At 45.1% G+C, this 72,089-nt stretch overlaps 3 protein-coding genes across 4 annotated transcripts; 1 reads left to right on the top strand and 2 right to left on the bottom strand.

Moving 5' to 3' along the window:
- Nucleotides 1-44,692: 44,692 nt before the first annotated feature.
- On the top strand, nt 44,693-47,061 carry LOC109775326 (calcium-dependent protein kinase 25-like). The gene is made up of 6 exons (XM_020334078.2): nt 44,693-45,704; nt 45,820-45,935; nt 46,017-46,184; nt 46,279-46,406; nt 46,614-46,713; nt 46,797-47,061. Exons 1-6 carry the CDS (start codon nt 44,693-44,695, stop codon nt 46,896-46,898), a joined length of 1,626 nt encoding a protein of 541 aa, XP_020189667.1. The 3' UTR covers nt 46,899-47,061.
- Nucleotides 47,062-47,896: 835 nt separating this feature from the next.
- LOC109775327 (uncharacterized) lies at nt 47,897-53,694 on the bottom strand. Of its 2 annotated transcripts, XM_020334079.4 has the most exons (7): nt 52,915-53,523; nt 50,291-50,343; nt 50,108-50,172; nt 49,951-50,029; nt 49,408-49,704; nt 49,161-49,300; nt 47,897-48,877 (listed from the first exon to the last, which is right to left on the bottom strand). In XM_020334079.4, the coding sequence occupies exons 1-7, from the start codon at nt 53,364-53,366 to the stop codon at nt 48,785-48,787; spliced, it is 1,179 nt and encodes a 392-aa protein (XP_020189668.1). In that variant the 5' UTR covers nt 53,367-53,523; the 3' UTR covers nt 47,897-48,784. The 2 variants fall into 2 exon arrangements, with proteins under 2 accessions (XP_020189668.1, XP_040245439.1); XM_040389505.3 differs by lacking the exon at nt 47,897-48,877 and having other exon boundaries at nt 48,932-49,300; nt 52,915-53,694.
- A 1,627-nt stretch (nt 53,695-55,321) lies between these two features.
- On the bottom strand, nt 55,322-60,956 carry LOC109775328 (M phase phosphoprotein 10). The gene is made up of 12 exons (XM_020334080.4): nt 60,182-60,956; nt 59,811-59,869; nt 58,191-58,338; nt 58,011-58,121; nt 57,762-57,899; nt 57,530-57,598; nt 57,396-57,437; nt 57,223-57,291; nt 56,449-56,520; nt 56,309-56,362; nt 56,086-56,227; nt 55,322-55,708 (listed from the first exon to the last, which is right to left on the bottom strand). The coding sequence occupies exons 1-12, from the start codon at nt 60,875-60,877 to the stop codon at nt 55,653-55,655; spliced, it is 1,656 nt and encodes a 551-aa protein (XP_020189669.1). The 5' UTR covers nt 60,878-60,956; the 3' UTR covers nt 55,322-55,652.
- Nucleotides 60,957-72,089: the final 11,133 nt, after the last annotated feature.

Here is a 72,089-nt window from a genome sequence, read left to right as displayed (position 1 = left end):
GTACGTTCGGTGCTAGGATCGGTTGAATCGCGAAGACGTTCGACTACATCAACCGCGTTACTAAACGCTTCCGCTTTCGGTCTACGAGGGTATGTGGACACACTCTCCCCGCTCGTTGCTATGCTTCTCCTAGATAGATCTTGCGTGATCGTAGGAATTTTTTTGAAATACTACGTTCCCCAACAGTGGTATCAGAGCCAGGTTTATCGTATATGTAGTATGCACGAGTAGAACAGAAAGAGTTGTGGGCAATAATAATCATACTGCTTACCAGCAACATCTTACTTTGATTCGGCGGTATTGTTGGATGAAGCGGCCCGGACCGACATTACATGACCGCGTTCATGAGACTGGTTCTACCGACGTGCTTCGCACACAGGTGGCTGGCGGGTGTCTGCTTCTCCAACTTTAGTTGAATTGAGTTTGACTACGCCCGGTCCTTGTTGAAGGTTAAAACAACACACTTGACGAAAAATCATTGTGGTTTTGATGCGTAGGTAAGAACGGTTCTTGCTAGAAGCCCGTAGCAGCCACGTAAAACTTGCAACAACATAGTAGAGGACGTCTAACTTGTTTTTGCAGGGCATGTTGTGATGTGATATGGTCAATACGTGATGAGATATAAATTGTTGTATGAGATGATCATGTTTTGTAACCGTTATCGGCAACTGGCAAGAGCCTTATGGTTGTCTCTTTATTGTATGAAATGCAATCGCCATGTAATTGCTTTACTTTATCACTAAGCGATAGCGATAGTCGTGGAAGCAATAGTTGGTGAGACGACAACGACGCTACGATGGAGATCAAGGTGTCAAGCCGGTGACGATGGAGATCATGACAGTGCTTTGGAGATGGATATCAAAGGCACAAGATGATGATGGCCATATCATGTCACATATCTTGATTACACGTGACGTTTATCCTTTATGCATCTTATTTTGCTTAGTATGGTGGTAGCATTATAAGATGATCTCTCACTAAATTTCAAGGTATAAATGTTCTCCCTGAGTATGCACCGTTGCTACAATTTGTCATGCCGAGACACCACGTGATGATCGGGTGTGATAAGCTCTACGTTCACTTACAACGGGTGCAAGCCAGTTTTGCACATGCAGAATACTCGGGTTAAACTTAAAGAGCCTAGCATATGCGGATATGGCCTCGGAACACTGAGACCGAAAGGTCGAACGTGAATCATATAGTAGATATGATCAACATAGTGATGTTCACCATTGAAAACTACTCCATCTCACGTGATGATCGGACATGGTTTAGTTGATATGGATCACGTGATCATTTAGATGACTAGAGGGATGTCTATATAAGTGGGAATTCTTAAGTAATATGATTAATTGAAGTTTAATTTATCATGAACTTAGTACCTGATAGTATTTTGCATGTCTATGTTATTGTAGATGAATGGCCCGTGCTACCGTTCCTTGAATTTTAATGTGTTCCAAGATAAATATAAGTTGAAAGATGATGGTAGCAAATACATGGACTGGGTCCATAACTTGAGGATTATCCTCATTGCTGCATAGAAGAATTACGTCCTGGAAGCACCGCTAGGTGCAAGACCCACTGCAGGAGCAACTATGGACGTTATAAATGTCTGGCAAAGCAAAGCTGATGACTACTCGATAGTTTAGTGTGCCATGCTTTACGGCTTAGAATCGGGACTTCAACGACGTTTTGAATGCCATGGAGCATATGAGATGTTCCAGGAGTTGAAGTTAATATTTCAAACAAATGCCCGAATTGAGAGATATGAAGTCTCCAATAAGTTCTATAGCTGCAAGACGGAGGAGAATAGTTCTGTCAGTGAACATATACTCAGAATGTCTGGGTACCACAACCACTTGACTCAACTGGGAGTTAATCTTCCTGATGATAGTGTCATTGTCAGAGTTCTTCAATTACTGCCACCAAGCTACAAAAGCTTTGTGATGAACTATAATATGCAAGCGATGGATAAGACAATTCGCGAGCTCTTCGCGATGCTGAAAGCCGCGGAGGTAGAAATCAAGAAGGAGCATCAAGTGTTGATGGTTAACAAGACCACTAGTTTCAAGAAAAAGGGCAAAGGGAAGAAGAGGAACTTCAAGAAGAACGGCAAGGAAGTTGCTTCTCAAATGAAGAAGCCCAAGTCTGGACCTAAGCCTGAGACTGAGTGCTTCTACTACAAAGGGACTGGTCATTGGAAGCGGAACTGCCCCAAGTATTTGGCGGATAAGAAGGATGGCAAAGTGAAAGGTATATTTGATATACATGTTATTGATGTGTACCTTACTAATGCTCGTAGTAGCGCCTGGGCATTTGATACTGGTTCTGTTGCTCATATTTGCAACTCGAAACAGGGGCTACGGATTAAACGAAGATTGGCTAAGGACGAGGTGACGATGCGCGTGGGAAATGGTTCCAAAGTCGATGTGATCGCCGCCGGCACGCTACCTCTACATCTACCTTCGGGATTAGTTTTAGACCTGAATAATTGTTATTTGGTGCCAGCGTTAAGCATGAACATTATATCTAGATCTTGTTTGATGCGAGACGGTTATTCATTTAAATCGAAGAATAATGGTTGTTCTATTTATATGACACTACTGCAGGATGCTGCTAACGCGACACTACAATCAGAGACCCTTTGACGAAACTGTGTGCGATGCATTAATCACAAACAAGGATGTGAAAAACCGTCAAAAAAGGTGCAAAACATTTGCGATGGCGGAGCCATCAAACACGGTTCAGATTTTAGTTGCGTGTGCGATTTAGGGCACACGGTTAACCCGTTCGAACTGTTTGCAATGAGGCTGAAAAACAGAAACGGGCAGCCATATCAATGTGTGTGCGATATACGGCATACAGTTTGCTTCGATGAACCATTTGCTATTTGGGAGTGCAACATAAATGGTTAGCCAGATCAAGGTGTGTGTGATATAGGGCATACGGTTCACTCGGACGAACTGTTTTTGCTTAGCGAAAGCAATAGAAACGGTTCAACTTAACAAGATGTGTGTGATACGTGGCAAATAGCCGACTCGGATGAACTGTTTGCGATGAGAAATTACAACACGGACGGTTAATACAGTTAGTTCGTGTGTGGTTCTGTGTGTACAAAAAACTTTGAAAAATGTAAACTAGTTGCTTGCGGTGGCTAGGAGTATCGCACACGATGCGTCTGCGAGTACTCGTGAGCAATGATTAGTAAGTTACACATACGTTTCCTTATGTTAACACTTGTGTGATAAATAACACGTGGCACCGGATACGGTATTCGGATTGTGTGTGTGCTCCACTTAGTCTTCCCGCGCAGCGAATGCTTCCCGTGCTCCACATGGGTGAATTGTAAAATCCACGCCTACTCCCTCACCGGTTTCCCGCCACCAGCTAATGGCTTGCTGCATATAACCCAGGTGGCAACGCACCACCGCGACACTCTGCGAAGATCTAGTCCTCACCCATCTACCATTAGTTATTCCAAGCATGCCAGGCAACGACCAAAGCTTCGACGTCGACGCCTACCTGTGTTACATCTTCGGCGAGGAGAACGAGCCGGAGCAGGTCGGGGAGCAAGAGCTTCATCGGCCGGTGCAGGCACCATGGCACATCGGCAGTGATATCGGTGTCACAGTCCTTGGGAGCACAATTGACATATTGCAGAGGAGCTGTCATGATCAGTTTTCCGTCCACCATGCAAAATATCCAGAGATGCTCGGCGGCATGATCGACGACCCACCCGAAGAGCCGACGTCACCAGTGCTCAACGAGAGCCTGATGCCCCGCAAGGAATGGGCAGAGGACCTCTGCGATTCAGTCCGACAAAGGCAGCCTGCGGCTTCATCATTGCCCACGGCGGCCGTGTCAACCTCGATCCCGATGATGTGGTGGCCAGGCTCGAGCGCATCCTTGGCGGAGTTGACATCCCCGACGAAGTAGAACATCGCCAACGTGATATCTTGAGGATGCAGGCGATCGACGGAATTTGCTACCAGGCCAGAGACATGGAAATGGAGCGGTTCCGCGGAGTTGTCATGCGCGCGATTGCACGCTCTCAAGCTCTTCTGGAAGAGGCCCGGCAGCCCCAAGAGCCTCCCAGCGCCAGCAGCTCCATAGGTGGGTCGGGACACTTGGAGTGAACGGCCGCAAGGGTGCTATGCTGATCATGTAGTCCAAGAAGACCATCGTCGGAAGGCCGCCAGCTCAGCCTTTTAGCTTATATTTTATTATAATTGTATACATATGTAGGTCATGAGTGTTCTGGGCCTTGTCGCATTTGGTATTTTAAATTATCTTGAATATGTAAGACAATTATTAAGAATTATTAACCGTTGCCATTGTAACTTTGCCTCAACGGCGAGCAAAGCGCGCGCAGGGACGCCAGAGCGGAGCGCGCCACGGCCGCCTCAACGGCAAGGAACCACGTGGTCAACCTTCTGCCATCAATAAATTTTGACATTGTTTCTCGTCACATTGCTGATTACAACGCAATAAGTAATTGCAAATCTGTTCACACCTATCAAACTAATATGTGTTCACACTTAGCACCGGGCTATAAAAACTACCCATTCGAAAATTCCTTCACAGTTCCTCTCCTCATCACCCACAAAACTGGTTTTTTTGTCAAGTCGTTCCGCCATGACCGGTAGGAGGAGTTTAGGGTGGACATATAACCAGGCAGCAAAGACCAAGGTCGCGGAAGCACTAGAGAGGTCCCGTCGCGAAGCCGCAGCCGCGGCAGAGATGTACCGGCGCGCCGTGGAGCCCTCGAACATGCTCTGACGGGCACGCGAGGGCTCTCACAAGCGCATTCGCAGCGTCGGCCATCGTGACGAGCCGGCGTTCCTGAAGTCCTTCACCGGTGACGACGACATTCTCGCTACCGTCACTACGCAGCAGGAGCTGGTCGACGGCTTGATGAAGCGGCTCAAGATCAGCGATGCCTCGGTTGACAAGGCGACCGACCTCGTCGAGCAACTCATGAGTGACAATGTGAAGCTCCTCAAGTTGGTCCCCGAGAAGGAGGACGAGGCCGCCGGCTGGAAGATGCTGCATGAGCAGAGAAGTGCCTCGGAGATGACGCTGAAAGCGTTCGTCGAGGAACTGATGGGTGGCTTGAGGAAGCTCTAGATCGAGTGCGAGCAGGAGGTGGAGGAATCCGTGGCTGCTTTCAAGCAAAGTCGTGAGGAATTGAAGAAGGAGGTGGAGGATTTCGCCACCCGGCGATCCATCGATGAGTAGAGACAGTAGCGACCCAGATCGTTGTCTGCAATTTCCTTCTTCTCTTGCCCCCGTGTCTTCTGGGCTTTGCCGCATGTGGCATTTTAAATTATCTGGAATATGTAAGACAATTATTATCTACGCCATTGTAAATTTGTCGTCGTATTATCCGTTGCCATTTTATTTGTGGTCGTATTATCCGTTGCCCTATGTGGCAATTTAAATTAGGGCAGAATACATTTGAAAACGCGAACAAAGCAAATGCTGCCATGGGATCACAAGCAAACACCCTCCATCCAGGTGCTTTAATTAACCCATTAATGGAGAAGTTGTGAGCGAGGCGGGCGGCGGCTGGTGCATGGAGGTCAAAGAGCTTGCTTCCCAGTGAGCATGGGCGGCCTTGCTGCTCGCATGTGTCCCGTCGAGCCTACGAGGTGGACAGGATGCACGCGTCCCGCCGAGCCTGCGCGGCGGACTGCTTGCACGCGTCCCGTCGAGCCTGCACGGCGGACTTCTCGCGCTCGTCCCGTCTAATCAAACAGCTGCACACACGCCACCGAGTATGGTTAAATTTTGACACGGTTAATATAATACAACCGTTTGCGATATTAGCATGTCAGCTTTTTGTTTCAAAAAGGACTTCGTTGGCTACTAATGTGTGCGCCTCTTCTCAAACTGGATGATTTTTTTACCACGGCATATATGTGCCATGTCATGAAACCATGCCAAGTTTCATGTTTTTAGGTGACTTTTTGATATACTTGGATTTAAAAACCGAGATTCTCAATGTTTCAGGACGACGACAAGTTTGTAATTCATTTCCATTCCTTAAATGAGACCTAAACATGCACCCAATGACACATGTACGATTTCCCACCCATTTTGCTTCACTGGAGCATGTGGTTGTAGTTCAAATTTGAATTATGGACTACATTAAATGCATAGGAAACTTAGTAATTAGCAATATATATACAATGGCCAAACGAACCCTGAACAGTTTCAAATTTCAGCCGGACACTCCTGTTATTCAATGTTGCCTATAGAAAACAAAGTTCAAGGCGAGAAGACGCAGCGATTATCATTTCGACCACAAAAGGGGCATGTTTCCCTACCGGAACCATGAGGGTTGCGACAGGCTCTAGTTTGTAAAAGGCTTGTAATATAGCTTCGCCCAAATTGGACAATTATATGTACCATGTAGTGACACCATGCCAAGTCTCATGATTTCCTAGTGAGTTTTGGATTTACAGAGATTTAAAAACCGAGTTTCGCAATGTTTGTGGCCAAGCCAGGACGGCGAGACGGTTGAATTCGTTCCCATTTGTTCCATGGGACCTAAACATGCACCCCAAGGAAACATGCACGTTTTTTCTAGCCATTTTGGTGCACTGGGGCATGTATTTGTAGTTCCGATTTGAATTATGGACATTAAATGACTAGAAAACTCAATTAATGAATAAAAAGGTCAAACGAACCCTGAATAATTTCAAAGTTCAGCGCGAATCTCCAGTTGTTCCGTGTCGTGGGTAGAATAAAATATGAGGCTAGAAGAGGGAGTGATTATTGTTTGGCCCACAAGGGACACGTTTCCCTATCGAAACCACGAGGGTTCTTGCGACAGGCTCCGGGTTGTAAGAGGTTTGTAATAAAGCTTGGCCCAAATTGGCAATGTTTTTACCACGACATATATGTGCCATGACATGACACCATGACACCTTTGATGACTTTCTGGTGAGTTTAGGATTTACGGGGACTTAAAAACCAAGATTCAAAATGTTTGAGGACGAGCCAGGACACCGGTATGGTTGTAATTCATTCCCATTCTTGGCATGATACCTAACATTCACCCAAGGACACATGTATAATTTTTCTAGCCATTTTGGTGAACTGGAGCATGTATTTCTAGTTCAGATTTGAATTATGGACATTAAATGCCTAGGAAACTAAATTAGTGTATAAAAAGGCCGAACGAACCCTGAATAAGTTTAAATTTCAGCACGGATATCATGTCGTTCCATGTTGCCCGTGGAAGAAAATACAAGGCGAAAACAGGCAGTGATTACGTTTCGCCCACAAGGGGAACACGTTTCCCTATCGGAACCACGAGGCTTCTTTGAGACAAGCTCCGGTTTTTGTAAGAGGTTTGTAATAAAGCTTGCCCAAATTGGACAATGTTTTTACCACGACATATATGTGCCATGACGTGACACCATGCCACCTTTGATGAATTTCTGGTGAGTTTAGGATTTATGGGGACTTAAAAACCGAGATTCGAAATGTTTGAGGATGAGCCATGACATCGGTACGGTTGTAATCCGTTCCCATTCCTGGAATGGGACCTAAACATGCACCCAAGGACACATGTATAATTTTTCTAGCCATTTTTGTGAACTGGAGCATGTATTTGTAGTTCAGATTTGAATTATGGACATTAAATGCCTAGGAAACTCAATTACTGTATAAAAAGGCCAAACGAACCCTGAATAAGTTTAAATTTCAGCACGGATATCCTGTCGTTCCATGTTGCCCTTAGAAGAAAATACAAGGCGAAAAGAGGCAGTGATTACGTTTCGCCCACAAGGGGGCGCGTCTCCCTATCGGAACCACGAGGCTTCTTTGAGAGAAGCTCCGGTTTGTAAGAGGCTTGTAATAAAACTTGCGCCACAATGGACGAAAAAATTCCTCGACATATAAGTGCCATGTCGTGACACCATGCCAGGTTTCACGATTTTCGGCTTAATTTTGGATTTACGGGGATTTAAAAACCGAGATTCTTCTCACAAAATGTTTTCAAATAGCACACAGTTCACTCACGAACCCGATATTCAATGAAAACTTCGTGGAAACCATATTTTAAAGTTTCATAAAAATCTGAAGAAAAAAAGTGGGATGTTAAGAAGGTGATGTTTTATTGCGACACAAAATTTCAAGTTGAAAAACATTACGAGATGTGATCTATGAAAAAGACAAATTCAGCCCTGAATAGTGACATTACTATTCGGCACTATTCAATGCTGATTTTGTCTTTTTCATAGCTCACATCTCGTAATGTGTTTCAACTTGAAATTTTGTGTGGCAATAAAACATCATCCTCTTAACATCCCGCATTTTTTCAAAAAAAATTGAAATTTCAAAACATCTTTTTCTCGTGATTTTCACCGGTTTCCACCGAATGTTGGTTTCCGTATGATATCCCCCCTCCCCCGCTATGGCGCGATCTGAGTCGTGTGTTCTGATTGGCCAGAATCCAAACCCCACGAATCGTACGTGTGCATCGTTGGATGCTCCCAGATCGACTGGCAACCCTGAGCCCTTTCGATAGCACATGCAGTACATGGGTAAGCACTGTGCGCATGCGTCGTGTAGCTCACGCTTCCTTCTCTACTAGGTTTTCATTCAAAACAGGCTACCATTTCTCGCCACTCCTCTCATCGGTTTCCCGTCTCTTCTCCCATCGTTTTCCCGCTACCAGTGTTAGTGCTAATTGAAGGCTAGCGGCGACACACCGGCCATGTAAAATATCCCACACAGTTTCTAAAAGCAAAAATGTGTGTGATAGGAGGGAGTAGGTCCCATAGGGTGGCCAGCGTGAAACGCCTTAAAGGCAAGGAGGCAATTCTTATCAGCAAGGGTCAGCTTCCCATCCGCTAGCCTAGTCGAATAGAACGCAGAAGTTAAGCGTGCTCGGGCTGGAGTAGTCCAAGGATGGGTGACCCGGTGGGAAGTTGCATATCTTAAGCTTCATTTAAATATCCAAGGATGGACTATGTTTTTATGGGTTTTGTTGCTCTAAAAAAATTATGGTTAATCTCATCTAAAATCAATTAGTTTTATAAATGCATGTAAGCTTTGAGTCATATATGCATGATGTAGATGTTCGTTTAATTCTTATAGTTCATCTCATCCAAAATCAATTAGTTTTATAAAAAAATCTATTTTAAGATTCATGGAATTGTGCATTGTAAAGGTAAAAACAAAAAGTGGCAATTCATTTAGAAAAAAAAAGTTTGGGCAATTAAGATATGGAAGATTCTAGAGAACAAAGGAGAAGTGCTTGTGTTTTGAGGTTTGTGCATTATGCTTAAGTTCAACCATGGAGTCTTCTAGATTGTACATGTGGCAGAATCTGGTGGAATGTAGATGATATCCAACGACCAGTAGTGCTCGGATTTGCCATCTCTGTACTGTCGGATTGGCTTCATCCAACGATCAACTTTCAAAGTTTTTCGCACACTATATAGGTGTATAGATGTATAGATATATATATATAGATGTGTCCCATGCTAGACAAAATAAAGTTTGAGCGCATGCATGGGACGACCCCCCCCCCCCCCCCCCCGTGCGCCGCCTCCTCGAAGTTGGGAAACTGACATCATACGTATTGAACCAGTCTTGGAGTCGGGTACGGTGTTCGGTTTGTAATGTAGTTGGTGGTCCATCGAAGTTGTGCATTTGGGATTTAAACACATCATACACCATCGTACCCATACATGTTTTCGGGCCGCATGCAGTGTATATGGGGTCTTCTGATCGACCACGTCTCCCTTGTGCAGTTTTTTGTGACGACACGCATATATGTGGGCTCCTCGAGTGTACATATATCATCCCTTTGACCGATAATGAGGGGTATGTGTTGGCCATGAATGGATTCCTCCTAGTTCGTGTTAGGGCCGGTCACCGTCAAATGTCGCTCAACCAAAGCTCGAGCTCATGCGTTGTCAGGATTCCCTCCCAGATGCTCGGATTGCTGGGTTCGACCTACATCAAACCATGCGTATCTCATCCTTAACTACCTTGCCTTCATGATTGTTGTCTGTATCGAGAGGTAGGCACCACATCTAAATTGTACATTATTCTATATTGAAAACACACATCACCCCTTCCCAACGTACATCATTTTGGGCCGCATGCAAGAGGTGCTGGTTTTGTGGTCCCTCTCGTGCGATTTTTTTGATGGTTCAATCTATTGGCCCAAGCGGTTTATCGACAACAACAACTGTCATTTGACCAAACGATAGATTCATTGGTCCGTTGGTGTCAAAACCGGCGGATCTCGGGTAGGGGGTCCCGAACTGTGCATCTAGGATTGATGGTAACAGGAGACGGGGGACACGATGTTTACCCAGGTTCGGGCCCTCTCTATGGAGGTAATACCCTACTTCCTGCTTGATTGATCTTGATGAATATGAGTATTACAAGAGTTGATCTACCACGAGATCGTAATGGCTAAACCCTAGAAGTCTAGCCTATGACTATGGTAATGAGTATATCCTTTCCGGACTAACCCCTCCGGTTTATATAGACACCGGGGGGATCTAGGGTTTACATGGAGTCGGTTACATAAGAAGGAATCTTCATAGTTGGTCGCCAAGCTTGCCTTCCACGCCAAGTAGAGTCCAATCCGGACACGAGTATGGTCTTCGGCCTTCACGTCTTCACAGCCCATCAGTCCGGCCCATGGATAACAGGCCGGACGCCCGAGGACCCCTTAGTCCAAGACTCCCTCAGTAGCCCCCGAACCAGTCTTCAATAGTGTGGTGCTCGGCACACATATTGTCTTCGGCATTGCAAGGCGGGTTCCTCCTTCGATGATCTCCAAGTAATGTATTCGGCCATTGAAACAAAGTCGCCTCCTTGGCTTCTGTACGTTAAATAATCTTCGTCCTCCACGTGTCGAGCGAATGTGGAAAGACAGGGTATTTTTGCGAATAACACCCCATCTATGCGAGGAAGAGCGCCTATTTAAAGAGATTGGATCCCAGATCCATTCAGCGCTACGTAGAAGAAATCCCCAGAGACTGCCTAGGAGAAACCATTCCAACATGGCTAGTGTTCCCAGCTCCTCCGCTCATCCCGGCCCAGAGAAGGGTGAGTGGGAGAGGTGTTCCGTGTCTCATAGCCAATTGCCGAAGTTGCAAACGCAGGGATTTCTTCCCCCTGTGGATCTAGTCCCTGTTTGAGCGGGGCTAGCTTCCTTCAATGGTGGGACTCAGGCAGAGGACTTCCCCAATCCGTCTGAGGGAGATCGAGTGTGTTTTGTCCCCTACCTGCTAAGAGGCGTTGGATTTCCGATCCATCCGTTCCTCCGAGGGCTTCTGGAGTACTACGGCCTCCAGCTGCACAACTTCACTCCGGCCTCCATCCTGCACATTGCGGGTTACGTCGCTTTATGCGAACTGTTCCTGGGCGTCGAGGCTCATTTTGAGTTGTGGAGGAAGTTGTTCTATCTCGTCCTGCGCAATCACAAAGGGTCGGTATTTGAAGTGGGCGGAGCCGAAGTATGGCGCGTCGCCGATACCGGATATCCATCCGGCACACCAAGAAAGGCACCTGATGGATGGCCCTCCGAATGGTTCTATATTGAGGACGTCGCGCTTCCCGGCCTGGTTCGAAAGGGTCTCCCTGAATCCGCGAGCGTCTCACTGAAGAAATGCCATAGTTGGCGCCCTCAGAGCCTTTAAGAGGAAGATAGCGCGGAGATTCGTCAGCTGATGAGCAAGATAAAAGAGCTCACTTAGTCTGGACTCACAATAATCGAGGTTATGGCGATCTCCATAGCGCGAGGGGTTCAGCCGCTCCAATACAGAGGGCTTCCAATGTGGCACTACAATGGGGAGGACGACGCCTCTCGCTACGGCCAGAAAGGTCCGGATACCCCTGCTGCTTTGGCTAAGATATTAGCCGAACTGTTCAAATGGGAGGAAAAGGAATTTCTTCGCATCAAGCCTAGAGACGGGTACTCTATGTATAACCCTCCCAGTTGGGTAAGGCCCAACCCCTCTGCTTTTACTCCTTCCATCTCTGAATTGCCTTTGATGAATTTCTAGTTTGTTTGTTTATGACAGCACTGGCGAAAGGTCACCGAGAAATCCCGCCCCACAGCCAGAGGACCACAACTGGGAGCTTGATCCCGAGTTCGAAGAGAATCCGGATATATTTGTGGTGCTCGCGGAGGGGGTGTTTTACCAGACGAGCTATGATGGCACGAAAGTGGCCATCATCGCCGACTACCCTGGTCTTCTTCCTGCTTCACAGGTAAGTGATCAAGAAACACCTCCTCTGAAAGGGTGCTCTTACTCTGCCTCACCCACCGCATTGTCGCGCATTCTACAGGGGAGGCATTTGACGATACCGAGGAAATCGGTTCCTGCGCCGGGCAGGCCTTCGAAGAGGAGGGCCGGTGAAGGCGCCGCTGGACCTTCATCGAGGAGGTACGGATAAATATATTTTTCAGTGGCCGCGTCCAATTGTGACCTATGCGCCTATTTGATTATAGGAAAAAGGTTCGCCGAACTGTGTCCGGGGGTCCGGCCGGCCGCGCTCCCAACAACCAAGATTTAGATCCAGTCGGGGAGACGGGGGCCGATGTAAGAACAAAGCCGGACTGCCCTTCGGCCGAGGGTTCAGACAATATGTCTGTTACCAACTCGAAAGTAGAGAGCACCATGAATCATCGGTGCTACAGGGCTGTTTTACGAGACCCGAAGTTCTCGGACGAGGCATTTAATGCCTTTAGCTCGGGCGACGCATACATCCGAGTTGCTCGAGACGGGCTTAGAAAAGCCACGAGGCAATATCTGATAGATGTGCAGGTAAGTTTTCTTTGTCATAAAAGGATAGCCGTATACCTGTAGCCCCCAAGACTGAAAGCAGTTGGCACGACTGATTTAAGGATTGTTGAACAACCAGGTCGTCGCAGAGAAGAATGGTCTGCTAGCCCAAGAGCTGGAGGAGTGTCGGACGCAGCTAAAAGCTGCTACCGCCGAACTGGGAGACTTGAAGAAGTCGTCCTCCGGTATTGTTCCCTTCCACCAAGGAACAATAATTGTGTACCCACCGCGCTAATATAGCTACTGATTTCGCATAATAGGGCCGCCTGGTCAACTTGCAAAGAAGCTGAAGGCTGCCCAAGAGGGGAAAAAAGAGGCGAAAAGGCAACACGCCACAGGCGAGCGTGTGCTGACCTGTGTCAGAGATGAGAAAAACAAGCTGCAGGATTCCAACACTGCATTAGGTGAAGAGTTGAAAGATGTTCGAGCCCAGCTAGCCGCTTCCATGAAGGAGAACAAGGAACTGCGGGGCGGTATCTTCAGTATGTGTCCGAACTTTATTTGTGAATTAGCTCAGAGATAAATGGTACTGAAATAGTCATGTTTGCAGGTGTACTGACGGGCCGTCCTGAAGAGGAGGTGTCCGGATCATCGAGTGATCTGCTGCAGAGGCTGTCACAGGTGCACGAGCATGCTCGGCTAGCCATGCGGAGCATGGCTAAGGCCTTATGGCCGTCCGACTCCCCTCCAGGAAGTGTGGAGGAGCTTGTAGAGCTGTTCAAGGGAGCTCGGCGGCGTATCCGGCTATGGAAGATATCGGCCTGCCGAGAGGGTGCGCGGGAAGCCTGGGCCATGGTGAAAACGCGGTATACCAAGCTGGACCCGAATCACATGGCCAGGGTTGGACCACTAGGGTCCAATGGGAAGAAATTCCCGTTAGTTTAGTATATGACCAAGTAAAGGTGGCCGCCAAATATTCCCAACAGGATTGTAAGTTAGACCGCTTGTTGGACGGTGTAGAGAGGGAAGTGTTGAGTCCAAGTGACTATGTATTTTCCTTGCCCTGTGTAATTCTAGCTGAATTGTATAGCATTTGTCATGGCAGACCTTTTCGCCTCAACCTCCGGACTCAAGGGTGCGGAGTGTTTCCGGATACCCTCACGGCCGAATAGGCCGGGGCATGCCTGGAAAACTAGGCGTAGGGGTCATAATTGCTAGAACAGACAAGTTGTATTATGCTACTTATGTTATATTACATTTGAGTTGTAAGAAACATCTTCCAGAGAGAATAGCTCCGTTAAGGGTTCCTTTCCCTGGGTGTGCATGTATTAATATACATGTCCGAGTTGTGATGGAAAAAAATCACCGTTTATGTAACTTCTGGGGGTTACCAATGGAGTAGTTGAAAAACGTCTTTAATTCACTGACCGAATATTCCCTGAAGAACGCTAGCTTTCGGCTTCACCCAGTCTGAGGTACACATCCGGATGACCCGACAGTAACAATCGCAGAGGTGCTCCCTTTATGCCCTAGCCGAACTAACGGGAACGTAGGGCATAACTACAGGAGCCAGGCAACCCAGCTTGGCCAAAATTTAATTCATATCGATGCATATAGTGGCGAAGAAAAGGTACATATGGAAGAACTCATATGTCGAGAGCTTGATGCTCGAAGAGTAATGATAAAAAGCTTCTGTCTAAGAAGCCCCCGGGTATAATGGACATACATATTTGAAATATGTATGTGCTAGCGGTGTGTGGTCTAGCCGTACCGAAACTTCAAGGTGAAGAGGAAAAAGGTAATCGGAGAAGAGAGAAAAATAATGGAAACTACAGGGGAGAAGGAGACGAACAAAGAGTTCGGAGCTAGGCATAGAATCTTCTGAGTCTGGCCGCGTTCCAGGGGTTCGGCTCAAGGCGATTGTCTGATGCATCACGAAGACGGTACGCTCCTCCGGTGAGAACTTCGTCAATTATGAAGGGACCCTCCCATTTGGGCTTGAGCTTGTCCTTTTTCTTCTCCAGCAGGCGTAGGACGAGTTCGCCAACATTGTAAGTCTTGGCCCGTACTTCTCTGCTTTGGTATCTTCGAGCCTGCTGTTGATAGAAGGCTGAACGGGCTTTTGCAACATCGCGTTCCTCCTCCAAGGCATCTAGGCTGTCCTGCCGATCGAGCTCAGCTTCTCTCTCTTCGTACATACGCACTCGAGGTGAGTCGTGAATAATATCGCAGGGTAAGACGGCCTCTGCGCCATACACCATGAAGAAAGGTGTGTATCCGGTAGTTCGGTTAGGCGTGGTTCGCAGCCCCTAGAGTACGGAGTCGAGCTCCTCTACCCAGTGCTTGTCTGATTCTTTCAAGGACCGCACTAGTCTGGGCTTGATGCCGCTCATAATGAGACCGTTGGCTCGTTCGACTTGACCGTTGGTTTGTGGGTGATAGACGGAGGCGTAATCGAGTTTAATACCCAGATTGGTGCACCAGGTTTTTACCTCGTCGGCTGTGAAATTGGAGCCGTTGTTAGTGATGATGCTGTGTGGGACACCATAACGGTGCACAACACCTGATATGAAGTCAATCACCGTGCCGGACTCAGCCGTTTTGACCGGTTTGGCCTCTATCCATTTAGTGAATTTGTCCGCCATAACCAGTAGATATTTTTTCTTATGACTTCCCCCCTTAAGGGGTCCGACCATATCCAGGCCCCAGACCGCAAAAGGCCAGGTAATGGGGATGGTTTGCAAGGCAGTTGGGGGCATGTGGCTTTGGTTGGCGAAGAGCTGGCATCCGACGCAGCGTTGAACAAGGTCATGCGCGTCCGCTCGGGCTGTCAGCCAATAAAACCCAGTGCGGAAGGCTTTGCTAATGAGGGCCCGAGCTGCGGCGTGATGTCCGCCGAGGCCAGCGTGGATTTCCGCTAACAGTTGCCGCCCTTCTTCTTCGAAGATACATCTTTGAAGTATTCCGGTAGTGCTTTTCTTGTAGAGCTCTCCGTCGTGGACCTTGTAGGCCTTCGAGCGCCTGACAATGCGGCGAGCCTCGTTCTGGTCGTCGGGAAGCTCCTTCCTATTAATGTAGGCCGAGAAGGGTTCGGTCCACGGGGCAATGACTGTCATGATGAGATGGGCCGATGGTGTTATTTCGGTGGCTGAGCCCTTGGTACTGTATGTATGTTCGGGATTTGAGGTTGTGTTCGGATCTGAACTGTGGTTGCCGCCCTCCCCTTGCCACACCACGGATGGCTTAAAGAGCCTTTCCAGGAAAATGTTAGGTGGGACAGGGTCGCGCTTAGCCCCGATGCGAGCCAGGACGTCCGCTGCTTGATTGCTTTCTTGGGCAACATGGTGAAATTCAAGTCCTTCAAACCGCGCTGACATTTTTAATATGGCATTGCGATAAGCTGCCATCTTTGGATCTTTGGCGTCAAAGTCGCCATTTATCTGAGATATCACGAGGTTCGAGTCCCCGCGCACCTCCAGGCGTTGTATGCCCATGGATGTGGCCATCCGAAGACCATGCAGTAGGGCCTCGTATTCGGTTGCGTTGTTGGAGTCTGTGTATAATATCTGGAGTACATACTAGACGACGTCTCCAGTAGGGGATGTTAATACGACTCCCGCTCCTAGTCCTGCCAACATTTTGGAACCATCAAAATACATGACCCAATTTGAGTATGCGTCGTACTCTTTAGGGAGTTCGGCCTCTGTCCATTCGGCGACGAAGTCGGCCAGCACTTGAGATTTGATGGCTCGACACGGCTTGTATGTTATGTCGAATGGAAGTAGCTCTATGGCCCATTTGGCGATACGTCTCGTGGCATCGCGGTTGTTTATTATGTCATTGAGTGGGACCTCAGAAGCCACCGAGATTGAACACTCCTGGAAGTAGTGTCGTAGCTTGCGGGATGCCATGAAAACCACGTATGCTATCTTTTGGTAGTGGGGGTACCGAGATTTGCATGGCGTGAGGACAGTGGATACATAGTATACTGGCTTTTGAAGTGGGAATTTGTGTCCGTCCTGTTCTCGTTCGACGATGAGCACGGCGCTTACCACTTGATGTGTTGCCGATATGTATAGCAACATGGGTTCACCTGCGTTTGGTGCGGCCAGGATTGGATTGCTTGCTAGGAGTGTCTTTATTTCCTCCAGTCCGGCAGTCGCCGCGTCTGTCCATTCAAAGTTATCCGTGCATCGTAAGAGGCGATAGAGTGGTAGTGCCTTTTCTCCTAGTCTGGAGATAAAGCGGCTTAGTGCTGCCACGCATCCTGCCAGTTTTTGGACCTGTTTGAGGTCTGTTGGTGTAGCCAACTGTGAGAGAGCTCGGATTTTAGCTGGATTTGCTTCGATTCCTCTATTGGAAACTATGAAGCCCAGCAGTTTTCCAGCGGGGACGCCGAAGACACACTTCTCCGGGTTGAGCTTAATGTCATATGCCCAGAGGTTGTCGAACGTAAGACGTAAATCGTCTATTAGTGTTTTGACATGCCTAGTATTGATGACGACGTCATCAACGTAAGCTTCTACCATTTTGTCGATCTGCTTCTCCAGGCATGTTTGGATCATGCGTTGGTATGTCGCGCCGGCGTTCTTGAGCCCGAAGGGCATAGTACTAAAACAGAATGGCCCGTATGGGGTAACAAATGCTGTTGCAGCTTGATCGGATTCCTTCATTTTGATTTGATGGTATCCGGAATATGCATCGAGGAAACAGTGAGTCGTGTCCTGCGGTGGCGTCAATGATTTGATCAATGCGGGGAAGGGGAAAAGGATCCTTAGGGAAAGCCTTGTTGAGATCTTTGAAATCGACACGTAGGCGCCAGGATTTATCTCTCTTTGGTACCATCACCAGGTTTGCCAGCCAGTCCGGATGCTTGATTTCTCTAATGAATCCGGCCTCTATGAGCTTGGCCAGCTCCTCCCCCATGGCTTGCCGCTTGGGTTCGGAAAAGCGCCACAGTGTTTGCTTGACTGGTTTAAATCCCTTTAGTATGTTGAGGCTATGCTCGGACAACTTGCGTGGGATCCCTGGCATATCCGAAGGGTGCGAGGCAAATATGTCCTAGTTTTCGCGCAGGAACTCTCGTAGTGCAGCGTCAACCGTTGGGTTCAGTTGAGCTCCGATAGACGCTGTCTTCTTGGGGTCCGTTGGGTGGACCTAGAATTCGACTATTTCTTCTGCTGGTTTGAATGAGGTGGATTTGGGGCGTTTGTCGAGGATCACATCGTCCCTGTCCGCTGTGGAGCGTAGTGCAGTTAATTCTTCGGCCGTGAGGGCTTCGGATAGTGCTTCCAGGGCCAGGGATGTGGTTTTGTTTCCAGCGCGGAGTGCTATGTCCGGATCACTGACGAGAGTGATTATACCGTTTGGTCCGGGCATTTTGAGCTTCATATATCCGTAGTGAGGTATAGCTTGGAAGCGTGTAACAGCATCGCGCCCCAACAAGGCGTGATATCCGCTGCTGAAAGGGGCCACTTGGAAGGTTATTTCTTCGGACCGATAGTTCTCCGGCGTGCCGAATACCACGTCAAGTGTGATTTTGCCCGTGCACCGCACCTCCCGACTAGGAATAATTCCCCGGAAGGTTGTGTTACTTTGTTTGATGCGGCTCTTGTCTATTTCCATTTTATGGAGTGTGTCCTCGTAAATGAGATTTAGTCCGCTGCCGTCGTCCATGAGGACCTTGGTGAGTCGAAACCCATCCATGATGGGGCTGAGGACTAACGCGGCTGGTGCTCGTACTGTTCTGTACTTTGGTTCGTCACCGACGTTGAATGTTATAGCCGTGTTGTTCCATGGGTTTATTACAGCAATTTGGCAGACTTCGTCGAGCTCGCGAAGTGCCCTTTTGCGCTTGTTATTTGAAGCGAATGTCTCGAAGACTGTCAATACTCTTGGGTGGTCGTCTTCCGGGGGGTGTTGTTCCGGGGCGTCCTTGATAAGGATGTCCTCGCCGCTCTTGGCTACCTGTCGTATTATCCAACATGCTCTAAGGCTGTGGGTTGCCGCGACATCTGTTGTTGTATGTATTTTGCATGGGCCATCGAGCCACCCTTCCAGAACGGTGCCGTGCCGTATAGCGGCTTTGTGTTTTTTGACTGTTGGACTGGGCGTGCCCCGAGGGTACGCCCTTTTCGCTTGTAGGGGAAGTTGGGTTGGGGCTGGTGGTTCCCAGCAAGTTGCCCGAGTTTCCCAGGCGCTTTCCATCGCGCAGTATTTTTGTATGATGGTTGCTAAGTCAGCAAATTTTAGTATGCAGCGACGATTGATGGCGTTGAGGATTCCTTCGTCCGCGCAATTTTTGCAGAACGCTGATATTGCATCCTCGTCACGGCAATCTTTTACCTTGTCCTTGACAAGGAGGAATCTGGCCCAGAAGTGGTGGACCTTTTCCTGAGACTGCTGTTTCATGCTCATGAGAGCCTCTATGTCCGGGTGGGTGGGTGGAATTAAATCCGAGCCCCGACCTAACCGATTGTCCGGAGTCTGACGACCTTCCGGACTGGACAGTCCGGGTTCCGGAATATCTTCTGATTGTTTGGAACCGCCGTCCGATGCTATGTTCGGAGTGCTGGTTGCATCCTTTCGCGGGTGACTATCCGGCTCTTCATGAACGGCGATCCGAACATAGTCCGTCTTCAATATAGAAGAAGACTCGCCGTCCTGCTCCACGACTACCGCAATCTGGTGGGTGACCGGTGGAGTTTTGGTTTCTTCCTGATCGGTTTTAGGCCCGATCTGATCGTAATCGGTGGCAATTCCCAAAGCGGCGATGCGATCTAGGAGCTCGTTTAAGGATGAAAACTCAACCGGATCCATCTGCTTGGAGTGCTTGATGCGAAGGGGATTTTCGATGGCCCGAGAGGTCATCATCGGCTCTGCTGCCGAACGGGCGATCATAGTAAAGTCGCCCAGCCGGAGGGTTTGGCCCGGGGCCAGAACTACCCCAGCGGTGATGTTGTGTTTAATGACAAGGTGAGCCATCGAGCCTTTCATCGACGGCACAGTGGAACTCTCAATGAAAGCACCAATGTCGGTCTCAAAACCGGCGGATCTTGGGTAGGGGGTCCCGAACTGTGCGTCTAGGATCGATGGTAACAGGAGACGGGGGACACGATGTTTACCCAGGTTCGGGCCCTCTCTATGGAGGTAATACCCTACTTCCTGCTTGATTGATCTTGATGAATATGAGTATTACAAGAGTTGATCTACCATGAGATCGTAATGGCTAAACCCTAGAAGTCTAGCCTATGACTATGGTAATGAGTATATCCTTTCCGGACTAACCCCTCCAGCTTATATAGACACCGGGGGGATCTAGGGTTTACATGGAGTCGGTTACATAAGAAGGAATCTTCATAGTTGGTCGCCAAGCTTGCCTTCCACGCCAAGTAGAGTCCAATCCGGACACGAGTATGGTCTTCGGCCTTCACGTCTTCACAGCCCATCAGTCCGGCCCATGGATAACAGGCCGGACGCCCGAGGACCCCTTAGTCCAGGACTCCCTCATCCGTCTTATGGTAGGTCATGGCAACATAAATGTATGAACAAAGTATCGATCATTACGTGCATCCGCCCCGCTGACACGAAGTGGGAGGTGGTGGGCCAAGCATCCTAGCTAGGTACGACATTATGTCATTATATATATCCTAGCTAGGTGGTTGTTGTTGGGGAACGTAGTAATTTCAAAAAAAATCCTACGCACACGCAAGATCATGGTGATGCATAGCAACGAGAGGGGAGAGTGTTGTCCACGTACCCTCGTAGACCGAAAGCGGAAGCGTTATCACAACGCAGTTGATGTAGTCGTACGTCTTCACGATCCGACCGATCAAGTACCGAACGCACGGCACCTCCGAGTTCAGCACACGTTCAGCTCGATGACGTCCCTCGAACTCCGATCCAGCCGAGTGTTGAGGGAGAGTTTCTTTAGCACGACGGCATGGTGACGATGATGATGTTCTACCGACGCAGGGCTTCACCTAAGCTCCGCAACGATATTATCGAGGTGTAATATGGTGGAGGGGGCACCGCACATGGCTAAAATATCGTATATCAATTGTGTGTTCAGAGGTGCCCCCCTTGCCCCCGTATATAAAGGAGCAAGGGGGGAGGCCGGCTGCCCTTGGGGCGCGCCAAGGAGGGGGGAGTCCTCCTCCTAGTAGGAGTAGGACTCCCCTTTCCTAGTCCAACTAGGAAGAGAGAGGGGGAAGGAAAGAGAGGGAGAGGGAGAGGGAAAGAGGGGCCGCGCCCCCCTCCCCTAGTCCAATTCGGACTCCTCATGGGAGGGGGCGCGCCACCTCCTGGCTGCTGCCCTCTCTCTCCCCTCAGGCCCACTAAGGCCCAATACTTACCCGGGGGGTTCCGGTAACCCCTCCGGCACTCCGGTTTTATCCGGAACACTTCCGGTGTCCGAATATAGTCGTCCAATATATCAATCTTTATTTCTCGACCATTTCGAGACTCCTCGTCATGTCCGTGATCACATCCGGACTCCGAACAACCTTCGGTACATCAAAACATATAAACTCATAATATAATTGTCATCGTAACGTTAAGCGTGCGGACCCTACGGGTTTGAGAACTATGTAGACATGACCGAGACACCTCTCCGGTCAATAACCAATAGCGGAACCTGTATGCTCATATTGGTTCCTACATATTCTACGAAGATCTTTATCGGTCAGACCGCATAACAACATACGTTGTTCCTTTTGTCATCGGTATGTTACTTGCCCGAGATTCGATCGTCGGTATCTCGATACCTAGTTCAATCTCGTTACCGGCAAGTCTCTTTACTCATTCCGTAATACATCATCCCGCAACTAACTCATTAGTCACAATGCTTGCAAGGCTTATACTGATGTGCATTACCGAGTGGGCCCAGAGATACCTCTCCGACAATCGGAGTGACAAATCCTAATCTCGAAATACGCCAACCCAACAAGTACCTTTGGAGACACCTGTAGAGCACCTTTATAATCACCCATTTACGTTGTGACGTTTGGTAGCACACAAAGTGTTCCTCCGGTAAACGGGAGTTGCATAATCTCATAGTCATAGGAACATGTATAAGTCATGAAGAAAGCAATAGCAACATACTAAATGATCGGGTGCTAAGCTAACGGAATGGTTCAAGTCAATCACGTCATTCTCCTAATGAGGTGATCCCGTTAATTAAATGACAACTCATGTCTATGGCTAGGAAACATAACCATCTTTGATCAACGAGCTAGTCAAGTAGAGGCATACTAGTGACACTCTGTTTGTCTATGTATTCACACATGTATTATGTTTCCGGTTAATACAATTCTAGCATGAATAATAAACATTTATCATGATATAAGGAAATAAATAATACTTTATTATTGCCTCTAGGGCATATTTCCTTCAGTCTCCCACTTGCACTAGAGTCAGTAATCTAGTTCACATCGCCATGTGATTTAACATCAATAGTTCACATCACCATGTGATTAACACCCATAGTCCACATCGTCATGTGACCAACACCCAAAGGGTTTACTAGAGTCAGTAATCTAGTTCACATCGCTATGTGATTAATACCCAAAGAGTACTAAGGTGTGATCATGTTTTGCTTGTGAGATAATTTTAGTCAACGGGTCTGTCACATTCAGCTCCGTAAGTATTTTGCAAATTTCTATGTCTACAATGCTCTGCACGGAGCTACTCTAGCTAATTGCTCCCACTTTCAATATGTATCTAGACCGAGACTTAGAGTCATCTAGATTAGTGTCAAAACTTGCATCGATGTAACCCTTTACGACGAACCTTTTTTTCACTTCCATAATCGAGAAACATATCCTTATTCCACTAAGGATAATTTTGACCGCTGTCCAGTGATCTACTCCTAGATCACTATTGTACTCCCTTGCCAAAATCAGTGCAGGGTATACAATAGATCTGGTACACAGCATGGCATACTTTATAGAACCTATGGCCAAGGCATAGGGAATGACTTTCATTCTCTTTCTATCTTCTGCCGTGGTCGGGCTTTGAGTCTTACTCAATTTCACACCTTGTAACACAGGCAAGAACTCTTTCTTTGACTGTTCTATTTTGAACTACTTCAAAATCTTGTTAAGGTATGTACTCATTGAAAAAACTTATCAAGCGTCTTGATCTATCTCTATAGATCTTGATGCTCAATATGTAAGCAGCTTCACCGAGGTCTTTCTTTGAAAAACTCCTTTCAAACACTCCTTTATGCTTTGCAGAATAATTCTACATTATTTCCGATCAACAATATGTCATTTACATATACTTATCAGAAATGTTGTAGTGCTCCCACTCACTTTTTTTGTAAATACAGGCTTCACCGCAAGTCTGTATAAAACTATATCCTTTGATCAACTTATCAAAGCGTATATTCCAACTCCGAGATGCTTGCACCAGTCCATAGATGGATCTCTGGAGCTTGCATATTTTGTTAGCACTTTTAGGATTGACAAAACCTCCTGGTTGCATCATATACAACTCTTCTTTAATAAATCCATTAAGGAATGCAGTTTTGTTTATCCATTTGCCAGATTTCATAAAATGCGACAATTGCTAACATGATTCAGACAGACTTAAGCATAGATACGAGTGAGAAACTCTCATCGTAGTTAACACCTTAAACTTGTCGAAAACCTTTTGCGACAATTCTAGCTTTGTAGATAGTAACACTACTATCAGCGTCCGTCTTCCTCTTGAAGATCCATTTAATCTCAATGGCTCGCCGATCATTGGGCAAGTCAATCAAAGTCCATACTTTGTTCTCATACATGGATCTCATCTCAGATTTCATGGCCTCAAGCCATTTTGCGGAATCTAGGCTCACCATCGCTTCTTCATAGTTCGTAGGTTCGTCATGGTCTAGTAACATAACCTCCAGAACAGGATTACCGTACCACTCTGGTGCGGATCTTACTCTGGTTTACCTACGAGGTTTGGTAGTAACTTGATCTGAAGTTACATGATCATCATCATTAACTTCCTCACTAATTGGTGTAGGAGTCACAGGAACAGATTTCTGTGATGAACTACTTTCCAATAAGGGAGCAGGTACAATTACCTCATCAAGTTCTACTTTCCTCCCACTCACTTCTTTCGAGAGAAACTCCTTCTCTAGAAAGGATCCATTCTTAGCAACGAATGTCTTGCCTTCGGATCTGTGATAGAAGGTGTACCCAACTGTCTCCTTTGGGTATCCTATGAAGACACATTTCTCCGATTTGGGTTTGAGCTTATCAGGATGAAACTTTTTCACATAAGCATCGCAACCCCAAACTTTAAGAAACGACAACTTTGGTTTCTTGCCAAACCACAGTTCATAAGATGTCGTCTCAACGGATTTAGATGGTACCCTATTTAACATGAATGCAGCTGTCTCTAATGCATAACCCCAAAATGATAGTGGTAGATCGGTAAGAGACATCATATATTGCACCATATCAAATAAAGTACGGTTACGATGTTCGGACACACCATTACATTGTGGTGTTCCAGGTGGCATGAGTAGTGAAACTATTTCACATTGTTTTAACTGAAGGCCAAACTCGTAACTCAAATACTCTTCTCCACGATCAGATCGTAGAAACTTTATTTTCTTGTTACGATGATTTTCCGCTTCACTCTGAAATTATATGAACTTTTCAAATGTTTCAGACTTCTGTTTCATTAAGTAGATATACCCACATCTGCTCAAATCATCTGTCAAGGTCAGAAAATAATGATACCTGCTACGAGCCTCAATATTCATCGGACCACATGCATCTGTATGTATGATTTCCAACAAATCTGTTGCTCTCTCCATAGTTCCGGAGAACGGCGTTTTAGTCATCTTGCCCATGAGGCACGGTTCGCAAGCATCAAGTGATTCATAATCAAGTGATTCCAAAATCCCATCAGTATGGAGTTTCTTCATGCGCTTTACACCAATATGACCTAAACGGCAGTGCCACAAATAAGTTGCACTATCATTATTAACTTTGCATCTTTTGGCTTCATTATTATGAATATGTGTATCACTACGATCGAGATCCAACAAACCATTTTATTGGGTGTATGACCATAGAAGGTTTTATTCATGTAAACAGAACAACAATTATTCTCTAATTTAAATGAATAACCGTTTTGCAACAAACATGATCAAATCATATTCATGCTCAACGCAAACACCAAATAACACTTATTTAGTTTCAACACTTATCCCGAAAGTATAGGGAGTGTGCGATGATGATCATATCAATCTTGGAACTACTTCCAACACACATCGTCACCTCGCCTTTTACTAGTCTCTGTTTATTCTGCAATTCCCGTTTCGAGTTACTACTCTTAGCAACTGAACCAGTATCAAATACCGAGGGGTTGCTATAAACACTAGTAAAGTACACATCAATAATATGTATATCCAATATACCTTTGTTCACTTTGCCATCCTTCTTATCCACCAAATAGTTGGGGTAGTTCCGCTTCCAGTGACCAGTCCCTTTGCAGTAGAAGCACTTAGTCTCAGGCTTAGGACCAGACTTAGGCTTCTTCGCTTGAGCAGCAACTTGCTTGCCGTTCTTCTTGAAGTTCCCCTTCTTCCCTTTGCCCTTTTCTTGAAACTAGTGGTCTCGTCAACCATCAACACTTGATGTTTTTCTTGATTTCTACCTTCGTCGATTTCAGCATCACGAAGAGCTCAGGAATTACTTTCGTCATCCCTTGCATACTATAGTTCATCACGAAGTTCTACTAACTTGGTGATGGTGACTAGAGAATTCTGTCAATCACTATTTTATCTGGAAGATTAACTCCCACTTGATTCAAGCGATTGTAGTACCCAGACAATCTGAGCACATGCTCACTGCTTGAGCTATTCTCCTCCATCTTTTAGCTATAGAACTTGTTGGAGACTTCATATCTCTCAACTCGGGTATTTGCTTGAAATATTAACTTCAACTCCTGGAACATCTCATATGGTCCATGACGTTCAAAACGTCTTTGAAGTCCCGATTCTAAGCCGTTAAGCATGGTGCACTAAACTATCAAGTAGTCATCATATTGAGCTAGCCAAACGTTCATAACGTCTGCATCTGCTCCTGCAATAGGTCTGTCACCTAGCGGTGCATCAAGGACATAATTTTTCTGTGTAGCAATGAGGATAATCCTCAGATCACGGATCCAATCCGCATCTTTGCTACTAACATCTTTCAACATAATTTTTCTCTAGGAACATATCAAAAATAAACACAGGGAAGCAACAACGCGAGCTATTGATCTACAACATAATTTGCAAAATACTATCAGGACTAAGTTCATGATAAATTTAAGTTCAATTAATCATATTACTTTAAGAACTCCCACTTAGATAGACATCCCTCTAATCCTCTAAGTGATCACGTGATCCATATCAACTAAACCATGTCCGATCATCACGTGAGATGGAGTAGTTTCAATGGTGAACATCACTATGTTGATCATATCTACTATATGATTCACGCTCGACCTTTCAGTCTCCGTGTTTCGAGGCCATATCTGCATATGTTAGGCTCGTCAAGTTTAACCTGAGTATTCCGCGTGTGCAACTGTTTTGCACCCGTTGTATTTGAACGTAGAGCCTATCACACCCGATCATCACGTGGTGTCTCAGCACGAAGAACTTTCGCAACAGTGCATACTCAGGGAGAACACTTTTATCTTGAAATTTTAGTGAGAGATCATCTTATAATGCTACCGTCAATCAAAGCAAGATAAGATGCATAAAAGATTAACATCACATGCAATCAATATAAGTGATATGATATGGCCATCATCATCTTGTGCTTGTGATCTCCATCTCCGAAGCACCATCATGATCACCATCGTCACCGGCGCAACACCTTGATCTCCATCGTAGTATCATTGTCGTCTCGCCAACTTATTGCTTTTACGACTATCGCTACCGCTTAGTGATAAAGTAAAACAATTACATGGCGATTGCATTGCATACAATAAAGCGACAACCATATGCTTCCTGCCAGTTGCCGATAACTCGGTTACAAAACATGATCATCTCATACAATAAAATATAGCATCATGTCTTGACCATATCACATCACAACATGCCCTGCAAAAACAAGCTAGACGTCCTCTACTTTGTTGTTGCAAGTTTTACGTGGCTGCTACGGGCTTAGCAAGAACCGTTCTTACCTACGCATCAAAACCACAACGATAGTTTGTCAAGTTGGTGTTGTTTTAACCTTCGCAAGGACCGGGCATAGCCACACTCGGTTCAACTAAAGTGAGAGAGACAGACACCCGCCAGTCACCTTTAAGCAACGAGTGCTCGCAACGGTGAAACCAGTCTCGCGTAAGCGTACGCGTAATGTCGATCCGGGCCGCTTCATCTCACAATACCGCTGAACCAAAGTATGACATGCTGGTAAGCAGTATGACTTATATCGCCCACAACTCACTTGTGTTCTACTCGTGCATAGCATCAACGCATAAAACCAGGCTCGGATGCCACTGTTGGGGAACGTAGTAATTTCAAAAAAATACACGCAAGATCATGGTGATGCATAGCAACGAGAGGGGAGAGTGTTGTCCACGTACCCTCGTAGACCGAAAGCAGAAGCGTTATCACAACGCGGTTGATGTAGTCATACGTCTTCACGATCCGACCGATCAAGTACCGAACGCACGGCACCTTCGAGTTCAGCACACGTTCAGCTCGATGATGTCCCTCGAACTCCGATCCAGCCGAGTGTTGAGGGAGAGTTTCGTCAGCACGACGGCGTGGTGACGATGATGATGTTCTATCGACGCAGGGCTTCGCCTAAGCTCCGCAACGATATTATCGAGGTGTAATATGGTGGAGGGGGCCACCGCACACGGCTAAAATATCGTATATCAATTGTGTGTTCAGAGGTGCCCCCCTGCCCCCGTATATAAAGGAGCAAGGGGGGAGGCCGGCTGCCCTTGGGGCGCGCCAAGGAGGGGGGAGTCCTCCTCCTAGTAGGAGTAGGACTCCCCTTTCCTAGTCCAACTAGGAAGAGAGAGGGGGAAGGAAAGAGAGGGAGAGGGAGAGGGAAAGAGGGGCCGCGCCCCCCTCCCCTAGTCCAATTCGGACTCCTCATGGGAGGGGGCGCGCCACCTCCTGGCTGCTGCCCTCTCTCTCCCCTCAGGCCCACTAAGGCCCAATACTTCCCCGGGGGGTTCCGGTAACCCCTCCGGCACTCCGGTTTTATCCGAAACTTCTCCGGAACACTTCCAGTGTCCGAATATAGTCGTCCAATATATCAATCTTTATGTCTCGACCATTTCGAGACTCCTCGTCATGTCCGTGATCACATCCAGGACTCCGAACAACCTTCGGTACATCAAAACATATAAACTCATAATATAGCTGTCATCATAACGTTAAGCGTGTGGACCCTACGGGTTCGAGAACTATGTAGACATGACTGAGACACCTCTCCGGTCAATAACCAATAGCGGAACCTGGATGCTCATATTGGTTCCTACATATCCTACGAAGATCTTTATCGGTCAGACCGCATAACAACACACATTGTTCCTTTTGTCATCGGTATGTTACTTGCCCGAGATTCGATTGTCGGTATCTCGATACCTAGTTCAATCTCGTTACCGGCAAGTCTCTTTACTCGTTCCGTAATACATCATCCCGCAACTAACTCATTAGTCACAATGCTTGCAAGGCTTATAGTGATGTGCATTACCGAGTGGGCCCAGAGATACCTCTCTGACAATCAGAGTGACAAATCCTAATCTCGAAATACGCCAACCCAACAAGTACCTTTGGAGACACCTGTAGAGAACCTTTATAATCACCCATTTACGTTGTGACGTTTGGTAGCACACAAAGTGTTCCTCCGGTAAACGGGAGTTGCATAATCTCATAGTCATAGGAACATGTATAAGTCATGAAGAAAGCAATAGCAACATACTAAACGATCGGGTGCTAAGCTAACGGAATGGGTCAAGTCAATCACGTCATTCTCCTAATGAGGTGATCCCGTTAATCAAATGACAACTCATGTCTATGGCTAGGAAACATAACCATCTTTGATCAACGAGCTAGTCAAGTAGAGGCATACTAGTGACACTCTGTTTGTCTATGTATTCACACATGTATTATGTTTCCGGTTAATACAATTCTAGCATGAATAATAAACATTTATCATGATATAAAGAAATAAATAATAATTTATTATTGCCTCTAGGGCATATTTCCTTCAGTTGTTAGGGTGCTTTCGGGTTTGCGAGGCAGGTGCCACCAAAGTTATGCATTGTGTATTTAAAGGTTTAAACATCCCCAATATTCGTACATATATTTGGCCACTTCCAGGTGGCTCTTGACTTCTGGCCCCTCTCATCGATCTTCAACGACGCGCCCAACCGTGGGCCTGCGCGGTCAAAGTTGTGCATTGGAATTTTGAACATCACAGACCACCCTTTTCACTCATATATATTTGGGCCACATGCTGGTGTGGTTGTCTTTTGACCCTCTCTAACGTTATTTTTTGCTGCAAAGACTCTGATGACGCTCAACGGACATGGGGTTTAATATCTTAACCATGTGCGATACAAGTGTGATGTGAATCACCACGCCTGCGCAAGCGCGAGCAAATTAAGGTGGAGGTAGTGGCTCAACTGTGTGCGATGCAAGTGTGTTGTAAAACCACCACCTGTGCAAGCTAAAGGCGGGTAAGTTTATTTGGAAATTAGGATGAACCGTGTGCGATAGACCAGCTAGCTAGAAATATAAAAAACAAACTACCCGACTTGAGCGTTGCAAAAAATCGGCGGGTCCGCGCCACTTTTCCTTATTATCATACACGCATATTGTTATTGGACCGTGCGCGATCTTGGGCACTCCCACCCCGCATCAATTCCTTTACCCAAATTTTAGTAGTCGACATACTTCAACCGTCGCCCACACTCCTCCAGCACCAACCTTATAGTAAAATTACAGTAGCCGAGGCATTTGAACCGTCGCCCTCCCTCGTCCACCACCATCTCCACCCACCATTACTAAAATTTTCTGTAGCCGCGGCGTATCCTCAAACACCAACCCCCCTCCCCCTCCCCGCTCCACAGTCCCCCACCCGCCCCCCTCGAACCCTAGCTCGCAGCCGCCGCCAGCGCCGCCGCCAACCCCTGCCGGTCTGCCCGTTCCTCCTAGCTTAGATAATAAAGTTCAGGTTACCCAGTCATTCCCATACCGTCGCCCCACTCCCCTGAGTTTTTAGATGAGGCCTGCGGTGTCCCTCCCCGCCAGATCCACATCCCCTGCTCCAGAATGTCACAGCCTAAGCTCGACCATGTATCCCGGGGAGCCCGACGAGCGTTCGGCCAAGAAGAGGTTTATCATGGACTCTCCGGCGGACGTTGGCGAGGTGGCCGCCGTTCGCCCCGACCTGTCGATCCCGGAGCAACACATTGTCGCGGAAGCCGGCGAAGACGTTGACTACGTTGCCATGCAGAAGGCTTCATGTCAGCGGGCTAACGTATTACTGTATCTCGGGAAAGCTGGCTACGACATCAAGCTCGTCCACACCGACGGCTTCACGCGGGCCATGTCACAGGTTAAGTGGTCCATCCCCAACACCTCTGGTTCAACCGCCATCAATCTCTTCGACGGCCCTGCCGCTGATCTCCTCCGTCAAGCAGTCAAGGATTTGCGAGCTTTATACACCATCGAGCCCATTTTGTCATTTCTGAAGGACACGTTTTACGGCGGCGGCTTGGGATCCTCAATTGCCAAGTCAGATCTCATCAACCACGACCACGAGGAGGGCACTCACAAAGGTTCTTCCAAGGTGAAACCGCCCATCTGTGACATCAGAGCGCACCATGGGTCTGTGCTCTTCCAACTGGAAGGATCCCGTCCATGAAATGTGAGGCAACATTCTATCAGCAAATCTTACCTTTTCTAGCTTGCCAACCCGTACCCTTTGTTGTATTAGCATTTGCCTTGCGGTGCTTTAACTGTGTCGTGTTTAATTATTTCAGTTATGCAAAAATGTATTGTTCAATAGGTCTATGTGATGTTTAAGTATGAATTGTCCACTTCAGTTTCACGAATGGCTATATTTGGTTGTTTATAGTGAGTAGATGCCTTGTTTATCTGTATTTGGTTCTTAGTTTGGTTGCAGTGAGCATTTGTCCAGTTATCAAGCAGATGCCTTGTTTATCTGTATTTGGTTGTTAGGTTGCTTTTTTTTTGCATTTGTCCAGTTATCAAGCAGATGCCTTGTTTATCTGTATTTGGTTGTTAGGTTGCTTTTTTTAGCATTTGTCCAGTTATCAAGCAGATGCCTTGTTTATCTTTATCTGCTTGTTAGGTTGGTTGCAGTGAGCATTTGTCCAGTTTTCAAGCATATGCCCTGTTTATCTGTATTTGCTTGTTAGGTTGGTTGCAGTGAGACTCTGTCCAGTTTTCAATGGCTATATTTGGTTATTATACTGGTCATTTATGCCTTGTTTATTTCAGTCATTCACAATGTGTTGTTCATTATGTGCAAGTCGGAACTGTGCCGCTCGACTACATCAATACCAGTTTGAAAGGCTATATTTGGTTCCAGTTATTCCTGGTGTACTTAACACATGCCCTTTATTTCAGCTTTACACATTTATCCAGTGTGATGTTTAAGCATTACCTACGTTCTATTCATTTTCAACAATACCAGTTTGAATTGCAATATTTGATGGTTGTTAAGCCTGCTGTCGGTAACATTGCCTTCCATTTTATATTTGCTTTAACAGCATGCTGAAACCAACACATTCAAGCTATCATTTGGAGATGATGTTGTTTACCTTTGCTATATTTGTTTGATGTTAAGGTTGCTGTACTTATCATGCCTTTCCACTACTTATGCAGGACAACAACGGGAGTGGCCACCATTTTCCGCCGAGGTTAGCTTCATCCTCGGCTTGTACTCCCCCCGTCGTTCCATAATGTAGTGCATACAGATCCAGGCCTGGACACTAGTTAGCTTCTAATATTGACATGTTGCTTGTAGGTACATATGCCCTTGGCAAGGATCCACGCATCGACCCTTTTTGCGTCTGGGGCAATGAGATATTGATGAACAAGCATCAAGTGAGGAAACTGATAAGGATTATTAGCAAAAAGATACGAATGGTGGCAAGCAAATTATTTTTTTATGCTCTATCCAACACAACAGTGAGCTGTAGGATGGTAACTACAAACTCTGCAGCCTTCTCTTTTTACTGCCCATAATGAGTTGTTAGAAAACAATGTCTGAATCTTTTTCGTTCCCAGTGGTTCCTGAAGCAGTTCACTCAAGATTACCTCGCAAAGTACATGATTGGTGGACACGCAATCAAGGTTAAAGTATTTCATCCAGACTACAATGAGCATCGAGAAGTCCTAATGAAGACAGTGAAGGATGGACGGGCAGCCATCACAAGGGGTTGGCCTAGAGTCGTGCGCGCATTACGCATGGAGGAGGGCACAATATGGGCATTCCGCTTCACCTTCTCCAGCAACCAGAATGCCTTTCGCCTCTCTCTTTACAGTCTTTAGTACAACTGTGGTTCATCATTCTTTACTTGGTGCTTCTGTAGTTCTTCAATATATGTACCTGTGCATCGAATTATACATTCGTGGTTGAACCTATATTTGTAATAAACATGGTTGGATATGAAATAAGTGATTGCCTACATTCAAATTCAAAACATGTGGTTTTTAAATTAGGGATTAATTAGGGATTACATTACACACAGTTTGTGAAAGCGAAACGTCTGCGATATACGTGGAGATCAGAAACGTTTCTAGGATCCACTACGTGTGCGATCAATCTCCACTGCACACACGACTTTCTCTTGAAAATTGTTTGTGTTAGGTCACCTTGCGAAAACGTTTACCACATAAAAACTGTGTGTGATGACAGCCTTTGCCACACAGTTTCTTCTACGCACCGTGTGTGATGCATTCAATAACACAAACGATAAAATTATTAATATCGTGTGCAATGACAACGCTATCACAAACGATTTAACGGGAAAAATTGTGTGTGCTGTACCTGTGAACGAAAACATTTCCTTGGAGCGACTGTGTGGGATGTACATACGAACGGAAACGTTTAGCGGGGACTGACTGTGTGGGATGTACTTGCGGCCGTATAATTGTATTTTTTAGCTCTACTGTACGTATTTCCGTATTTGAGCGCTCGCCGGTCGCACACGACCTCATTTTGCCGAGCGTGTGTGCCAGGAGGGCATATCCCCGACAGTTTCTCAATCATGTGGGAAGGACCCCCCCTATCGCCCACAGTAACTTGGCGACGGTTCCAAATGCCGTCGCGGAAAGGGGTTAAAAACCATTTGTATAGCACCGACGCGTACCAGTGTGAGTAATATCTTTTATGGTCATGCACCATTGATGAGTGGTCTATTTTTGTTGAATCTCGATTGTAGTGATACACATATTCATAATATTGAAGCCAAAAGATGCAAGGTTAATAATGATAGTGCAACTTATTTGTGGCACTGCCGTTTAGGTCATATTGGTGTAAAGCACATGAAGAAACTCTATGCTGATGGGCTTTTGGAATCACTTGATGATGAATCACTTGATGCTTGCAAACCATGCCTCATGGTCAAGATGAATAAGACTCCGTTCTCCAGAACAATGGAGCGAGCAACAGACTTGTTGGAAATAATACATACTGATGTATGCGGTCTGATGAGTGTTGAGGCTCGCGGCGGGTATCGTTATTTTCTGACCTTCATAGATGATTTGAGCAGATATGGGTATATCCACTTGATGAAGCATAAGTCTGAAACATTTGAAAAGTTGAAAGAATTTCAGAGTGAAATGGAAAATTATCGTAACAAGAAAATAAAGTTTCTACGATCTGATCGTGGAGAATATTTGAGTTATGAGTTTGGTCTTCATTTGAAACAATGTGGAATAGTTTCGCAACTCACGCCACTTGGAACACCACGGCGTAATGGTGTGTCCGAACGTCGTAACCGTACTTTATTAGTTATGGTGCGATCTATGATGTCTCCTACTAATTTACCGCTATCATTTTGGGGTTATGCTTTAGAGACGGCTGCATTCACGTTAAATAGGGCACCATCTAAATCCATTGAGACGACACCATATGAACTATGGTTTGGCAACAAACCGAAGTTGTCATTTCTTAAAGTTTGGGGTTGCGATGCTTATGTGAAAAAGCTTACAGCTGATAAGCTCGAACCCAAATCGGAGAAATGTGTCTTCATAGGATACCCAAAGGAGAATGTTGGGTACACCTTCTATCACAGATCCGAAGGCAAGATATTCGTTGCTAAGAATGGATCCTTTCTAGAGAAGGAGTTTCTCTCGAAAGAAGTGAGTGGGAGGATGAAGGAAATATGCCCTAGAGGCAATAATAAAGTTGTTATTTATATTTCCTTATATCATGATAAATGTTTATTATTCATGCTAGAATTGTATTAACCGGAAACTTAGTACATGTGTGAATACATAGACAAACCAGAGTGTCCCTAGTATGCCTCTACTTGACTAGCTCGTTAATCAAAGATGGTTAAGTTTCCTGACCATAGACATGTGTTGTCATTTGATGAACGGGATCACATCATTAGGAGAATGATGTGATGGACAAGACCCATCCGTTAGCTTAGCATAATGATCGTTTAGTTTTATTGCTATTGCTTTCTTCATGACTTATACATGTTCCTCTAACTATGAGATTATGCAACTCCCGAATACCGGAGGAACACCTTGTGAGCTATCAAACGTCACAATGTAACTGGGTGATTATAAAGATGCTCTACAGGTGTCTCCGAAGGTGTTTGTTGGGTTGGCATAGATCAAGATTAGGATTTGTCACTCCGTATATGGGAGAGGTATCTCTGGGCCCTCTTGGTAATGCACCTCACTATAAGCCTTGCAAGCAATGTGACTAATGAGTTAGTTGCGGGATGATGCATTACGGAAAGTGTAAAGAGACTTGCCGGTAACGAGATTGAACTAGGTATGATGATACCGAAGATCGAATCTCGGGAAAGTAACATACCGATGACAAAGGGAATGACGTATGTTGTTATGCGGTTTGACCGATAAAGATCTTCGTAGAATATGTACGAGCCAATATGAGCATCCATGTTCCGCTATTGGTTATTGACCGGAGATGTGTCTCGGTCATGTCTACATAGTTCTCGAACCTGTAGGGTCCGCACGCTTAACCTTCGATGACGATTTGTATTATGAGTTTATGTGATTTGATGACCAAAGATTGTTCGGAGTCCCGGTTGACATCACGAACATGACGGAGTCTCGAAATGGTTGAGACATAAAGATTGATACATTGGACGATGTTATCCAGACACCGGATGTGTTCCGAGAGATACCGGATAACTATCGAAGGGTTATCGGAACCCCCGGGGAAGTTCATGGGCCTTCATGGGCCTTAGTGGAAAGGAGAGGAGGGCCACAAGGGAGGCCCCCCCATGGCCAGTCCGAATTGGACTAGGGAGGGGACGGCGCCCCCTCTTTCCTTCTCCCCTCTTCCTCCTTCCCTCTCTCTCCCTCTCTTGGAAGGAAGGGGACTCCAATTAGGATTGGGAATCCTAGTTGGACTCCCCTTGGCGCGCGCCCCCCTTGGCCGGCCTCCTCCTCCTCCCCTCCTTTATATACGTGGGAGGGGGCACCCCAAAGCCACACCAAGTCTTCTCTTAGCCGTGTGCGGTGCCCCCCTCCACAGTTACACACCTCGGTCATATCGTTGTAGTGCTTAGGCGAAGCCCTGCGCCGGTAACTTCATCATCCCCGTCGCCACGCCGTCGTGCTGACGAAACTCTCCCTCGGCCTCAACTGGATCAAGAGCTCGAGGGACGTCATCGAGCTGAACGTGTGCTGAACGCAGAGGTGTCGTGCGTTCGGTGCTTGGATCGGTTGGATCGCGAAGACGTTCGACTACATCAATTGCGTTACTAAACACTTCCGCTTTTGGTCTACAAGGGTACATGGACACACTCTCCCCGCTCGTTGCTACGCATCTCCTAGATAGATCTTGCGTGATGGTAGGTAAATTTTTTGAAATACTGCGTTCCCCAATAGTGGCATCCAAGCCAGGTTCTATGCGTAGATGTTATATGCACGAGTAGAACACAATGAGTTGTGGGCGATAATAGTCATACTGCTTACCAGCAACGTCTTACTTTGATTCGGCGGTATTGTTGGATGAAGCGGCCCGGACCAACATTACATGAGCGTGTTCATGAGACTGGTTCTACCGACGTGCTTCGCACACAGGTGGTTTGCGGGTGTCTGTTTCTCCAACTTTAGTTGAATCGAGTTTGACTATGGACTGTCCTTGTTGAAGGTTAAAACAGCACACTTGACGAAAAATCATTGTGGTTTTGATGCATAGGTAAGAACGGTTCTTGCTAGAAGCCCATAGCAGCCACGTAAAACTTGCAACAACAAAGTAGAGGACGTCTAACTTGTTTTTGCAGGGCATATTGTGATGTGATATGGTCAAGACGTGATGAGATATAAATTGTTGTATGAGATGATCATGTTTTGTAACAGTTATCGGCAACTAGCAGGAGCCATATGGTTGTTGCTTTATTGTATGAAATGCAATCGCCATGTAATTGCTTTACTTTATCACTAAGCGGTAGCAATAGTTTGCTAGACGACAACGATGCTTCGATGGAGATCAAGGTGTCAAGTCGGTGACGATGGTGATCATGACGGTGGTTTGGAGATTGAGATCAAAGGCACAAGATGATGATGGCCATATCATATCACTTATTTTGATTGCATGTGATGTTTATCCTTTATGCATTTTATTTTGCTTAGTAAGGCGGTAGCACTATAAGATGATCTCTCACTAAATTTCAAGGTATAAGTGTTCTCCCTGAGTATGCACCGTTGCTAGAGTTCATCATGCCGAGACACCACGTGATGATCGGGTGTGATAAGCCCTACGTTCACATACAACGGGTGCAAGCCAGTTTTGCACATGCAGAATACTCGGGTTAACTTGACGAGCCTAGCATATGCAGATATGGCCTCGGAGCACTGAGACCGAAAGGTCGAGCGTGAATCATATAGTAGATATGATCAACATATTGATGTTGACCATTGAAAACTACTCCATCTCACGTGATGATCGGACATGGTTTAGTTGATATGGATCACGTGATCATTTAGATGACTAGAGGGATGTCTAGCTAAGTGGGAGTTCTTTAGTAATATGATTAACTGAACTTTAATTTATCATGAACTTAGTCCTGATAGTATTTGCATATGTATGTTGTAGATCAATAGCTCGTGTATAGCTTCCCCGTTTTATTTATGATATGTTCCTAGAGAAAACTAAGTTGAAAGATGATAGTAGCAATGATGCGGACCGGGTCCGTGATCTGAGGATTATCCTCATTGCTGCACAGAAGAATTATGTCCTTGATGCACCGCTAGGTGACGGACCTATTGCAGGAGCAGATGCAGACGTTATGAACGTTTGGCAAGCTCGGTATGATGACTACTTGATAGTTTAGTGCGCCATGCTTTATGGCTTAGAACCGGGACTTCAAAAATGTTTTGAACACCATGGAGCATATGAGATGTTCCAAGAACTAAAATTGATATTTCAGACTCATGCCCGAGTCGAGAGGTATGAGACCTCTGACAAGTACCTTGCCTACAAGATGGAGGAGAATAGATCAGCTAGTGAGCATGTGCTCAGAATGTCTGGGTACTAGAATCGCTTGAATCAAGTGGGAGTTAATCTTCTAGATAAGATAGTGATTGACAGAGTTCTCTAGTCACTATCACCAAGTTACTAGAACTTCATGATGAACTACAATATGCAAGGGATGATGAAAATGATTCCCAAGCTCTTCGCGATGCTGAAATCAGCGAAGGTAGAAATCAAGAAATAGCATCAAGTGTTGATGGTTAACAAGACCACTAGTTTCAAGAAAAAGGGCAAGGGAAAGAAAGGGAACTTCAAAATGGCAAGCAAGTTGTCACTCACGTGAAGAAGGCCAAAGCTAGACCCAAGCCTGAAACTGAGTGATTCTACTGCAAAGGAAATGGTCAGTGGAAGCGGAACTGCCCCAAATACTTGGCGGATAAGAAGAATGGCAAAGTGAACAAAGGTATATTTGATATACATGTTATTGATGTGTGCTTTACTAGTGTTCATAGTAGCCCCTCGGTATTTGATACCGGTTCAAGTTGCAAAGATTTGTAACTCGAAAGAGGATTTGCAAAATGAACAGATACTAGTTGAGGGCGAGGTGACGATGTGTGTTGGAAGTGATTCCAAGGTTGATAAGATCACCATCGCACACTCCCTTCGGGATTAGTGTTGAACCTAAAATAAATGTTATTTGGTGTTTGCATTGAGCATAATATGATTGGATCATATTTTTTGCAATATGGTTATTCATTTAAGTCAAAGAATAATTGTTATTCTGTTTACATGAATAAAACCTTCTGTAGCCATACACCCAAGGTGAATGGTTTATTGAATCTCGATCGTAGTGATACACATATTCATAATATTGATGCCAAAAGATGCAAAGTTGATAATGATAGTGCAACATACTAGTGTATGAATATGAATCGCTTGATGCTTGCGAACCATGCCTCATGGGAAAGATGACTAAGACTCCGTTCTCCGGAACAATGGAGCGAACCACTGACTTATTGGAAATAATACATACTGATGTATGCAGTCTGATGAGTGTTGAGGCTCACGGCGGGTATCGTTATTTTCTGACCTTCACAGATGATTTGAGCAGATATGGGTATATCTACTTGATGAAACACAAGTCTGAAACATTTGAAAAGTTCAAATAATTTCAGAGTGAAGTGGAGAATCATTGTAACAAGAAAATTAAGTTTCTACGATCTGATCGCGGAGGCGAATATTTGAGTTACGAGTTTGGCCTTCAATTAAAAAAATGTGGAATAGTTTCACAAACTCATGCCACCTGGAACACCATAGCATAATGGTGTGTCCGAACGTCGTAACTGTACTTTAATGGATATGGTGCGATCTATGATGTCTCTTACCGATTTACCACTATCGTTTTGGGGTTATGCATTAGAGACAGTTGCATTCACGTTAAATAGGGCACCATCTAAATCCGTTGAGACGACACCGTATGAACTATGGTTTGGCAAGAAACCTAATATGTCGTTTCTTAAAGTTTGGGGCTGCGATGCTTATGTGAAAAAGCTTCAACCTGATAAGCTCGAACCCAAATCGGAGAAATGCGTCTTCATAGGATACCCAAAGGAGACTGTTGGGTACAACTTCTATCACAGATCCGAAGGCAAGATATTCGTTGCTAAGAATGGATCCTTTCTAGAGAAGGAATTTCTCTCGAAAGAAGTGAGTGGGAGGAAAGTAGAACTTGATGAGGTAATTGTTCCTTCTCCCAAATGGGAAAGTAGTACATCACAGAAATCAGTTCCAGTGATTCCTACACCAATCAGTGAGGAAGCTAATGATGATGATCATGAAACTTCAGATCAAGTTACTACTGAACCTCGTAGATCAACCAGAGTACGGTCCGTACCAGAGTGGTATGGTAATTCTGTTCTGGAAGTCATGTTACTAGACCATCACGAACCTACGAACTATGAGGAAGCGATGATGAGCCCAGATTCCGCGAAATGACTTGAAGCCATGAAATCTGAGATGGGATCCATGTATGAGAACAAAGTATGGACTTTGATTGACTTGCCCGATGATCGGCGAGCCATTGAGAATAAATGGATCTTCAAGAGGAAGACGGACGCTGATAGTAGTGTTACTACGATAATATTTTCTCACTCGTAGCGATGCTTAAGTCTGTCTGAATCATGTTAGCAATTGCCACATTTTATGAAATCTGGCAAATGGATGTCGAAACTACATTCCTTAATGGATTTCTTAAAGAAGAGTTGTATATGATGCAACAAGAAAGGTTTTCTCAATCCTAAAGGTGATAACAAAGTGTGCAAGCTCCAGCGATCCATCTATGGACTGGTGCAAGCGTCTCGGAGTTGGAATATATGCTTTGATAAGGTGATCAAAGCATATGGTTTTATACAGACTTTTGGTGAAGCCTGTATTTACAAGAAAGTGAGTGGGAGCACTACATCCTTTCTGATAAGTATATGTGAATGATATATTGTTGATCAAAAATGATGTAGAATTTTCTGGAAAGCATAAAGGAGTATTTGAAAGGAGTTTTTCAAAGAAAGACCTCAGTGAAGCTGCTTACATATTAAGCATCAAGATTTATAGAGATAGATCAAGACGCTTGATAATTTTTTTAATGAGTACATACCTTGATAAGATTTTGAAGTAGTTCAAAATGGAACAGTCAAAGAAGGAGTTCTTGCCTGTGTTGCAAGGTGTGAAGTTGAGTAAAGACTCAAAACCCGACCACAGCAGAAAATAGAAAGAGAATGAGAAGTCATTCCCTATGCCTCAGTCATAGGTTCTATAAAGTATGCTATGTTGTGTACCAGACCTATTGTGTACCTCACCATGAGTTTGGCAAAAGGGTACAATAGTGATCCAGGAGTGGATCACTGAACAGCGGTCAAAATTATCCTTAGTGGAATAAGGACATGTTTCTCGGTTATGGAGGTGACAAAAAGTTCGTGGTAATGGGTTACGTCGATGCAAGCTTTGACGCTGATTCGGATGACTCTAAGTCTCAATCTGGATACATATTGAAAGTGGGAGCAATTAGCTAGAGTAGCTCCGTGCAAAGCATTGTAGACGTAGAAAATTTGCAAAATACATACAGCTCTGAATGTGGCAGACCCGTTGACTAAACTTCTCTCACAAGCAAAACATGATAACACCTTAGTACTCTTTGGGTGTTAATCACATAGCAATGTGAACTAGATTATTGACTCTAGTAAACCCTTTGGGTGTTAGTCACATGGAGATGTGAACTAATCACATAAAGATGTGAACTATTGGTGTTAAATCACATGACGATGTGAACTAAATTATTGACTCTAGTGCAAATGGGAGACCAAAGGAAAGTTGCCCTAGAGGCAATAATAAAGTTGTTATTTATATTTCCTTATATCATGATAAATGTTATTATTCATGCTAGAATTGTATTAACCGGAAACTTAGTACATGTGTGAATACATAGACAAAACAGAGTGTCCCTAGTATGCCTCTACTTGACTAGCTCGTTAATCATAGATGGTTAAGTTTCCTGACCATAGACATGTGTTGTCATTTGATGAACGGGATCACATCATTAGGAGAATGATGTGATGGACAAGACCCATCTGTTAGCTTAGCATAATGATCGTTCAGTTTTATTGCTATTGCTTTCTTCATGACTTATACATGTTCCTCTAACTACGAGATTATGCAACTCCCGAATACTGGAGGAACACCTTGTGTGCTATCAAACGTCACAACGTAACTGGGTGATTATAAAGATGCTCTACAGGTGTCTCCGAAGGTGTTTGTTGGGTTGGCATAGATCAAGATTAGGATTTGTCACTCCGTATATCGAAGAGGTATCTCTGGGCCCTCTCGGTAATGCACATCACTATAAGCCTTGCAAGCAATGTGACTAATGAGTTAGTTGCGGGATGATGCATTATGGAACGAGTAAAGAGACTTGCCGGTAACGAGATTGAACTAGGTATGATGATACCGACGATCGAATCTCGGGCAAGTAACATACCGATGACAAAGGGAATGACGTATGTTGTTATGCGGTTTGACCGATAAAGATCTTCGTAGAATATGTAGGAGCCAATATGAGCATCCAGGTTCCGCTATTGGTTATTGACCGGAGATGTGTCTCAGTCATGTCTACATAGTTCTCGAACCCGTAGGGTCCGCACGCTTAACGTTCGATGACGATTTATATTATGAGTTTATGTGATTTGATGACCGAAGATTGTTCGAAGTCCCGGATGATATCACGAACATGACGAGGAGTCTCGAAATGGTCGAGAGATAAAGATTGATATATTGGACGATGTTATTCGGACACCGGATGAGTTTCGAGAGGTACCGGGTAACTATCGGAGTGCCGGAGGGTTATCGGACCCCCCCCCCGGGAAGTTCATGGGCCTTCATGGGCCTTAGTGGAAAGGAGAGGAGGGCCACAAGGGAGCCCCCCCATGGACAGCCCTAATTGGACTAGGGAGGGGGCGGCGCCCCCTCTTTCCTTCTCCCCTCTTCCTCCTTCCCTCTCTCTCCCTCTCTTGGAAGGAAGGGGACTCCAACAAGGATTGGGAATCCTAGTTGGACTCCCCATGGCGCACGCCCCCCTTGGCCGGCTTTCTACTCCTCCCCTCCTTTATATACATGGGAGGGGGGCACCTCAAAGGCACACCAAGTCTTCTCTTAGCCGTGTGCGGTGCCCCCCTCCACAGTTACACACCTCGGTCATATCGTCGTAGTGCTTAGGCCAAGCCCTGCGCCGGTAACTTCATCATCACCGTTATCACGCCGTCGTGCTGACGGAACTCTCCCTCGGCCCAACTGGATCAAGAGCTCGAGGGACGTCATCGAGCTGAACGTGTGCTGAACGCGGAGGTGCCGTGCGTTCGGTGCTTGGATCGGTTGGATCGCGAAGACGTTCGACTACATCAACCGCGTTACTAAACGCTTCCGCTTTCGGTCTACGAGGGTACGTGGACACACTCTCTCCGCTCGTTGCTATGCATATCCTAGATAGATCTTGCGTGATCGTAGGTAAAAAAATTGAAATACTGCGTTCCCCAACAAGGTGTGCCCACAACACAGGTACTTTCATAAGCATGATGTTGTTGAAAACTAGGAGTTGTCGTCGGTATGAATGGGTGGTAAATTATGTAACTGTAGGTCTTCTATTTGTTTGGTCCTTTCCTTATCCTTTTCCAAGTGCTTTCTCAATTGTTCATTTCTAGCCATTTTCTCTATACTTGTTCTTGTTGTAGAGGAAATTTGACAGTGTGTACAGTTCTCTCTTCGACTTGTTTCTACTTGTTTGCACTTGTTTGTGGGACAATCGATTGCAACATTGTACTCATAGCTGACAGTTGTTCGCCCAATTATACTACTGCTTGTCCCACTCCTCTTGTAGAGAAATCTCACATTACTTGGATCTAATAGACTGAACGTCCTCTTGTCATTTGGAGACGTCTTTCTGTAGGGTTGCGTTGTCCTTTTTAAAAACCATTAATTCTTCTTTCATAGACAGAACTTCCTGCAAATCTGCCTCATTGATGTTCTTTTTGCTCCTCCCCATCTCCTTGATCTGAAAAATAGGTGACGAATTTTACCACTGGACAAGCCAACAACCAGTCCCATGTTTAGATCGTGTCGCCGCCAACGATCCTCGTCTCCATGGTGCATGTATCAGAGCTAGACATGGAATTTTATCGAACGAGAGATGTTCTTGAACAACCACTCCACTCAACTGATCTACACCGGAACAACCACCGCCACTGGCACCACCAACACCGCCGCCCGCGCTACCAGAATCACTCAAAGCCGCCACTGCAAGAGGGTGGTATTTGACCAATCTAATGGAAAAAATCACCAATAGAAAACGCCACCAAGGAACTTGAGCTCGAATACCAATTTGTTTAGGACCCGGGTTGGATCAAGGGGAATTTGGGACAGTAAATATGGTAATAAAGGGAACAAGATAGGGTTTTAAGTTCAAACCAATAAGGCCATTTCTACATTACTGTAGCTACAAGGTATCGAGTCCATCCATTAGAAATAGACAATTCAACGTACTCCACACCAGCCACAACCTGGCTTATAAGGCTGGACCAACAGCTCGTAGCTCGTGAGCTTAATGGGCGCTCGATAGCTTGGCTTGTTAAGCTTGTAGCTCGCTTCTTAATGAACATAACAAATCACTGACTTCATCTTGTTAAGATTAGTAAGCTTAACAAACGAGCTAACGAGTGTCACAAGAAGCTCATTAAACTCGTTAGTACAACACAAGATATATTTTTATTTTATGTGGCAATGTTTTTGTAGCACCTCCCCCATCTACCCAACCTAGCTCATAGGAGGCAACTAGTGCACCTTCTTCTATAGTCAACATTCTCCTTCACAAAAACCACATCTACACTCACATCCCATGGACGGTGACACGTCGTAGTCTATTAACGAGCGCTTGTGGGTGCTCATGAGCTTAATGAGTTCCAAATGAACAGAGCCGAGCAGATTTTCTGCTTGTTAAGCTTAATGAGCTGAGGCTTAATGAGCACAAGCCTTAATGAGCTGAGTAGCTTGTTAAACCACCCGCTTATATAGACGGTTCATTACCCATTACAGCGGTTAAGTTACTTGTTTCCTTTCAGAATATAAGATGTATCGATTTTGTGCAAGTCAAACTTGTGTATGTTTGATCAAGATTATAAAATAAAATATTGACATCTACAATACAAAATAAATAAGAATATGAAAATACTTTTCATGATGAATCTAATGATACAAATTTGTTATTGTAGTTTTTATTTTTAAACTTGGTCTAACATGAATATATTTGACTTTTGAAAAAACTATACACCTTATATTTTGGAACGGAAGGAGAAATAACAAGAATAACCACTCCATAACGGTTAAAGGGATCTGACGGCTCAGCGACGAGATCAGGCGAGGAGCCATGTGAGCCGTAGGATCCGATCAAAGCGGTATTGCCAGAAATGCTACACCTACCTGAAGAAGAAAACAGACAGCTTCAGGTTCAGGTTGTGACACCAGCACAATAATCCTCCTCCTTCCCGCCATTCACTCCCAACCTTCCAAGCTCAAAACCATTTTTTGTGTGGCAAAGATAACGAAACCCATCTCCGAACTTTGGTTTGTGCATGTGTGTACGTGCGTGCTCTTCATGCATGCCTGTGCCTGCCTCTCCTCCCTCGGAGCGGCCAGCGCGCATTCCCCGCAGCCATGGGCCAATGCTGCACAAACGGAGCCGGGCAGGCTGCCGCTGCCGACGCGGCGGCCGAGGCAGAGCCGCCGGCGCCCCCGAAGACGCCGCGCGGGGACAACGCACCGACCAACGATGGCCCGGCTCCTGCTCCTGGCGCCGCCGAGGCCGAGCCCGCCTCCCCGGCAACCAAGGCGGACCCCAATGCCAAGCCGCCGGCCCCCGTGGGCGAGGTGCTCGGGCGGCCCATGGAGGACGTGCGCGCGACCTACACCATCGGCGACGAGCTCGGGCGCGGCCAGTTCGGCGTGACCTACCTGTGCACCCACACGGAGACGGGGGAGAAGCTGGCGTGCAAGACGATCGCGAAGCGGAAGCTGTCGGGCGCGGAGGACGTGGAGGACGTCCGGCGGGAGGTGGAGATCATGCGCCACCTCTCCGGCCAGCCCAACATCGTGGACCTCCGCGGCGCCTACGAGGACAAGCACAACGTGCACCTGGTGATGGAGCTGTGCGCCGGCGGGGAGCTCTTCGACCGGATCATCGCCAAGGGGCACTACACGGAGCGCGCCGCCGCCTCGCTGCTCCGGTCGGTGGTCGGGACCGTGCACACCTTCCACTCCATGGGGGTGATGCACCGGGACCTCAAGCCGGAGAACTTCCTTATGCTCAACCGGGACGAGTCGTCGCCCATCAAGGCCACCGACTTCGGCCTCTCCGTCTTCTTCAAAGAAGGCGAGGTGTTCAAGGACATCGTCGGCAGCGCCTACTACATCGCCCCGGAGGTGCTCAAGCGCAAGTACGGGCACGAGGCCGACGTCTGGAGCATGGGCGTCATGCTCTACATCTTCCTCTCCGGCGTCCCTCCCTTCTGGGCGGAGAATGAGAACGCCATCTTCACCGCCATTCTGCGCGGTGAAATCGACTTCGTCAGCGAGCCGTGGCCCAACATCTCCCCCGGAGCCAAGGATCTTATCAGGAAGATGCTCCATATCAACCCCAAGGACAGGCTTACGGCCACCCAAGTCCTCGGTAAGCCACTTCTGCATGTTCCTTTTTCCTCCTGTCAAATGCTTGCTTCGTGCACGCTTCATGTATGTACATGAGAAAGACAATCGATGCCCTGAAATAACTTGAGCTTTTTCAGACCACCCATGGATCAAGGAAGACGGAGACGCCCCCGACACGCCGCTCGACAACGTCGTTCTGGACAGGATGAAGCAGTTCGTGGCCATGAACCAGTTCAAGAAAGCCGCACTGAGAGTAGGCACATGGACTGACATTGACAGCACTTGTTCAGGTAACTAACTAATCTTTGATAACTTTGCGCTCAACTTTGTGTAGGTCATTGCCGGGTGCCTGTCAGAGGAGGAGATCAAGGGGCTCAAGGAGATGTTCAAGAGCATCGACAAGGACAACAGCGGCACCATCACCCTCGAAGAGCTCAAGAACGGGCTGGCCAAGCAGGGCAACAAGTTTTCGGACCATGAAATTCAGCAACTGATGGAAGCAGTGAGTCTTGATTCAGATGACAACCAATCAACGACGTGGTGTTACATATACGTATTTGACATGAACAGAAATAATTCTCTGCTTCGATTTCCAGGCCGATGCCGACGGCAATGGATTGATCGACTACGAGGAGTTCGTCACCGCGACGGTGCACATGAACAGAATGGACAGGGAAGAGCACCTCTACACCGCGTTCCAATACTTCGACAAGGACAACAGTGGGTAAGTTGAGCACCAACAAACTGGTAATTAAATACAACCTCTGTTCCAAAATATAAGACGTTTTGGCAGTTCAATTTAAACTGCCAAAATATTTTATATTTAGATTAGAAACAGAGGTGGTATTTCCTGGAAAAAGAAAAGAAACAGAGATAGTACATCTCAGGCTCCTGGATTCAGGATTTTTGGAGGCTCATATACCTCTTGCAGGTACATCACAAAAGAAGAGCTGGAGCAGGCCTTACAAGAGCAGAAGTTGTTCGACGCCGAGGAATTCAAGGATGTCATTGCCGAAGCCGATTCCGACAACGTAAGAAAGAAAAATACATTCAAAACAATAGATGGTAAATGCATCGAAAGGAACTGAAACTGTTTCCTTGACGGCGCATGCAGGATGGGAGGATAGACTATTCAGAGTTCGTGGCGATGATGAGGAAAGGAACGGGCGGTGCGGAGCCATCGAACCCGAAGAAGAGGCGAGACCTAGTCCTATAGTGAAGCGTTGCTACGGTGTGTATGTCAACAAAGTGCAGAGCTGTAACTGTAATGTGCATGCTGCTTTCTTTTGGGAACAAATCCACATGAAATTTGAAAGGCTTACATTGAAAGCGGTTCAATTCCTGTAGGGTTGGGGGGAAAAGGAATTTGTGTTCCGAAATGAGTATGGTTGGCATCCGACATGACGAGCAATTACTGGTTCGTGTGGTTGAGCAAGGAAGCTCCTGAATAGTCCAAATCTACCACTACGGTAGATTTTTGCTGCCGTAGGTTAAGTGGTGGCAAATTCAAATGGATGTGTACAATGTGGTGGTTTTTTGTATTTCACTCGAGCACATCCGACTGTCTCCTCTCACACATGCCATGGCACTCTAGAAACATCAATCGGACATGTACAAATGAACGCATGCACACATCCAATTTAGATTACATAAAGTTATGCAGAAGTTATCCTAAAAAGTAAAAGTTGTGCAATGTGTTTAAGACGTGTGTCGAAAACTACAATGCGTTTCCACCATTGTGATCCTCATCACAAGATGTTCAAAGCCACATCCAAATGTACGCGTTGCAATGAAAGTTATTGCGAAGCAACTTATTGTGATTAAAAGCGAGTTTGTACTATAAATCCGTTTTTCTCTCACAACCCTGTATGTTTAACCAGTTGATTGATGTTTGTTATAAATCATATGTGCACGAAGCAGGTTTCAAGTGTATGAATCATATGTACAATTTTCAAAAATGCTTTTACAAAATTTTAAGGGTTTGCACCGGTATTCTTTTTTTAAGAAAACTAGTGTGACAAAGAGCAACTTGTAATAATGATTGTGGCGCAATCAATCCCAGTGTACACAATGGCATGTTTTGGTTTAGCAAAGACTATATGATTAAGTAAGGTCCATCGTAAACAGGCGGTGGCGGATATGATGAATTGTACCCGAATTGATTTTGATGACTTATGACAAAACTATTTGAGAGGACCAGTGGCAAAATAAAAATTGAGAGGACTAATCATTTCGGTGAGTTTTTTTTTTTTGCGACAATAACTCTTCCATTACTCGTGATTACAATCTCGCAATACAATATCTAGGACATCCTCGGGAACGGAACCAAGCCAGACCATGGTTCGGCCCTGAGTTCTACCAAAATTTGCTAAAACATGACTAGCACAATTGCCATTGCGACGAATATGAGTAATGAAAGAGTCCCGTTCCCCCATACTTTGCTTAATCTCTCTGATCATGAAAGAAAATTTTGACATGTTACCCTCAGCGCTCTTCAACGTAGTCACAGCTTCTAGGCAGTCGGATTCAATATCGATAGGTAAGGTGCTCCACTGCAGCGCAAGGTTGATCCCTTCCCGAATTTTTGAAGTTGTTGTCTACATCAAGCTCGGCTCGGCTTTTCCACTCTCTAGTCATTCCTTTGTATCATTGTATGAATCTTTCTAAGCCCTGGTACTTCGGAAGACTTATCTTTTGGTACTACCGGAGCACTTGTCATTCATACTTCGAGAACAATTCCTGATACCATCATTTTCTTTGTTCCGGAACTGCTGAGCCAATCCACTTTGAAACATCCAAGCTCTTTTTCATCAAAAACTTCGAAGATGTGCCTTAGCCTCTTTCTGCAACTTCTCATTTCGAGATTGTGTGTGTTTACTACGGTCCTACTGCATTTTTCATTCGGAGCCATCGCTCAACTTTCAAGTATTGCATTTTCTCTGGTTTTGAATGTTGCCTTGGAGTTTCAAATTTATTTGAGGTAGTTCCACAAGTTTTCTTCCGGCACTTCCGAGCCTAATTGCTTTTTGCGTCAGATTTCGGACTCTCTGTATATATACTCTGATACCCATTTGTGGTGTAACCCATCATAACCAACCGACTCTATTCCACCACAAGTTCATTCCACTCACCCATTCTACCCCTTGCAAGCCGCTCCACACCGCTCCATCCCACTACACCACACTCGTGAATTCCCTACAACGTTAAAAATATATCAGGTTGCCGCTTAATTGATGAAAAAGCAGGTAGTAAACGTTTAGGATCTGCGACTGCTTCACTATGATGTGTTCAACTTCTCCTGTAAGCTGTTGTGAGGTACAGTATTTCAGAGTACAATAGGTGAATGCATGAAGCAGGCTCCAGCTTTTGCTCCTTGTGATCCAATGCATGACGGTTCAGACGATATGGTATCTACACCACCCCCTGACGAACTCCTCGAATCTGCTAACCCATGGGAGAAAATCTAGATGGTGCTTACATCAACTTTGCTCTTGGAAATTTGGAAGGCAGGGGTGATCCAGCTGCCACAGTTGCACTGGATCCCTGACCAGTTGAAGTACCCTAGGCGCGCCCCGCAGTGGATGCACGACAGCTTCCCCTCCAAAGCACCATCTTCTACTGCTTCATCATGAGCAACAGCAGATAATGAACAGACTGGTGATATGCTATGGACCGCATCAATATACATATAGAACGCACTATGTTACTGCAAGAGATGACTTTACCTGGAGTCATCCACTTTAGAGGCTCGACATACAGAGAGGAACAATCTTGTTCCTTGTTGTGTGTGTGGCCTTTCCTCTTGTCGTGCCACGCAAAGCTAGAGTTGCCCTCGCCAGGAGTGTGGCCGATAACATTGTCCTGTGCAGCAACGATCCTCCTGCATTTCTTGCAGCGGTATGCTGTTTTAAGGGTCTTCTCCTTGCCTGACAATTCCTGGTTAGGATTAGGCTGTCGAGCAACTCCAGGATCGTCTTCAAATACATGGTTCCCTATTTTCTCTCCAACTTTGTAGGACTGACCTGCGACAAGTAATAGGCAAGCACTTAATCGGTGTGCTGCTAAGATTGAGAAATATCACTGCTTGATATGATCATTCTTTACAGAATCTATGACAAAATTGTTTTATTTTCAGCAAGAGTAGCATCCTGCAACCACAAGAATTAGAGGGCCCACAAAGGCAAGCATATCATATGAGATGGGGAACCTGACAAAAAAATAGATCTCTCTGCCTCCATTTTTCAAAATAAATGTTGGAAATGACCAACCTAACAATTTCAAGCGGAAGCGCCTGTATAAAGGACTTGAAGTATCAATCTTGAAACCCATTTCTTCAAACAATTTTAACTGCAAAGTATAGGAAATTCGACTTAATAAAAGAAATCTAGTGAGATTTAGTGCAACCAGTTCATAATGAAAGCTTACCTGGTCAAGGAAACCGTCGTTTGGGCAAACGGACTCATTAATTTCCTTCAAGGACTCTAGTGCTTCTGGAAAAAGAATAAAGTAGTGAATGCCACATGGATTATAAAAGGTGGATCAGATAATTCAAGCAACATACAAACTAAAGATTAGTGTATTACAAATTTTGCTCAAAAAAAATCATACCATCCAGAGATTTCTGCTCTGTTCTCATTAGATATGCCGTGATGATGGTAGCACTGCAGCATGATAGAAATTCCAAATAGATGTTATATAGTGAACGTGAATGGCATCATTATAAGTGAAAAATACACATTCCCCATTTCCGGCACATCAAATAGGAAGTTATATGTGGAAATTGCAATGCATCCTATACTAATTGGTTACCAAGAGCCATGAGTTGTCAGCTTTCTTACTTGCTAAACATTCTTAAGCTCAAAAACATAATGTTCCATATGACTAAGAATATCTTTTATACTAGAACTCACTGAACTCATCATTACTTACTATAGCAGGATAACAAATAACAAAGAACACCGATAAAAATATGGAATTGCATTAAGCCACATGCACCAGTTAAAACAAGATTTGGCCCCCTTCACAAGAAGACTATAGTTTCAACTACAAGAAACTTCTGCCTAGCTTGTCGAACTCCATTACAATTGGAGATATGTTAGACAAGTGTGACCCTGAAAAGAGGTGGCGCTTCATGGGTTTATCAGCTCTGCGAGTCAGTTTCAACACCACCGCCTGACAATTCTATGCTAGCCGCAATCCATCACAGGTTGCTCGAGAGACATGCTGCAGCCATCTTGCTCCGGCGAATTAAAAAAAATAGTATCCTCTTGCAAATCATACCCATGGCTCCTCATTGCTAGGGACAACACTGATAAGCTCATCATAGCCAAAGTATATGGCAAACTGAAGTAACACCAGTGTCACCAACCACATTTCAAAACTCCTCCATCCACCACCACTCCCAACCTAACTCTCAAATGCTTTAGCTGTCAGCGTGTCGTATCGGACTGTGTTCAAACCTCCCACACATAGCCAGGCTAGCACTGATTGGCACCTCAGGTAACTCAACAAATACCAACTATCTGCCATGAACTCCCAACGTGGTTCGCCATAGAAAAAGGTGAAGCCTGCTGGCTTCCCCTGGTCACGCACAAACACATCGATGTGGGACTTCAAGAAAACTTTGTTTCGCGTCCACCTCTTCTCACCAGAACAACACCAAAACACCACTCCCCTCTTAACTTCAGAGGCATGCTGGAGTCTAAGGATGGGACAACCGCTTTCTGCTCTCTTCACTAGTAGCATTTTGCTTTCTGAGAGGAAAAAATTGAGATATGCAATGCAGCCTGGAGCTTACAAAATGCCTCAGACTGCCCACAGCCTCAGCAGGTCAGATTTAAAACTTTATTATGCCTGGCGGGGGTGTTCCAGATTAGCAGCATCCACCGGTTTTACGTTGATAGGCATGGTCTCTTTCTTTTCTAGCTTAACATCACTATCACCAGCCTTCGCCTCTTTGTTCTGGTTGGCATGCAGGGAAAAAACAGTTCGACAGCTTATCTTGCAAATGTCTACATCTTTCTGTAGCATAAAATGGACCGGTTTAGATGCAGTGGCAATGTTTTAACTGGATTGGTTTGTACCAACCTATGCAAAATCAAATTTTAGTCGTGTATTGTCCCACTATACAACCACTTCAGTACAAACAGTCGACATGCTTGTTATACAAGACACATTTGAGAAAGCAGTATGAGGTAATAGGCATTAACCAAAATGCCACACTTAACCATCAGTTTCTTTTGTAACAATTTCTATTAGCCTAGTAGTCCAGCTGGTTATACCCGGCAAAAGGGGGTTAGTATGTTCCCTTGCAAGGACATAGGGCATGTTTGGTTGGCATCCACACTTTTCCGCCACAGTGGCAAGTGTTTTGTTCTAGCCACAGTTGTGGCATGCCATAATGGCTTAGTCACACATGCTCCACTTGTCATAAACTCAGCTGCTAGCTAACTTTTGCCACAAGTGTGGCGAACAATTTGACCACCACAAAAACTGCAGCATGCCACACTTATGGCACAAAAGTGTGGTAAAGTGTGAAGGGCAACCAAACATGCCCTAATGCTGATCAATGTGTGTGTGTGTCGAGTGAGATGATGCGTATTAACTGTATATTTAGCCAAAAATAAGATGATGTGCATTTTCTATTCAGCAAAACACACGGTTTTTGGCTAAGTGCCCAGTTACTAGTTTTATTTACAGTTATTGTGACTGTTCACTACATGTCCCTCCATACACATGCATACATAAACAGGATTGAAACATTAACCGCCATAGCAAATGAACATTTTAATCTGCATTTACCAGATAAAACCAGTTGGAGCATCAGACAAACAGAAATTTTACAAAACAAACTGATATGTAAGTAGATGGCAGATTGTCGATGATGAATACAACGTATCATAATTTTTTCAGATGTGCCTTATATAATGCGCAGCCATGTGGACCATTTCTGCTAAAGTATATGTAATTTTGAGATGATACACGACCGCAAATTGATTTTGGACAGGTTGGTCAATACAAAATATCCATTTAGCCAAATCATTACAGATGGACATTCATGTGATTTGAAATGCTCACAGTTACTTTGCAGGAAGGTGTTGACAAGATAAATATGGCAACCAAACTAGTTTTTCGTGACATGCAAACAAGAACATATAAACCGAGACAATAAAAACGTGGGGCTTACAGAACAACGGAAGCAACCGGGATCTGGTGTTGATAAGCAAGCGTACCTCCTCGAGACCCCCGCGAAGCAATGCACGAGCACGCTGCCCGCCTTCCTCCCCTCGTCGATAAAGTCGAGGCACGGCTCGAGGTGGTCGAGCAGGTTCTCCTCCTCCGTGTCCCTGAGCGGCACGGCCATCCGCGTCACCCTTAGCCCTTCCCCGGTCCTCTCCACCACCCGCATCAGCCGCCCCGGGGCCACCGCCGAGGGCGCCCCGTCCTCCCCGGCGACGACGCGGCGGACCTCCTCGGCTGGCAAGGAGAGGCCCGGGCGGTAGTCGGTGAAGAAGGAGATGGAGGCGGAGCTGACGACGGAGAGGACGTGGGTGATGTCGGTACCGTCCGGGAGGGAGGCGGTGAGGGCCGCGATGGCGTCGTTGATGCCGCCGAAGTAGAGGTGGTCACGGACGAGGTCCGGCATGGCGGGCGGGACCGGGGCGTCGCCGGAGGTGGCGGCCATGGGCGGGCGGGCGGCGCGGACGGGGAGGAGGAAACCCTAGAAGAGGAGGGAGCGGAGGGTTTGGGGCATTTGGTGGGTTGCCCTGCTGCTGCTGTCTGCTGTTTTCGCTGAGCTCTCGCTCGGTTGCGGAATTGCTTTTGAAACAGAAATTGCAGTTCGAAATTGCAGGGTTTAGTCAAACTAGTCCTGAATGACCAGGACTCAAACGAGTCAACGACTCAACGTGGATGACCTCGGCAGGACATTCGCTTGGTAGTGCTGCATATTGTTTTAGCACTTTTCTCAGTCACGCGCTCGGGACGTGAGGAGGCAACTAAACTCACGACCCAAAATGATCCGGCCGCGTTTCCGGTAGATATACATAAATCACGGCCCAACATGCTGGAGCAAACAGACAAACGTTTATTTTTTATCCGTCGCTGACTCATTTTCGGCTCCGTGTTTGCATCGAGATAACGGGCGGGACGCGTGCCCTTGTCCTTCCCTAACCTGCCCGTCGGGGACACAGACGCTCCTTTTTCTCTTCACCTCCCCTACGCCCCCACCCCCTGCCCCGGCCATAGCCGCCGTCACCGCCCATTTTCCCGGGCCGCCTCCTCGCTGTCCAGCCTAGCCTTGTCCTCTCTCGCCCCATCAACGGCACGCAACCGGTAGATCTGCGGTTGCCGCCGCTGTCACTGGATTTGGCGCATCTAGCCACCGGCGACTGCGGCTTGCCATGGATTGGCCGGGTGCCGGACCGCACAGCCCTGGCAACGCCTCCACGCCGCATGCAGGTATTAACTCCGCCTCTAGCTGCTTGGATCTAAGTTGTCGGCGGTTCGCTGGCAAAGACACGCTCAGCCACCGCCCGGGCTCGGCGCTGGACCAGCAGCTCGTCAGCTCACCATTGCCGGTCATAAAGTGCGACGACTGCCAGCGGCAGGTCGTGCGCTTGGGTTTCTACCATGCCGGAACATTCCGGATTGGTGTTCTTTAAGTGCAAAAAAGATGGGGTATGTGCTTCTTTTGATTCCGTTGTGCTCACTGGATTCGATGCATTTTCGGTAGGTTATTGCTTGCTCAATTTTGTGTGTAGGATGTATGCAAGTTTTGGTATTGGAAAGAAGATTACATTGATCTATTGATAGCAAGAATGATAGATGCACGTGCACTCGTTGCTAGAATGAAGGCTAAAGATGAGACTAGATGTAAAGTGATGTCGAATTCTTTGAAATCGAACAAGAAAAAAGCGTACAAACTCGAGAAGCCGCAGATCAACAATGAAGATATAAAGAAGATATTCATCCAACTAGTAAGAGTATTTACGAAAGTTGGTTATCCTTTGAAGTGTCTAATTGTAATTCTTGTTTTCTTTGTTCTCACTTCCCTAGTGAAGAATTGATGAATTGTGTACTCTAATATATCAAAATGTTGTTGAACGAAATAAAAAAATGTATTCCAATGGCAAAAAAAAATGTATACATAGAGGCTCCAGACAGCCATGCCGGATTAGATGCGCCCAACGGCAGCGCATCTAGAAAGACGGCCGACCGCCGCCCCATTGCCCTATCCAAACGGAAAAAATGGGCGCCCGTTGGACTTGAACTAAGCAAATGGTTGCAAACTTACAATAACTAGTGCAACAGGAACATATCCGGGAGTAGAAAGAACCAGACGCGGGGGGGGGGGGGGGGGGGGGGGGGAGGGTGCAGGCAACTATGATGATGATGCTCCCGCGCTCAATAGTACAAAACGGCCTCAATCTCAAAATTTTACCTATGTAGGTACAACATGGTCAAACTGTATTCGAATATGGTAAACTTTGTACCACCTTGCTCAGTTTCTGGGTTGAATTCGGCTTCGAGTGCCGGAAGGACACCCTGATGCATTATCTAGTACTCCCTCCGTTCCTAAATATTTGTCTTTCTAGATATTTCAACAAGTGACTACATACGGAGCAAAAGGAGCGAATCTACACTCTAAAATATGTCTACATACATCCGTATGTGGTAATCCATTTGAAATGACTAGAAAGACAAATATTTCGGAACGGAGGAAGTACATGACACTCTTATACTCGCAAGAGTTCAATTCTATTCTACTCGAGAAGACACTCACTCCCTGTGAGAAATTCTAAAAGGAAATGCTTTTACACTGCATGAAAGCTCGAAAACTGGCTACATCAGAGCCTTGAAATTGCAGGCCAGGCATCAGATCACGAAAGGCATTACACTGTTGGTGGCGGTCCTCCCTCCAACCAACTCCAAAGGTTTGCAATACATATAGCATGTAAGCAGCAGCTTCCTATATATTTGATGAGTTCTCTTTCCGCAGCTTGGCTGGCCTCTCCTTGTGCGATTCTGCATGGCAAAGTAGCAGGTTTTTGTCATGTTGCCAACACAATTCAGTCCATGTGTGAGATTGCGCTGCTCCAAATCTTCCAATATACTACTCCCTCCGTTCCTAAATACTACAAGTCTTTTTAGAGATTCCAATAAGAGACTACATACCGAGTAAAATGAGTGAATCTACACTCTAAACTACGTCTATATACATCCGTATGTAGTCCATAGTGAAATCTCTAGAAAGACTTATATTTAGGAATGGAGGGAGTAATACAACTGAATACAACCATGAACTACCCTGGTGATGAAGTAGAGAGCAGGATTCATTGTTTCTTGGGAGGATTTTTCAAAAGCCGTCGAGGCGAGTGAAACCCCAAAGAGAAAAAAAATACCTGCATATCTCCTCTTCTTGTTGGCTCTTCTTCTTTTGCGCTCAGCTTGTGTAAGCTCCACGTCTTCTTTAATATCCCCTTTCCCTTCAAAAACTTCTTCGGGAGCGAGCATTGCGGCATCTGAAACAGCTACAGGTGCAACCTGCCAAGGAAGACAAGTCGTTACATGAATGAAATACTCAAATAGAATAACTTCACAAGAGAAAAACAATGATTGTGGTACCTCTTCCATTGCTAGAGCAGGTATATTAACTTGTATGGACATATCCTCAATGACCTGAAAAGACAACACTTGTCCTTCATACCAAAAATTGCAAACTTGAGGTATTATACGATGCTGTCTAATAGAGAGCTATCACATACCGGCTTTGGGGCAAAGTGGAAATGAGAGAGCGCATCCAACTTCAAGCATATCCTCTTAAATAAATCATTTGCCTGAGTTGAATAAGAAGTTAGTCAGAATCAGGAAGTATCACTTTGGTAACACAAAAATATCCACATAGCCAGAATTATAGTTGATATCATCATAAAGACAAAGAGAACATATGCACACAGCACCGGTGGAAAGATTGCAGGAAACAGAAGCATAAAATCAAGTTGGCCAATGTAGTAAGGGCACTTCAAAAAAAAAAAGATAACTGTAAAGTATCAAGTGTGACCTACGCAATATGCATGCTTAAAGTAACGCATATAGTGACTGAAGCAATCCATTTCTTCTCATTCATTACAAAATGGAGTATTTTTCTAACACCAAAAATTCCAATAGCTAACGTCATATCCATCGCATGGCAATAAACCATCACTGAGCATCGGTATTAAAATTGTACTTCGTAATATGACAAGCATCTTGTGCACCACGAAAAAGTGATGATGAATATATTGACACTACAGTCATCAGGACAAGCAGGGAACATGAAAGCTTGCTAATTTAGATGGATATAATAACATCTGGCATGCCTTTACTGACAAGACAATGCAAGATTTGCTCTTTAGCGGACATTATCTTTCAATCCAACACAAATGATGTATCAGATGTTGCACAACAATTAAGACCAACAAAAGCAGAATAAAACTGTAATCATGATAGGTAAATCCAACGTCACTCAGGTTTTCTAGTAAAAACAATTGATTGCTCACCTCATTCTTCAGTTCATCTGAAATAGCAAGTGTGGCAGGTGCAATGCCAGTTTTTTCCTTAAACTCATCCTGGAAGAGCAAAAGAATCAGTTAGTGGATGAACTACACTAAAACTGGTCCTATCTACCAACTCGTTTGGATTTAAAATAAGATCATAGTAAGACAATACAGACCTCATACTGTTCAGCAAGACCCTTTTTGCTCTTGTTTTCATCCTGTTGAAATATAGCAACAATAGTGAATCACAAAATTATCATACTGTTATCATGAAAGAATTCCAGTTATTGCACCCGATCAAAAACCATACCATCTCCTTTTGCTGCTTTGGAACTTTATACGGCAAGGTTGAAGGCTTTTCAACATCATCAAAATGACCCTATCAGGAAACAAGAGAAGCTATCTCAATATTACTAGCAGTCACAGATACAAAACGAAATAACCAAAGAACTCCTCACAATTTCACTCTACTATTTCCCGGTATACTACTGTTGAGTGTTCACCCAGTTACGAACGTAGTGACATATCCAGAAAAATATTACCTCCGCAATTCTTTTCTTTATCATCTCTTCGAGAGAAGCTGTGACTTCCTCCGTGATTACTGGGGCAGGTCTTACATTATGCTCAAAATCAAGATCCACTTCCAGGGCACTATTTTTGGGCCTCCTGGAAGCATCAACCTACAAAAGGAACTCGTTTAGAAAGACACAATTGCAATGGTAATTAACTATTACTAGCACGATATTGTGAGTCAGAAATATGTCTCATTTCCAAAACATGCTATCAGCTACCTCTCCCTGCATGATCCATTTACTGGGTTCAAGACTAGCTTTCTCCATTAGGTCTATTTGGTTACGCATCTTCAAGAGCCCCTTTTCATGAGTTGAAAGACCTTGTTCATCCTGCATAGAAGGGAAAGCATGTTGATAAACAAGTATATGTGCATTACTTATTTCAACTGAAATGAGTACCTCTAATGCTGGACCATCATTTACATCATCCTTCTCAATGTCATCCACTTCCATTTCATGCAATTCATCCTTGAAGTGGACTTTCTTTGTGAAACCATTTCTCTTCTTGACTTGTTGCTTACTGCTTTCCTCAAAAAAATCCTCATACCTGAAAAGACGCTCTTAGCTGGTTAAAAGCACAACACAAAATTCATGACAACCAAAATGCAGGATATATAACATTATTCTACAGCCTAAGGAAGATTATAGAATAACTTCAAGTTTCAATTCTGCATTTTCTTTTATTTCTCAAGCTTCAGACTGTTTCAAGTGCACAGAATAATCAATATCGATGCGCGTGAATTGTTTAAAACATTTGGAAGCATGAGAGGAAACTTGGTTCATTTCTGCGGCCTGGGCAACAAAAAAATAGAGCAGATAAAGCTGCTTTTTAGCCTCTCATTCTTGTCGCTTTAGTTAGCCTACCCCAAATTGTTTGGTACTAAAGGCTTTGTTGTTGTTGTCGTCGTTTTAATGCAGATCACAAATCAAGTGGTGCCTTCACAAAACATTGAAGATACATAGTGCGCTCTGACATGTACATGTAAGATTCGTTTTGAATTTTTGAAGCTTCAAACACGCACTTAAAAGGGAGCACATGTGCTCGGTATTAAAAGAACATGTCCCGATTGTAGAGGTTTTACTGGGCAAATGTAGGTGGGATAGGAAAGGACTGTAATGCATGCACTACAAAAGATGGGTGCTTCCGACTGTCCAACAGGGACATTTGCACCAGCAAATAAGTTGTACGACTCGGTTTTCTCTCCAGTAAAATCAACTTGCTATGTTATGTAGAAGTGAGTAGTGACACCTTTTTCTGTGAATTTTTTTTTTGTTGAATCCTCATGGAGGTGGTTGGCAATTGGATAATAGCCTTTTCCCTGTCTTGGTAAAGGTGGCAGGAAAGTTGTTCTGAGAAATCTAACTTTTTCATTGGTTAATTTCTATGCTAGGTGGTACACAAAATCATGTTTTTCTGTTCTTTTCAGACTTGTTTCACTGCAACCCCACAAAGGTACATTACTACTTCAAATCTCCAGTACAGGTGGCAGCAAGCTTCTGTACATTAAATTTATTTTTCATAGGCCAGTTTTTTTCCCCTCTCATCAACAAATTATGTACAAACGGGGCTCTTTTTCATTATTTACTTTTCTACTATAATTGAGTCCATCTCCACACAAGTATTAATATTTAATTTCTCCCCTATGTCAATGAAAGGAAGTAGCTCCCTTCCCTTCTATTCACCTAAAGAAAGAAAAGTCTCATGTAGTGATATCTTGTATATTAACAGTGTGGAATTTGTAGAACGTGCATAAAGATCATGCATGAGAAATTCCCAATTATCCACCCTTTAAAAAGTTCCATAGATCAATTTATTTTCTATGTGTTACAAGTTGGGAAAGAGTTGTGAAGCATTGTTCAAGCAATTTTAAAATCCCACATGGCTCTATTGTCATATCTTCACATGATTGATGAACTGTGCTGTAGCACACTAACAGATATAGGAGCGCATAATACAAATTGATTTGCATTTTCACAATCACCACAATAGCATACTTGAGATTAGCATAAAATGCTTACCTTATATCTCCGCCAGATTTCCCCACACCCTCTTCATCATCAGACTCAAAATCTTCCAACTACAGTTAATAGCGCCACCAATCAAGTTAAAGAAGAAAGGAATTTGGGTTAATGTGCTTCATTAATAAAAATGTGGCATATATAACACTATAACTGTCAAAAGGAGCACATTGGTCTATGCAGTAGCGATAAACATATGCGTGCAATGCATTTCCTGAACTAGATCTAGCTGTTAAGTCATTTATATTGAACATTCAGAAGAAAATTTGGCTTCCCTTGCTGAATTACTTACGGTTCTACATCTTAGATTCTATCAGAGCTAACAATCATTCCATGTATATAAAGAGAGTGTGTCAGTACAAATTCCTTACATCCAAATCGTCATCTTCATCATCACCCCCATCATCTTCATCCACATCCTCCTCATCACTATCGTCCTCCATCAAGTTCACACTTGCCTTCTTCTTCTCTCCTCCCTTGGAACCCCCACCGTACTCCTGCTCCTCCCCCTCCTCCATAAACTTTTCCAGGTCCTTCATCTTCAGGAACCTGTCCTCCACCCCGTTCCCTTTCTTCGCCCCTAGCTCCTCCGTTTCTTCATCCTCCCCCTCCTCCGATTCCAACTCGTCATCCGTGTCCTCCAGGCCACCCTCATCCTCCTCCTCCGATTCGTCACCCTCTCCATCCTCCTCCTCGTCTGACGGGCCCTCCACGGCTTCAGAGGGCTTGGACGGCGGAGGAGTAGCCAACGGCTGCGCAGGCGGTTGGTGCTCGAGGCGGCGGAGCTGGCGGTGGAGGTGGGGGAGGAGGGGGCGGGAGAGCAGCTCGCTCTGGGACCAAATCTGCTCGGCGTCGAAGTTGGGGCCGGCGAGGAGGTTGGGGAGGGGCGGCGGCTGCACGGGGGAGACAACGGCGAGCGACGAGTGGAAGTGCTTCAGAGCCGCCCGGGCGGCGGCGGCGAGGTCCGCGGACGGGGAGAGGTAGACGGACGGGTCGGCGCGCCGCAGCTGCTGCAGCGCCACCTCGCCCTTCTCCGCGGCAAGCGGCTCGTCCAAATCCATGGCCATTGCCGTGGTGGCCGGGAGCGAATTGGTTGACTGGAGTATGTGGAGGCGACGCTGGGAAAGAGAGGAGGAGCAGGTTTGGGTTTTAGGGTTTTAACGCGTTGAGCCGCAGGCCGCGATGGCCTTTATACGATTTGGTCCTCAAACTCCACTCCAAATGTAAAATTCACCCTCCAAGCTCATAACCAGTTCATAATAATACAACGATAAGATTAGGATCACATGAAGCGCCAAACTCATCTGCTCCCGGTAAAAAAACCAAAATAAATACTAGAAAAATTCAAAAAAACTAAAAAAATTGTGTGATAGATAATTTGATGTGTGAGGTCCGCTTCAAATTTCAATTCATTTGGACATCTGAGAAGCTCTCGGCAAAAAAGACAAATCGGATCAGAACAGTGTGTGAACAGTAAACTTTTTTACAGACCATGATTTTGTCTTTTTTGTCGAGAGCTGCTCAAATGTCCAAATGAGTTAAAATTTGGAGCAGACCTCACGCATCAAATTATCTACCACAGAAAAAATGGATTTTTTTTGAATTTTTCTACTATTTGTTTTGATTTTTTTCATCAACGCGGGTGCAGTTAAGCCCGGGAGCAGAAACTCCGTGTCACGGGAAGCTCATTTTGTATCCTTTACCATCTTTATTAGTCAGATTTAGAGCGAAGCAGATAATAATTGTATAATGATTCGAATGCGTATGAGATTATGGATTTAGAGCAGAAATGAGAGCGGGCTCGTACCGTAAATTGACAAAATATATTGATAAATGTTGCCAAGAGACATACTGTTATACTCCCTCCGTTCCTTTATATAAGGTGTATTTGTTTTTTCAAAAGTCAAACGAGTGCATGTTTGACCAAGTTTTTTAAAAAATATATCAATATCCACAATATGAAATTTATATAATTTGATCAATCATGAAAGGTAGTTTCATATTTTATCTATTAGGTATTGCAATTCTTTCTATTTGGTTCTATAATCTTGGTCAAACTTTCAAATGGTTGACTTGCACGGAAACCAATATACCTTATATTCTGGAACGGAGGGAGTATCTATGATGCAAACAACGATGAACACAAAATTTATTTAGAAAATCATGGATTAATTAATAGCATTCATGCAAACTCCTCTCCTTCATCGGTTAGACCTTGGTCGACAACTTTGTCATCGTGGACATCCAAACTACCAGAGAGATGAGGTCGACGACACTGGACTGGAAGACGTCTGCTGTTGAGATGATAACAACTTTGTATGCGACTATTGTGTCGACTATAAATAGCCCCATAACCCCGCTAGAGTGGGTCGTTGCTAGAGTGAAATTATACAGAGCTGCAAAAGTCCCCCTCCTCGCATTGTGGTGGACCAGGTGGTCCTGTAAAAAGAGCTCATGTGCGCGCCATTGAACATGAGGTGAGATCGCTCCTTATCGACTCTCACTTCTCTACATGCGAGACATGGCTACTACCTCAAATAGAAATGCTATGTGTACCTAGGTACCAAGAAAACGACCATGGAAACGCTATAAGAGCAATGGACAAGACGGCGCGTAAGCGGAGCAAGTAACACAGGAGGAGTCATTGAACCACATCATCTGTCGGACATCTGGTGCAAGGAAGACCAGTGACCGAAAGAACCAGTCGCAGATGAAACCTACAATGACTGGACATCCGACAAGTAGCGAACATCCGGCAGGTCCTGAGCGACCGGAAATCCAGTGCCACTGTCCAGAGTGTCCAAAGAAGAAATTAACGAAAGTCTGATGCCTATGAGACGTCCGGTCCCCCGTGAGCCACCGGACATCCGATACCACAGAGCGACCGGGCGTCCGATAGCCACCGGACATTCGGTACTGCCTATGCGTAGATTCAAGGGTTTCGGCCCATGTACCTCCCCCCCAAGACCATAAATACCCTCCCCTTGGGCGAATTAAGGTTGTTAAGGGTACAGCCGGTGACCTTGTTTTGTTTTATCATAAGTTGAATTACGTATCGCCTCATTTTATTTATATTTTGTTTATGTATGAGGATGTTATACACTGGCGGTTCACGGGTTTTTATGGTCATCCGAACTGGAATGAACGAAAATTATCTTGGGATGACATTCACAACTTGAACAATAAGGGCGACCACCCCTGGGTGGTATTGGGGGATTTTAATGAAATTTTATATCCGTCGGAAAAAGAAGGCGGTAATGCGAGACCAAATGGAATGACGAGAGATTTCCGTGAATGTCTCATGGATTGTTGGCTGGAGGATTTGGGTTATATTGGCGACCCATTCACTTGGAGAAGAGGTGATGTATGCGAGTGCCTGGATCGGGCGTTTTGCAACACTGGTTGGGCCCATAAATTTCCCCGAGCGGCGGTGATCAACGAAGAGCATATTCACTCTGACCACCGCCTGCTGGTCCTGGATATGGATTATTTGGATGACCAAATTTTCGGAAGACCGGATGGGCATGGGAAACAATTCAAAGCTGGGTGGTTAAAGGAAGAGACGATCACTGAGATTGTTAATGTTGCATGGGAGAAAGCAAAGCTAGCAGGGATTGGCCCTTCTCTTGCCGATCAAACGAGAGTTGTGCATGCCGATTTACATTCTTGGGATCGGTAAATACTTAAGGGCCCGAAGCGGAGAATAAACAAATTAAAAAGGAGTTAGAGAGACTGAAGCGTGGCCCTTAGAATATAGAATCATGTGGTCGTCAGAAGGAAATTATCGTACTCATTAAGAACCTGTTGGATCAAGAGGAAATATTCTGGTTACAAAGAGGTTGGGCTAATTGGTTGATGCATGGGGAACGTAATACCTCTTTCTTCCATAATGCAGCCACAGCCAGGAAAAAAAGAAATAATATAAAGAAACTCCTAGATGAGTTGGGAATATAGAGGGAAGATAAGGAGTTGAGGGATCACATTACTGATTATTTTTCATAGCTGTTCACATCGGCAGTACAGTATCCGAATCAAGATGTGTTGCCCCTAGTTCGTAGGAGAGTGACGACTGAAATGAACAATGCTCTTTGTGCCCCTTATACTACTGAAGATGTTCGAAAGGCATTATTCGATATCGGGGACTTAAAAGCTCCGAGGCCAGATGGATTTTATGCTATTTTCTATAAGAGGTTTTGGCCCATGCTAGGGGATGATCTAATTGAGGAGGTTTTGAAGGCAATCAATACATGTACTATTTCAGCGGGTTGGAACGATACTGCAATTATGATGATTCCAAAGGTGAATACACCAGAAAAGGTAACCCAATTTAGGCCGATCAGTTTATGCAATGTGGTATATAAAATAATTGCAAAAATGGTGGCCTCCCGTTTGAAGGTTTTCCTACCAGAAATCATTAGTCCAACTCAGAGTGCCTTCATGCCTGGCATATTGATTACGAATAACATTTTAGTGGCTTATGAGTGTTTTCACACAATCAAGAACATAAGAGAAGGTAGAGAGAGATTATGTGCTATAAAACTCGATATGCACAAAGCTTACGACAGGGTTGAATGGCCTTTTCTGAAGGAGATTATGTTAAGACTAGGTTTCCTTCAATATTGGGTGAACTTTATCATGCAGTGTGTCTCAACTGTTGAGTACAGAGTAAGGATTAATTCCGAGGAAAGCAAAAAATTTAACCCTACAAGGGGGTTGAGATAGGGAGACCCATTATCACCTTATCTATTCTTGTTGTGCACAGAGGGGTTGAATGCCTTACTTACACATGCAGAGGAAAATGGAAATATCTCAGGAGTTAAAGTATGTAGAGATGCCCCGCCTATCACAAATCTCATCTTTGCGGATGACTCTTTGATTCTCATGAAAGCAAACCAACATAGCGCCGAATTACTGAAATCAACGCTAGATTTATACCGTGCGGCATCGGGACAGTTGGTAAGTGTGGAAAAGTCCAACATTTTCTTTAGCCCCAACACGAAGGTGGAGATTAGAGAACAATTGTGTACAACATTGAACATTATGACTCAGGCCCTCAGTGATAAATATCTAGGGTTGCCAACAAATGTGGGGTTAGATAAAACACACTTTTTCCAATTTCTGATTGAACGAATTGTGAAGAAAATTAGTGGTTGGAAGGAAAAACGGATGTCAGCCGGAGGGAAGGAGATCCTGCTCAAGGCTGTTATCCAAGCCACACCCACCTATGCAATGTCGGTTTTTAAAATTCCTAAAAGCATTTGTAAAGGAATCATTGACGCGATAGCGCATTTCTGATATGGAGACGAGGAGAACCAGAGGAGGGTGCATTGGATGGCCTAGTGGAAAATGTGTGTACCTAAAAACCAAGGGGGAATGGGATTCGTGATATTCACTGCTTCAACTTGGCTTTGCTTGCCAAGCAGGCATGGCGTCTTATTGATAAAACCGACTCTTTGTGTGCTATAATCCTAAGGGCTAAGTATTATCCTGGCGGTGATTTGTTGAACACCAAATTAAAAAAAGGCTCTTCATTTACATGGCAAAGTATAATGGCCGGGACGGAGTCCCTAAAACGCAGCTACATTTGGCGAGTGGGGAATGGTCAAAATATCAATATTTGGGAAGATGTATGGATCCCAAACTGTGCCACAAGGAAAATTGTGACACCCAAGGGGGGCATTTGTTAACGAAGGTGGGGGACCTGATTGACCCTACTACGAACAGTTGGGATGAAGATCTCATTAGACAAACTATGTGGCCCATTGATGTACAACGAATTCTTTCAATTCCAATCTCACAATATGACATGTCAAATTTTATTGCTTGGAGCTATATGAAAAATGGTATGTTCTCGGTTTGGTCTGCCTACTCTAGGGAGGGGGAACATCAGTATGGAAATAAATTAAGACATTCTAATGGAATGGGACGAACCACGGTAAACCCTGTTTGGAACAAGATATGGAAGTTATCTTGCCCGACAGAAGTGACGCTGCATGGTACACTTCCATGCCGAGTTACGCTTGCAAATAGACATATGAAGATCTCGCCCATTTGTCCTACATGCTCGGATGACCTAGAAGATACAAAGCACATGTTTTTCCTTTGTAGAAAAGCAAAGGAGGTCTAGAAAAGGCTTGGGTTGGATGATACTATTGATAAAGCCTGCAAGTTAGATCATGCTGGAGAAGCGGTGTTGGAGTATTTATTACTTCTACCGGACCAAGAATTGTTGATTTTGGGCCATTACAATGTATGAGAAATGATTGTTGTCTCAGCATGGTATCTATGGTGGGAAAAACGAAAATTGGTGCATAAGAAGGCAACGCGGAATGCACATCAGATTTCTATGGGGATTCTTTCCCTTTCATCAATTTTCGGTAGTGCATCATCCCCCAGGGCTTCTATGAAAATGGGGGGTTGGTCCTGTCCTCCCATGGGATCTGTGAAACTTAATGTTGACGCTTGTTTTTACCACGACCTCCTTAAGGGCATGATGGGGGCGGTTTTGAGAGATGAAAAAGGTAGGTTTATTGCAGGAGGCAATGGGAAAGCAGACTATTGCGTGGATGTTTTGATGGCAGAAGTTTCAACTCTCAAATTTGGTCTAACACTGGCCCAGAGGGCGGGATGTAATCGCCTTATTATTAACCTGGACAATCTGGAGGTGATTAATACCATGCAGAACAGAGGACGGTCGGCGGGCGCGGCAGCTACAATTTTCGATGATTGTTTTTATTATGCTTGTGATTTCATTAGTACTAAATTTGAACATTGTAATAGAGAAGCAAATAAAGTAGCTCATGAGCTCACTAGATTAGCTAGATTTTCTGTGACCTCGGATTGGTTTGAGGAGCCTTCAAATGAAATCATAATGACTCTCACGGACGATGTACTGGTTATTTCTAGTGAATAAAGGTTTCATTTATTTTCAAAAAAATGGTTGTCAAAGCATGGATGAAGAACTAGAGAGATCTTTGCTCCTTTACCCCCCCCCCATCTTTGGAGGCCAAGACCTCCATTGGAAAAGATCCCAAGTGAATTCAAGACCCTCACAAGGGAAGATCCGCCATGGATTCAAGCCCCTATCTCTCCTAGAGATTTAGGAAGAACTATCTACCATCAAGACCCCACTTCCTCTTGGATTTGGGATGAACTTTACCTTGTTCCTCTTTTCTCTTGGATTGTTTGTGTATGCTTGTGGAACTCATGTGTTTGTCTATCTAGTGGATGTGTGATCGGACTTGTCTCGAGTGTTCCTCCTTGTGATTTGTCACTGGTACAGCGAGCTGCTATACAAACGGATTTTAATCCCTTTTCACAACAACATTTTAAACCGTCGCCTAGTGAGTGTGGGAGATAGGGGGGTCCTTCCCACATGACCCAGAAACTATCGGGAATAGGGAGTAGGAATGCATACTTTTTCCAGAACAAAGCGTATGAGATGCCTGCACCTATCTCAAATGCTCCATCATTACTACTCGTTTGTGCTCGCATTACCATCGCAATCGGACTTCTGTGGTTTTACCTTATACAAGGCGTAGGCCAGGCACATTGCAGACACGAGATTTTTTCAGGCACGTACCCAACTGGCTCTACGTTTACGATGCGCGCCACATCACAAACAGTTCACGGTTGTAAAGCGTGTGCGATAAGGCGACAATCACACACATTTAGTTTTCTCGCACCGTTTGTGATATTGTTTGACATCACACACGCTTTGCAAATGGCAATTGTGTGCATGGTTACACATGTTTCCTCTCCGTGAACCATGTCGGATTATGATGTATACCACACACAGTGTCCTTTATAGACGTGTGCGCCATAATGACCTGCATAGCGTAATTTCACCCTAATTTAACTATTGATATTTAAAATTGTACCGAATTTGTATTTGAAAGTAGGCTATAGCTTTATTCATATTCATTAGGTTCAAACAACCAATGCATTATTCGATGCACAGATACATATGTTCAAGAATTACATCAAAAAAAGATTACATAAGCACCAAATAAAGAATGATGAACCAGGGTTGTATACTTGTACTATTAAAAATGATAAAGAAAGAGGCGAGAGACATTCTAGTTGCTGAATAAGGTGAAGTGGAATGCCCCTATTGTGCTCTCCTCCATGCAGAAGGCACGCACGACTCTAGTCCAACCCCTTGTGATGGTTGGCCGCCAATCATGTAGTTTGAGAGGTAACTTGAGTAAACTGCTTCAGAACCACTGCAAAGGAAAAGATTCAGGCATCATCATCTAACGCAACTCATTATGACAGTAAAAAGAAGGCTACAGATTTTGTACTTACCATCCTGCAATTCACTGTTATCTTGCATAAAGTGTAAACAAATAGTTTGATTGACATCTTTTGACCCATTTAATAACAATCTTTATCATTTTCCTCACTTGATGTTGGTTCATGAATATCTCATTGCCCCATACGCAGAAAGGGTTGAAGCATGGATCTTTGGCAATGACAAATGTACCTAAAAGCACCAAGTTAATATTAGAAGATAAACAACAATTGCACAATGATGTAGTACAACACTCCCTCCATCCCATTATATAAGATCTTATTACATGTATATCTAGATATCATCAGAACATTAAGGTAACACTCTTCCTCGTTGCTATGTAGCCTAGGACTGCATATTTAGTCATTCAGTACAATGCATGTTGCTATGTAATCTCACATATATTAAATATGGCCCTAGTTGACCTACCGATAAATGGGTTACAGATATATTCAGTGAAATGTCTGATTCGACGATTAATCCCTTATCAGCTCCGGGCTATATGATACCAGCTACCGATATCCTGAACAGTGAGTATATATAAGTAATGCGATGAAACTAACCTCGATGGTATAAGCAATGCTATGAAACTAACCTCGATGGAAAACAACAGATGTTCCCAATATTGTCATGTGTGAGTACATCTAAAGGCATGTTAAGCACAACAGGCTAAACATCAGCCAAATATATCCATGATAGACAACATAATCTCCAAATGATAGCTTCAGTGTGCAGGTTTAAGCACGCTAGTTAAGCAAAACAAGAAGTGGAAAGGTGTGTTTACTGCAACATGCATAACATTTAAAAACAAACAAATATAGTTGATAACCCACAAGTTTAGGGGATCGCAACAGTTTTCGAGGGTAGAGTATTCAACCCAAATTTATAGATTCGACACAAGGGGAGCCAAAGAATATTTGCAAGTATTACCAGCTGAGTTGTCAATTCAACCACACCTGGAGATTGAATATCCGCAGCAAAGTGATCAGTAGCAAAGTAGTATGATAGTTCTGATACCAGTGATAATAGTAGTAGTAACGGCAACAATGCTAGCAATGATTTTGTAGCAAGTGTAACAGTAACAGCAGCAGTAGTAACTTAGCAAGAACAATATGTAGGAAATTCGTAGGCATTGGATCGGTGGATTCATTGGATGATATTCATCATATGATAGTTATAACCTAGGGCGATACAAAACTAGCTCCAGTTCATAAATATAATGTAGGCATGTATTCCGTAAATAGTCATACGTGCTTACGGAAAGAACTTGCATGACATATTTTGTCCTACCCTCCTGTGGCAACGGGGTCCATAAGGAAACTAATGGATATTAAGGCCTCCTTTTAATAGAGAACCGGAACAAAGCATTAGCACATAGTGAATACATGAACTCCTCAAACTACGGTCATCACCGAAAAGTATCCCAATTACTGTCACACTGGGCTTTACGGATCATAACACGTAATAGGTGAATATGACTCGCAAGATCGGATCTAGAACATAGATATAATGGTGATAACATAAACGGTTCAGATCTGAAATCATGGCAACCGGGCCCAAAGTGACAAGCATTAAGCATGGCAAAGTCATAACAACATCAATCTCAGAATATAATGGATACCAGGGATCAAGCACAGTTTTGATTACATGATGAATCTCATCCAACTCCTCACCAACCAGCGAGCTTACGAAGGAATTACTCACTCCTAGTGCAGAGCATCATGGAATTAATGATGAAGGAGGGTTGGTGATGACGAAGATCGAAGATCCCCCTCTCTGGAGCCCCAAACGGACTCCAGATCTGGCCCCCCAACGAAGAACAGGAGGTGGCGGCGGCTCCATCTCGTGAAACGCGATAATTCTTCATCGCAGATTTTTCTCTCCAAATATAGGTATTTATGTTGGAAATATGCCCTAGAGGCAATAATAAAATGGTTATTATTGTATTTCCTTGTTCATGATAATTGTCTATTGTTCATGCTATAATTGTATTAACTGGAAACCGTAATACATGTGTGAATACATAGACCACAACATGTCCCTAGTAAGCCTCTAGTTGACTAGCTCGTTGATCAATAGATGGTTATGGTTTCCTGACCATGGACATTGGATGTCATTGATAACGGGATCACATCATTAGGAGAATGATGTGATGGACAAGACCCAATCCTAAGCATAGCACAAGATCGTGTAGTTCGTTTGCTAGAGCTTTTCTAATGTCAAGTATCATTTCCTTAGACCATGAGATTGTGCAACTCCCGGATACCGTAGGAATGCTTTGGGTGTACCAAACGTCACAACGTAACTGGGTGGCTATAAAGGTGCACTACAGGTATCTCCGAAAGTGTCTGTTGGGTTGGCACGAATCGAGACTGGGATTTGTCACTCCGTATGACGGAGAGGTATCTCTGGGCCCACTCGGTAATGGATCATCATAATGAGCTCAATGTGACTAAGGAGTTAGCCACGGGATCATGCGTTATGGAACGAGTAAAGAGACTTGCCGGTAACGAGATTGAACGAGGTATTGGGATACCGACGATCGAATCTCGGGCAAGTAACATACCGATTGACAAAGGGAATTGTATACGAGATTGATTGAATCCTCGACATCGTGGTTCATCCGATGAGATCATCGAGGAGCATGTGGGAGCCAACATGGGTATCCAGATCCCGCTGTTGGTTATTGGCCGGAGAGTCGTCTCGGTCATGTCTACGTGTCTCTCGAACCCGTAGGGTCTACACACTTAAGGTTCGGTGACTCTAGGGTTATAGAGATATTAGTATGCGGTAACCCGAAAGTTGTTCGGAGTCCCGGATGAGATCCCGAACGTCACGAGGAGTTCCGGAATGGTCTGGAGATAAATATTTATATATGGGAAGTCTTGTTTTGGTCGCCGGAAAAGTTTCTCGCATTATCGGTATTGTACCGGGAGTGCCGAAAGGGGTCCGGGGGTCCACCAAAGGGGTCCACCTGCCCCGGGGGGCCACATGGGCTGTAGGGGTGTGCGCCTTGGCCTATATGGGCCAAGGGCACCAGCCCCAAGAGGCCCATGCGCCATGAGATAAGGGAAAGGGAGAGTCCTAAAGGGGGAAGGCACCTCCTAGGTGCCTTGGGGAGGATGGACTCCTCCCTAGCCGCACCCTTCCTTGGAGGAAGGGCCAAGGCTGCGCCCCCCTCTCCCTTGCCCCTATATATATGTGGGGAGGGGAGGGAAGCCATACCCAAGCCCTGGCGCCTCCCTCTCCCTCCCGTGACACATCTCCCTCCTCCCGCAGCGCTTGGCGAAGCCCTGTTGGAATCCCGCTACTTCCACCACCACGGCGTCGTGCTGCTGGATCTCCATCAACCTCTCCTCCCCCTTGCTGGATCAAGAAGGAGGAGACGTCGCTGCTCCGTACGTGTGTTGAACGCGGAGGTGCCGTCCGTTCGGCGCTAGGATCATCGGTGATTTGGATCACGACGAGTACGACTCCATCAACCCCGTTCTCTTGAATGCTTCCGCTCACGATCTACAAGGGTATGTAGATGCACTCCTTTCCTCTCGTTGCTAGTAAACTCCATAGATTGATCTTGGTGATGCGTAGAAAATTTTGAATTTCTGCTACGTTCCCCAACAATTTATGGAGTCGGGATCAGGGTCTGCGGGGCCACTAGGTGGGCACAACCCATCTAGGCGCGTCTGGAGGGGGTGGCGCACCCTGGTGGGTTGTGCTCAACTAGGGGCTCCCCTCCGGTGGTTCTTGGATCCAGTATTTTTATATATTCTGAAATAATTCTCCAAAAAGTTTCGTTCCAATCCGAGAACTTTTATTTCTACACAAAAACAACACCATGGTAGTTCTCCTGAAAACAGTGTCAGTCCGGGTTAGTTTCAATCAAATCCTGCAAATTAGAGTTCAAAACAAGAGGAAAAGCGTTAGGAAAAGTAGATACGATGGAGACGTATCAAATCCCCCAAGCTTAAACCTTTGCTTGTCCTCAA

The sequence above is a fragment of the Aegilops tauschii genome, chromosome 5 (genome assembly GCF_002575655.3).
Source record: "Aegilops tauschii subsp. strangulata cultivar AL8/78 chromosome 5, Aet v6.0, whole genome shotgun sequence".
NCBI lineage: Eukaryota > Viridiplantae > Streptophyta > Magnoliopsida > Poales > Poaceae > Aegilops > Aegilops tauschii.
This window is presented reverse-complemented; position numbering and strand designations above follow the sequence as displayed.

Excerpts from the sequence above, each read along its gene's own strand:
- LOC109775328 (XM_020334080.4), bottom strand. The coding sequence starts at position 60,877 with ATGGCCATGGATTTGGACGAGCCGCTTGCCGCGGAGAAGGGCGAGGTG. Across the intron at positions 57,438-57,529 it reads CAAAGCAGCAAAAGGAGATG|GATGAAAACAAGAGCAAAAA; the intron begins GTATGGTTTTTG and ends ATATTTCAACAG. Across the intron at positions 56,228-56,308 it reads CTGCTCTAGCAATGGAAGAG|GTTGCACCTGTAGCTGTTTC; the intron begins GTACCACAATCA and ends CTTCCTTGGCAG.
- LOC109775327 (XM_020334079.4), bottom strand. The coding sequence starts at position 53,366 with ATGGCCGCCACCTCCGGCGACGCCCCGGTCCCGCCCGCCATGCCGGAC. Across the intron at positions 50,030-50,107 it reads ACGACGGTTTCCTTGACCAG|TTAAAATTGTTTGAAGAAAT; the intron begins GTAAGCTTTCAT and ends TATACTTTGCAG. Across the intron at positions 48,878-49,160 it reads TTTCCAAGAGCAAAGTTGAT|GGAATTCACGAGTGTGGTGT; the intron begins GTAAGCACCATC and ends TTAACGTTGTAG.
- LOC109775326 (XM_020334078.2), top strand. The coding sequence starts at position 44,693 with ATGGGCCAATGCTGCACAAACGGAGCCGGGCAGGCTGCCGCTGCCGAC. Across the intron at positions 45,936-46,016 it reads TCAAGAAAGCCGCACTGAGA|GTCATTGCCGGGTGCCTGTC; the intron begins GTAGGCACATGG and ends AACTTTGTGTAG. Across the intron at positions 46,714-46,796 it reads CCGAAGCCGATTCCGACAAC|GATGGGAGGATAGACTATTC; the intron begins GTAAGAAAGAAA and ends CGGCGCATGCAG.